At 34.9% G+C, this 60,652-nt stretch overlaps 5 protein-coding genes and 1 long non-coding RNA gene across 10 annotated transcripts; 2 read left to right on the top strand and 4 right to left on the bottom strand.

The window, feature by feature from the left end:
* Window positions 1-7,325: 7,325 nt before the first annotated feature.
* LOC108211668 (transcription factor TCP19) lies at window positions 7,326-8,623 on the bottom strand. Its single transcript, XM_017383326.2, has one exon. It carries the CDS (start codon window positions 8,443-8,445, stop codon window positions 7,507-7,509), a length of 939 nt encoding a protein of 312 aa, XP_017238815.1. The 5' UTR covers window positions 8,446-8,623; the 3' UTR covers window positions 7,326-7,506.
* Window positions 8,624-9,866: 1,243 nt separating this feature from the next.
* On the top strand, window positions 9,867-11,184 carry LOC108212152 (pentatricopeptide repeat-containing protein At4g38010). The gene is made up of 2 exons (XM_017383883.1): window positions 9,867-11,051; window positions 11,128-11,184. Exons 1-2 carry the CDS (start codon window positions 9,867-9,869, stop codon window positions 11,182-11,184), a joined length of 1,242 nt encoding a protein of 413 aa, XP_017239372.1.
* On the bottom strand, window positions 10,920-15,698 carry LOC108215054 (uncharacterized). 5 transcript variants are annotated; one of them, XM_017387385.2, is made up of 3 exons: window positions 13,630-15,697; window positions 12,190-12,261; window positions 10,920-11,305 (listed from the first exon to the last, which is right to left on the bottom strand). In XM_017387385.2, exons 1-3 carry the CDS (start codon window positions 15,543-15,545, stop codon window positions 11,299-11,301), a joined length of 1,995 nt encoding a protein of 664 aa, XP_017242874.1. In that variant the 5' UTR covers window positions 15,546-15,697; the 3' UTR covers window positions 10,920-11,298. The 5 variants fall into 5 exon arrangements, with proteins under 5 accessions (XP_017242874.1, XP_063946517.1, XP_063946516.1 ...); XM_064090447.1 differs by having other exon boundaries at window positions 10,921-11,305; window positions 12,190-12,275; window positions 13,630-15,698; XM_064090446.1 differs by having other exon boundaries at window positions 10,921-11,305; window positions 12,203-12,275; window positions 13,630-15,698.
* A 9,749-nt stretch (window positions 15,699-25,447) lies between these two features.
* LOC108214932 (zinc finger CCCH domain-containing protein 48) lies at window positions 25,448-34,831 on the bottom strand. Its single transcript, XM_017387191.2, has 9 exons — window positions 33,976-34,831; window positions 32,797-32,892; window positions 32,181-32,270; window positions 31,939-32,040; window positions 31,494-31,640; window positions 31,232-31,351; window positions 30,856-30,915; window positions 26,305-26,402; window positions 25,448-26,214 (listed from the first exon to the last, which is right to left on the bottom strand). The coding sequence occupies exons 1-9, from the start codon at window positions 34,438-34,440 to the stop codon at window positions 26,073-26,075; spliced, it is 1,320 nt and encodes a 439-aa protein (XP_017242680.1). The 5' UTR covers window positions 34,441-34,831; the 3' UTR covers window positions 25,448-26,072.
* Window positions 34,832-50,228: 15,397 nt separating this feature from the next.
* LOC135151621 (uncharacterized) lies at window positions 50,229-51,650 on the top strand. The gene is made up of 3 exons (XR_010290340.1): window positions 50,229-50,414; window positions 50,569-50,622; window positions 50,781-51,650. It is a non-coding gene; the product is annotated as an uncharacterized LOC135151621 (long non-coding RNA).
* An 885-nt stretch (window positions 51,651-52,535) lies between these two features.
* On the bottom strand, window positions 52,536-53,526 carry LOC108210376 (dehydration-responsive element-binding protein 1D). The gene has a single exon (XM_017381626.2). The coding sequence runs from the start codon at window positions 53,421-53,423 to the stop codon at window positions 52,737-52,739; it is 687 nt and encodes a 228-aa protein (XP_017237115.1). The 5' UTR covers window positions 53,424-53,526; the 3' UTR covers window positions 52,536-52,736.
* Between the last annotated feature and the right edge of the window lie 7,126 nt (window positions 53,527-60,652).

Below are 60,652 nucleotides of genomic sequence, written 5' to 3'. Positions count from 1 at the left end.
GAGCAGTGTGTCTTGAATAGGTTTTTGCGCTGACTATCTTCTTTAGAGGACAATAGCACCCTCTGAAGCACTATATTCACCTTCTCAGATGATTCTTCCTCAGCAAATTCAACTCCTTCATAATCGTCATCTTCATATCCTGCCTCATATTCCGCCTCTTCCATAAGTGCAATGGTTTTCCTACTTGGACACACATTAGATCTATGCCCTTGTCCGCCACAACGGAAGCACTTATCACCTGACGGCCTGACATATGGATTAGTCGAATGTTGCGATGGAGTCTTAGTTTGATGAGCACTATTACCAGAATTGTTAGGTACTTGACTCTTCGTGTTAGCATCTTTGTTCACCGCACCCTTTTCCTTTTCGTTCAAGCTGTCAATACTAGGTGAAAATCTTCTATTACCTGAGAAGACACGAGGGGTTTTCTCCATAAGTTCAGCTTTCAAAGCTAGATTGGAAGCTTCCGCTACAGTCCACACAGTCTGCAAACCTATCTTCTCCTGTATCGAGTTCTTTAGCCCGCTAATGTACCTTGCAACTTTTTGATTTTCAGTCTCTCCCACATCATTACGTTCAGAATAACGCAAAAACTCGGCTGTATATTCTGTCACTGTCCTTTTCCCTTGATCACATTCTATATACATCTTATACAGAATCTGTTCATAATCCTCCGGCAGAAATCTCTCTAACATTAATCGCTTCATCCGCCTCCAAGTTTTAATTGGTTCTTTCCTTTGTCTTTTTCTTTGCATGACTAGCTTATCCCACCAAACTGCAGCAGTACTCTTTAGCCTAATAGCTACCATCCTCACTTGCTTATTCTCGGGCACACTCATAACATCGAAGAAACGATCCACGTCAATCTGCCAATCCAGAAACTCCTCTACCCCCATAGTTCCATAGAATAATGGAATATCAGCCTTAACCCTGTAATCATTATTATTACGTGAATTTTCGTTTTCTGCATTACCTTCGTCCTCAACTTCTTCATCCGAACTAGAACTATCATCAAGGCCTCGGGTACTTTTAACACGTCCATCTCTTCCACCTCCACGTTGAATATTGTTATTATTCACTTGATTTGTTAACAAATCCACTCGGTCCGTCAAAGTCTTCAGGGCTGCGGTAAAAGCCGTCGTAATCCCTGCAAGATCTTCCTTGGTAACAGGTTCCCCCATAACGAATCAAGTAACAAAAGACAGGATATAACCTGGCTCTGATACCAACTGACGCAGTTCGGAAGCGTAGGAAAAACAAACGTTAATCCTAAAGAACAAGATTGATTCCGCAAGCACAAATTCAATCGATAATTCCGGAATCCACCAGAAAGATGAGAAAACTCTCTAGGTTTTGATATCAATAATAATTCATCATATCCATCATAATATGGTTTTTATAGGGATATAAAAACCCTACAAGGAAATAAAGACATGTCCTAATTAAAGCCAAATAATAATAAAGTAGGAAAATCCTAATTAAAATCAAATATTAATAAAGTAAGCATGATCATGTTGCTTTGAGCATGACCATGCAACCAAGCCCTCCATCCCTCGCCTGTGCTACTGGATGGTTTTGCCAATCTGGCATGATCATGCAAGTTTTGGCAGGTTCATGCTAAGCCTTTAGCATGATCACGCCGTCCGTAGACGCTCTTCTTTCTATCCATTGCGTCTTCTATACGTGCAGCTAATCGTCCTACATCAATGACCCCAGGTATCTCTCGGAGACATTATGTCATACTCAGGGTCAGAGCTGTTATCAGCATCATAGAATCGCGCTCCAATCACCTTGCTGTTAAACAATTTAAATTATTATTAAGCTATGCGACAAGTATCTAGTTAAATAGTCATGTTCCAGTACAAATTCTACAACCAGCTACACATCAACCTTCACATTTCTAAAAAATTGCTATCATAGTACCACAAATCACTGATCACAGTAATCCAAATCACGGGTTTATAGTTTGTATATCAATAATTGTGAAAATTTGTACATTTACAAGTATGTGCAAATGTATGATACAAGAAGGGAAGAATACTTATTGCAGGTGAAGTTGTTTCCTGTCTGACAAATTCCCTTCCATTTTGCTGGTGGAGGGCCATATCCAGTATCGATAAAACTCTTACTTTCAGGCCAAATTCCTGTCATAGATGTTGAAAATTAATATAATTGATCAAATTAATGTCCCTACTTACTTATATCAATTATTAATATAATTGATCAAACTCTTGCTAGTCAGGTTACCCGTGTCTAGCATTCCAATAATGATATCTCCTTCCTTATCTGCGACAGGATGGGATTCGGGAAAACGCAAGAAATTCCATGATCTTGTGGTGTGAAGTGGCACTACCGTGTTTGGAAACACAGAAACCACGCTCTCCATGGCTATAAACACCAAAGTAAGAAAAATGATAAATAAGAGTATTACTATTGTGAATGGCAACATTTTTGGGCGGTACTTAGGTTAACTTATCATAGCACTGAATCACCTCGAATCTTAGCCGCTTCCTTATCAGAGAGTCTAGCTACAAATCCATTAAAACTCCTCCCGTAACTGTGGACCAGTGATTCTTTTGCCAAAGCAGGACTGAAATCCGATCAATCTCAAAAGTTTAATAACGAAGCTAATCATTTTACCTCATAACTCATAACTATAGGCATTGTCTTGAGATTTCCAATAAAAATATTCAATTTTCTGGCAGCACTAAAATTTATCATCTAGACACTTTATTATATTGTGTAGTGTACACTCAGATCATTATTATGTTGTTTCAAACTTTCAATACCATAATGTAGACATCAAAAAATTATGAAATCAAGTATTGTGAGATCTCTAGTAGTTATGTAATGCAGTACTTAACCTTCCAAGGACTTGTGTGAGAATATTGTGATGCATTGATTGGACTGTCACACTCTCTCCTCCCTTTCCTTTTGGAAGATCCCCCATGTACACAATGTGAACCTGCATATTCATCACCCCGCTTAGAGATTTTCATAAATGACTAGATTATGTTATAGAATGCATAGAAGTATAGAAAAAGATTCAAAACATATATTCATAATTAACAGCATTGTCTCCCTAACACCGTATACACTAATGTCAGTAATACATGACATACCAGATATGTTTGGTTTGACGGTTCAAAGAGAAAGAAAAATGGTGTGACAAGTGACTTATAAGTTCTTTTTCTTGCATGCTACGGGGCTAGATTATTGTGTATGCTAGTGTGTGATAATTAACCAACCTTATTGTCTTCATAGCAATGGCAATCAAGCACAAGTACTGCAGCAAGACATAAAAATAGGAAAGAATTGAGCACTGGATGGGCCATCAGATAATTATATGATTTGCACTGCACTGAGTGTAGACAGTTTAATATATAAGCATAGCTTTGGTCGACTAGAACTGCTAAAAACAATGATCCTACAATGTGCTCTTGGTTTTGATGTATACATAATTTTTTTTTAAACGTGCATGTTGGTGGCTTCGCCTAGTTAAACATTGTTGACAAACCAACTATGAGTAGCAGCTAACGGAATCTAGCTATAAACCGGTGATCTTGCCAAATGAAAGCCTGCCAGTATTTTTCTGATCCGAATGAGCGGCAGGTTCATTATAAATCATTCCTATATATGATCTTTGATATTTATTGTTGTATAACCAATTTCTCATATATCACTCATATTTTTTAAATTTTTTGTTTACAACAATACTCTTAACAATCAAATTATTTAAATAGGACAATAAAATTAAGTTTATAAATTTATTTATTCAGACATTAACAAATGCTGACGAGCTCGGCCAGTCGGCCTTCGGTGCCATGCAAGTATGCAACCAAGACCTTAAAGCATGGTGAATGATCTGATGAGATAATCAGATCATGGAATCAAAACCAAAACATATTGGGGTGTATCAACCAAATTTTGCGCTAAAATATCACTCCCTGGGTACGCACGGACTTTAATGCTCTGTAGTTGTGTAATTTATTTTTAATTTTTTTTTCTGTATTAAAGTTTGGATGTTATATTTTTATTCAGAAAAAAAATCTCAAAAATAAGTTACGGAACTATGTTTTATAAGAGCATTAAAATGCGTGTCGAGCAGTTGAAAAGAAACGTATACAATTAAATGGGACAGAGGGAATATTATATAACTATGTTTTTGTTTTTTGAAATAATATATTCTATATTATATATATATCATCGAAAACCTAAAAACAACAGATAAGGTCAAAAATTAACAATTTTATACTCATAAATATTATTAAATTTATATAATTAAATTAAATTAAATTAAATTAAATATAATATCAATTATTGAAAGGAGAGCATGACGGTATTTTCATATCAAAAATATTATTGATATCAAAATATAAGAAGAATTATATATATTTTAACGTTATCAATTTATCATATCATGCTTTTCAATATTATCCGATATAAAACCCATGTAATATGAAATAGGTTCAGAGAATGGGCCAAAATACAAAGTGGATTGGGCCAGCTTCTTATAAGTTTGCTCCAAGATTTTACCACTTATATCTTTGACAGAAAAGTATAAGGTATTTACAAAAAAAAAAAAAAAAAAAAATCATTTTCAGAGTTTTTTTTTAAAATTTTACTATCTTTTGAAAATTATTACACAAATACTATTTGTAATTGTAAATACATTCATTTTAATGAAAAGTAATGAGAATAATGAAATATATATAAATTGTGTGTGATTATAGAAAATTTTTATAATCTTCATTATCCAATCATTTCATTTCGAATTATTTGAACTAAAAGTTTAACATGAAAGGAACGTGAAATGAGATGTCTTGTTTATTTACGATTTTCATCATAAAAATTTAGATGCTGAAAATGAAGGGAGAACTTGACTTGACACTTATATTTAATTATTATTTTTATAATCTTATCTTTTCTATAAATATGTTTAAATGAATTTTCATCTTATTTTTTCACAACTTTCTTCTTTATTTATAAAATATATCTATAAATTTTCATTTAATTTCTTGCTCATTCCGATCCATATCGGAAGTCGCACCACACATGGAGGTTGAGAAGAAAGGAGTTGAAAAGCACCATCCGATAAAGATGCGAAAAGGGATAAGGATTTGTAAATATGTAGGTGTGATACACGCGTTATTTATAGTATGTACATGTCCGGATGTAAAGAAAGGCAGGTCAGTTAGTTGAGTACAGGAGGTCAGCCGATGAAGCGGTCGGTCCCCCCTATCCCCCTTATGACAGCTATCACTATGCAAACGTGTCATCTTTTCTTGCCATCTCCCCTTGTGGTCCCCACCTGACCTACCCCACTATTACCACTACTCCCTCCGTCCCTATTTATCTGTCCACTTTGGAAGTAAAAATTTGTCCCTATTTATCTGTCCATTTATACTTTCAAAACTAATTTAATGATAGTTTTTCAAATATATCTTCATAATTTCAATTTTCAAGGCTTGACTTATTTAAAACTTGGTTGAATTCATGTTTTCAAGACATAAAGTAGGGGTATTCCATCATTTTCAAGATATTAATTAGAGGTATTTAATGAAAAAGTTCATACAATCAAGGACACCTTGGTATGTGTTTTTTTTTCCAAAATGGACAGATAAAAAGGGACGGAGGGAGTATTAAAGATATATGGGGTCCACAGAAAGGAGGACCCACATAATGAAGCAATATCACATGGTGGGATGTAGTGGCCCACAATTTTTTATGTGGCCCCTTGTTTATCGAATGGCCGTTGATTTATTGAATTTTATACTAGGAGGAGACTCTGGAGTCTCTTTACAATTTGGTTGAGTTTTACTTTTAGTTTGTTGTGGACCCGAGTCCCAAAATCCACTGCTATAAGAGTGGGACCACTGGGCACCGCCTTCCTTGAACCTACCTTGCTCACGTGCATAATCAAATACGCACGTGCCACATAATCCGAGGAGTCTCGCTGCCATATTTTAGTGCTCCTACGAGCTAGGAAAACCACAGCAAAAATGAGTAGGAGTAATTCGAACTACTCCCTCCGTCCCAATGAATTTTATACAGTTTCCTTTTTGGGACGTCCCATCAATTGTATACATTCCAAAAGTAGTAAACTTTTATAATATAAAAAATTATTACACCAACTACTTTCTTACACTATCTCCATTTTATAATAATATAAACATTATTACACCCACTAATTTCTTCCACTATCTCAAAACAATAATTAAATATAAATGGGTCCCACCACTATACTCATTTTTCATCAACCTTTAATCATTTCTTACACAATTTCTTGATCTCCGTGTCCCAGCTGGGACGGATGGAGTAGAATTCATATAAAGAATTTTGACTATTTAATATGGGTTTTGTATACAGACAGTGTTCTAAAAGTCGGCGATTAATCGGGATTAATCGCCGATTAATCGCTGTTCGGTCGGCCACCGTCTCGATTAAGCGTTAATCGGTGAAAAAATCGTTTTTTCTGAAAATCGGGATTAATCGGTCAAAAGTCGGGATTAATCGGAAAAAATCGGTCAAAAATCGGTGAATTTAAAAAAATTTAAAAAAAATGAAATTTTTTAAAATTTTAAATTTAATTTTAAATAAAATAAAAGGCACAGAAAGACAAAACACATAAATTTTAAATTTGTTTTTATTACGTTTCACTCTTTTAATATTAACTTCCAAACTCTAATTACTTAAATTTGCAATATATATTTCTTAGCAGATTGAATCAAATATATGAGATGACTAGGCTTGTATATGTATATAAAGGCATGTTTTGGGTTATAAAAAATCATTACTCTTTTGATTTTATATGATTATAAATTTATATATATAATTTAAAAATAATATTAAATTGATTACGATTAATGATCCGATTAATCACTCCGATTATCCGATTAATCGCTGGACGGTGCCCTCACCGACTAAGTCCGATTCCCGCTTTTTACAACACTGTATACAGATAGTATTTATTATATTAGCAATTAGCAATGTTGATATAATCTAAAATTTTATTTTTTTATTAAAGCTTTTAATTTTTTCAAGTAAATTTTTTAATTACTTTTCAATGAAAAGCTGTAACTTTACTAAAGGATTTTTATCACTTACCCGTGAAAAGTAACTGTTGTTTTGAGAACCCAACTTAAAAGACTTATTAAAAAAGTGAATAATTTCACTGTCAATGCAAAAACATTTGGTACCCTTCCCCCGAATGAGAAACACCTCTCATTGGATATTTTAACCATTTTTATTACCTGCAAAAGAAATAAAGCTTTGTAAACCAGCAAAAAGGAAAAAAAATAAAAATAAAGCTTTGTACCAAAACATGTTGCAAATTCCGTTCAATACATGATTCTCATCAAATATCATCACATCATCATAACTAGTAAACCTTCCCTTACATTGACAGAGACAGACCAGAACACTAAACAAACCTCCTCATGACCTCATCATACATCTAAAACCCTAACACGAACGCTAAAAACACAAGTAACACTGGTAATAAAACTAAGAATCAGAAGAGGGTTGTTTTTCATCAGCACTAGAAGTTGAACAGCCAGCCATAAACTGAAGCTCCCTCTTGTCATAAATCTCCATCGAACCCGCCGCCATTGTCGAACACGAAGCAGACTCCGACATCATCGCCACTGGCTGCATCGAAACATAGTCCGATACGGGCCGTCCTGTTACATTAAAAACAGGCGTTGCCCCAGCTGGGAAAGCCCACAATTGAGCCTGATTGAGCCCACCACCCATCCCTGGTGGAACCATAAAGAAGGCCCCGCCAGGAAACCCACTGGACCCCACCACCCCAGTGGGCCCCCACATCGCAGGCATAATCGGAGCCACCGGGGCAAAACTCGAGGCAATCGAAACCGAACCGTTTTCTTCACTAACATCAATAAACTCGGAATTGCACGGGCGTTTCCTCTTCTTCGCATCACCCTCAGTCGCCGGGGAAGTGGTCGGAATTTTCAACGTCCCGTTCACGTTCACCGCAATCGCCGGAATAGTACCAGTTCCGGTGGCTTTGATTATCTCCGGTTCAGCCCGTTCAAGTAACCACCTTATCGTTTCACCATCGGACTTATGACCCAGCTCTCTCGTCAACTGAAATATTCTGGCCGCACACGTCGCCGGCATGCGGATTCTCCGGCCACGACCCTCGACTTTCGTGTGCCTGTCCTTCGAAACCCTCCTCGAAGTCTGTGCCGCCACGGTTCTTTCCTGAACCGGAACAACCAGAGACCGGCCCACTTCATTCTCCGGCGGCTCTTGTTTAGGAACCGGAACCACAGCCAACGGGGACACCACCCCATCAACGGCTGAGATTGAGTACAAAGCGGGGTCCCCAATCAACGGATCAGATTGGATTTGATCGACCTCATCTTCTTCTTCTTCAACACCTTGCAAGTTCTTGTTGTGCTCAATAGATGACGAGGCCATTTGGGTTTTAAAATATATATTTTGTGTGTGTGTGTGTTTGAATTGAGATTAAAATGGTTTGAGAGATGAAATGAAGATTTAGGAACAGTGAGAGTGGGTAAGTAAGGGGCGTTAATGGAGGTAGGGGAGACCCACTTGTTTAAGAATCCTACACGGCATGGGGACCCTTCAACCCTAGAATGGATATCTATATATTTAGGAAGAGGAAGGAGATCGACGGCTGAAAACTCATCTCATCATACATGTCTCACGTGGAAGGTCCAACTCATTAACAAATCATCCTACCTTTTGAGAGACCCCAAATTTTGAATGGAAAATTAATATTTACATCCATAAATCTTGTTTTCACATATTTTAAATATATAAAAAGTAGTATTATTAATCTTGTCAAAATAAAATCAAAATTCTTAATCATTTTTATTTTCACATATTATAAAAAACGAAAACATATTGTAATATGTTGTACAAAAACATATTGTCTTTCTTCTTTCAATATAAATTTTATACAAATTTCAATATAAATATTTATTAGCTCACACAATTTTCATGATTTACGGTGTAAATTATGTTAATATTTAACATAATGAATGGAAACTTTGTAGTAGTAGTATAAAAACACATATTTCTGTGAAATGTGCATCCCTCCACAATTTCAAGAGATGGAAGAATAAAAACTGCACAAAACAAATTTGAAGTGTAATTAGAAATTACATTAAAAATCACTTAAGGCCGTTTGGTTGGGGGTAATTAACAAATGAAAAATGAAACAATAGGTTTCATTCTCTGTTTGTTTTATAAAAATCGTCATTCTCTTTCCCCTCTTTTGGTTTTAGGTTTACTCCAAATCCCTCGTAATCCATTCTCTTTCCTCTCTTTTGGTTTTAGTTTTACTCCGAATCCCTCGTAATCCATCCCCACTCTCTCTACGTATTTCTTTTCTCTTTCCCGATTCTTATTTTATTTTCATTTATAATTTATTTCAGATGTCATTAACATTAAAAATAATTGTAAAATATTTTTGAAAATCAAAAATAAATTTAAATTTAATTTTATATATTAAAAACAGTTTTAATATAAAAATTAATAATATTTTTAAATAATAAAATGTATCAAATTATGAAATATAAATGAACTATATTATTATAAACGTAAATATATCTAAATCTTTTGATATTAAAATATTTAAAAATCAAATACGGGGATAATCATATAATTTTTCATTTCATTTCTAGATCAAAATAAAACAAGTAATACAATTAAGCATCATTTTTTTTTCATTTTTTTTTTTCTGAATTTCATTCCATTTTCTGGATTCGAACCAAAAGGCCCCTCACTTCTTACTTCAGTGGGCGGGGAACTCCTAAATTGCATAATTACAAAAATTTCAGAATGAGCGGATAAAAAATCAACTTGTGTATAATATGCATTCTTTAAAATCCATCATTGTAGAGTTAATTCATAGCTGCAAGACCCTCAACTCGTTTAAGCAAATTCATGCTCAACTCATCACTTCTACTCTGATCTATGACGAAACTATAAGCAGCAAAGTTGCTGAATTTTTGGGGAAATCTGTCGGCTTTGTAGATTACGCTCGTAAACTTCTAATTCACCTGGATTCATTAAATTCATACCCTTTTAACAATTTAATTGCTTCTTATGCTAATTGTAATAAGCCAGAAACTGCAATTTTGTGTTATAAAAGGTTTTTGCAATGTGGGTTTTGTCCTGATATGTTTTCGTTTCCAGTTGTTTTGAAATCTTGTGCTAAGTGTTGTGGGATTGGTGAGGGGAAACAGATTCATGGGGTGGTGTTAAAGATGGGTTTTGGGTGTGATCTTTTTGTTCGAAATTCGATGATTCATTTTTATGGTTCTTGTGGTAAATGTGTTGATGCTGGTAAATTGTTTGATGAAATGGCTGTTAGGGATGCTGTGTCGTGGTCGGGGTTGATTTCGGGGTGTGTTAGAGCGGAATTGTATAATGAGGCTATACTGAGGTTCAAGGAAATGGATTTGAAGCCTAATGTTGCTGCTGTTATTAGTGTGGTTGTGGCCTGCGGGTTTGTTGGGAATGTGGATATGGGGAAGGGTGTACATGGTTTGATTTTGAAGCGTGCGCTTGAAAAGGATTCGGCAGTTTCTAATGCGTTGTTGAATATGTATGTTAAGTGTGAGTGTTTAGGTGATGCAAGATGGGTTTTTAGGGAGCTTGATGAAAGAGACGCTGTTTCTTGGACGTCAATGATCAGTGGATTGGTGATGTATAAATGTTCTAATGAGGCTTTGGATTTGTTCGATGACATGCTGTTGTTAGGCGTGGAACCAGACAAGTTTATTCTTACTAGCATACTGTCAGCTTGTGCAAATATTGGAGCTTTGAGTTATGGAAGATGGATCCATGATTATATTGATCGTAAAAACATCATGTGGGATGTTCATATTGGAACTTCTATGATTGATATGTATTTCAAATGTGGTTGTATAGAAATGGCTTTAAGAACCTTTGATAAGCTGTCTAGCAGGAATGTTTTGACATGGAATGCCTTGCTTGGCGGTCTAGCAATGCATGGATATGGGAGTGATGTCCTTAAACATTTTGAGCTCATGGTCAGAGCTGGGTTGAGGCCTAACAAAGTGACATTTCTTTCCATTCTAACAGCTTGTTGTCATTCTGGTATGGCAGATGAAGGTCTTTGGCACTTCTATCAAATGGAAAATTATAATATCTCTCCTGGATTAGAGCATTATGGATGTATAGTCGATTTACTTTGTAAGGCTGATCTTCTGGATGAAGCGCAAAACATTGTCAGGAGTATGCCCATGCCACCAGATGCTGCTATCTGGGGTTCTCTTCTTAGTGCCTGCAATGCCAAGGAAAATGTGGAACTCTCTCAAGATTTAGTTGACAAATTGCACCTTTTTAAGGAAAAAGATAGTGGGGTTTATGTGCTCTTGTGTAACAAATATGCCATTAATAAAAATTGGGATGACGTGACAAGGGCAAGGAGATTGATGAGGGAAAATAGTATAGAAAAATCACCCGGGTTAAGCATCATAGAGGTCAACGGTACTACTTGAAATTTACTCAAGATGCAAGCCACAATCAGCATGAGAGATATTGATATGCTGTTAAGCATCCTTCTAATTGAGTCAATTCAAGGTACAGTTTCTTTAGCCATTATTTCTACTAGTAATTGAAGTTCTTAATCCTTTGTCAAGGTGAAAGAGCATCCTTATGGCAGAATATATTCAAAAATCTGCCAGCAACAATTTAATCATACTCTCCTGAACCAATCCTAAAATGATCAGGTCGCAAGTTTAAGTAGTTGTAACAATATCATTGCACTGAAAAGAAAGTTATATTAATACTATAATTATTACTATGTTTTCACATCAGCATGAATATCTTTAATTGGAGGACACTTCTGTGAAGTTTTAGTTTAAACTCTCATTATTTTAATGTGCACAAATAGAATTTACCAATTCTGCATGCTTGGTTTTTAATTCATAATTATACTCTGGTACTAGAGGTTTCCCTTTTCTGCATATGACGTCTTTCAGAACACTTGACATAGATGATATACTAATAATCTGATACTGTCAGATCAGAGAAACCTGAAGGAGCAGTTTTACTTTTTTTGTTGTACTTGTTGGATTACAGGATGAGCATGCTAATTAATAACAGTTGAAAAAGCTCAATATTAGTTTTCCTCTCGATTTTATTAGTACAACACACTGAATTTACCTGGTGGCTTTACCTTGTGATTTTGATTGATAAACCCCTTCCTGGTGAAGTACCTTCCACAACCAGATTTTCCTTCATTAAAGCCGCTAGTCAGTCCATACAGATCAGAAATACAATACAAATTAACTTCGCAACCTCCAACTAGCTTCTACCACTGCTAATATTAGTAAAAAGGAAGTGTCATAGATAAACACTACAAAGATATGGATATCTTCCGTATCATTCTTTTGTCCAAATAAATTTGAAAGATGCAGTCCGTAGATCCTGATGCATATATCCCGTTTATGATATATACGTTTTCCTTGTGTGCTTCGTATACAATTTATCATGTCTTGTTATAAATATTGTTGTTGAAATTAGTTGATGATCTTTATCCGATCTTTTTGATTCTTGAGCACAGTTTCATGCTCACATGTAAATTTTAAAAAAATAAATTGATCTGGTATCTATTTGGTGAATGTATTTACAGGACCAATAAAAGTATAAAACCACTCCAAATACAGTAGCAACAGTTTCTCAAATTTTCATTAGAGACTTAACAAACACCAATAACTGATTCTTGTTTGCTTAAATGTTATTCTTCATAGATATCAGCTGATGTTGGATAAGGTTTGTAGTTGTGTTTGCCTCGAGACTTCTAGTGCAGACACCGAGTATGAGACAAGTATCCAACTTAATTAAGTTGACTACAATACTTACTCTCGGGATAAAGTTCCTTATAGGTAAACTCCTTTTTATAAAGTGCATGACAGAACCAAATTCCCCTAAATTACAGGAGGGACTTGCTCCATACCTATCAGAAGAAACTGAATACAAGGCTATGCATCTAGCTCGTACTAGTTTGATGAATAATTGCTTTCAGAATTTCTAACACATGATATACACAGTTCTTGAGATCCACCCTTAGACCAATATAGCCTCCACCTCTCTACAGACTCAAATTTTTTGCCATTCTATTTTTCAGGTTGTGCTCAATCGTCTGCTGGAAAGAAGAACATTAGAAACAATTGGACATCTTTTTTATCATTTGTTTTGTCCACTGCTTTATGTGAACTGTTAAACTTAAGTCTACATCCGCATATGAAACATGTGCCGTCTTCTGTGGTTTGCTTGGTCGGATACTCAGATATTCAGTTTATACTTTTAACTGGCTTAATGATCTCATCCGTTGTTTATGACATTTTTCCAATTAGCATAACATTCTTCATGATCATTGTTGAAGTAACAAAAAATATTTATAAATCTGTTTTCTTGTTGATGCATATGCATAGTTTCTGGAAAGGCTGCTTAAAAATTAACATGGAGAATATTACTGTACCTTTTTTCCCCCCTCTTTTGTAGTTCTATATCAGTTACCACTTATCTTACAATCTGTAATGAATATATATCTAAGAATTTCATTTTAAAAATTGTTGATGTTTTGATAATATATATGCTTACACTTCAACTGTTTTCTGATTCAGAGCTGTATATCTCCATCTTTCCTTCTCCACAAAGTCAGCGTCCAGGAACCGAGCAATAAAAGACCAAAGCCTGTAAGCGTCTTCGAAATTGGCAAGGAACCCAAATGCAGCTGTGACAACAGTTATTCCATTACAAGTTTTCTTGTGTTTACCTCTCTCTTTTTCTTCACATCTGCTCTCTAGGAATCTGTCCTTCTCTTCTTCGTAGTTGTCCGAAAACCAAATTTGATGTAAGAATCCATTGCTGAGAGATATATTGCTCCGGTCGGCAAGCTTTTGAACAAGAACTGGTTCAACCTTCTCACCTTTCCAGTCATATACATTAAACGCCAGAGCTGGTCCCCTGTCAAATTTGACCTTCGGCCCATAGATTCTAACCAAGGATATCTTGTTCTCGGTATGAGGATACTGGAGTTTTATTAGTGCGCTTATTAGCCAATTTATCAAGCACCTCATTCTGTTACTGATCTGGACCAGTCCCAATGAATCCACATGATCCAAGCCTCTACATTTGATTTCCAAGCACTCATTTTCACCAAGATTGGGTTTCTCCTGTACAGTGAGTAGTACTGATTTACTAACTTCTTTACTTTTTCCATTTGCATTACCACTAATCTTTGAACTTCCAATCTCAAAGAGTTTTTTAGCTTTAATTCTTGCAGGTACTTTGGTTTGAAGCGAGGTATTATCTAAGAGAGAACTGTGGTTCATCACACCAGCTTCATCTCTTCCCATTCTGGAGGCTTGTTCAAGCTCTGTATCTGTAACTGGAGAACTTGCAAAAGACCTAAATAGCATATCTGATGGTACAATATTAACCATACCTGTTGATGTGGAGTCTTCCAAGATTGGTATAATTGATTTTTTTACAAAGAGGCACCCAAATCCAGTTGGGTTTTCTCCGTAGACTTTATAGAACGAGCAAACCAGGAAATCAGGGTGAAGGAGTGAGAGGCCAAAGCTGTTCATGTCCTTTGGCCCCAATGCACAAGCATCAAGCAGGACGTGCCACCCATTTTCCTGTGCTGTCCTCATCCATTGGAATGAGTAGGTCGTTCCAGTAATTCTTGATTGAAGAGGAAAGACAAACAATCCCCTGTGTTTCTTTTTCTTCTTCTTCCCTACCAACATCTTCCTCAGTTTCTCAGAGTGAATTCTAAACCTGGGCCATTTGAATTCAGCTGAGATGACCTCTGCTCCTCTTTTCTCTGATGTATTTATCATACCTTCCACAGCCTCACTCTCATAGTCATAGACAGTGAGAAGCTTCCGACTGGCACGAAACGGATAAGACTCAGCCACAAGTTTAAAAGCTGATGATCTATTCGTTGTAAAAACCATGCAATAATCATTTTCCGAGATATTAAGGAAATTCATAATCCTTCTCTTGATAGCAGATTCCAGTTCTGAACCATCGTCACCATGAAGTAGCTGTGTCTTCAGATTCACTGACTTGTACAATGTCCTAAAGAATGGAAAATCCGAAGACTGAGGCGGCGGAGAAGAAGAAGAGCAGTCTGGAATGGTCTGTGAGTGGGAGAATAGGCCAATGCCAAGATAATCCAAGCAAACATGATTAGACTGGGAGAGATGGTTGTATTCTGTTGCTCTGATGAGGTCAACCTTGTTAGTCTCTGAAAACTGTGGAAATGCTTTCTTAAACTGAGTGAATGAATCCTTCAACGAAGGAAGAGATTCATGGTTGGTGAATTGGGCATTTGGGAAGAAGAAAGAATCAGTAGATTCTATGAAGTTGCGGCGACAGGCTGCCAAAGTACCTATGGGCTTGGGAGTGGTGGTGTCTGAAAGCTCAGGCATGTTAGAAGATGGGTTTGAGCAGCAACCTTGAACAAATGCTTGTGTTGCTTCCCTCAAGCCAGGTGAATGCAACATATTATTATCTAGGTGATTTCAGTCCTCTTGTTTGCTTAACCTTTCTTCCCTCAACAACTTTCTTGGAGGCATCCTTATTAGTTAAGAAAAAGTCAAGTGTGCACATAATGATTGCACTTGACAATTCATGTAGCTTTTTTTCCGATGTTTAACATGATTAACCTTGCTTTTAATTATATTCACTTTCAGTAAAGCAGAAAAAGAAAATCATGATCCGACCCTTACAGAGGCTATCAATTTTTCATTTTAATAGTCATATATCTTTTTTTGTTAATTCGTATTTCGGGTCAGTTTTTGTGCATCTCGACTGATCGAGAAAATATTAGGATGATCCGTGCCTTTCAGTAGAACTGAGTATTAGCTTATATTGTACAAGCCGACTTAACATATCTTCTTTCTCAATTTAATGTTGATTATAAGAATATAAATATTATTGTACACAATTTTCTCCATCGAGGTCTTTTGGTTTTGGTAAGAGTACCGAGGGCTTCGTTTTTCAAGCGAGAATTTTCTTAATGAATAATAGTTACACATCCTTGAATTTGTTTGGTTTAGAGTTTAGCGTGGAAGATAATTTTTATAGGAATTGACCAAGTATTTTTTGAGCGTGGGCCGGCATCATCATATAGCATGCTGGCTGCTTGAATTTTTTATGTTTAGAATGTACTCAATATTTCATTTCTTACCACTAGAAGATAAACTCCGGATTTTCCTCCTAATATTCTGGTCCATATATTTTAGGGGCTGGGTTGTGTGCAATACATATATATTCTAAAAATCAAAATTTTGTGGAAAATGTTTCCTGTATACATTTTAGCACATATAATCTAAGATGTCATTATGTTTTGTATTCATGTGTATTTTCATGATTATAAAGAGGGGAAGAAGATATATTATTAAAAGTTATAATTTCTCCAAATCCGACTATAATCGCTCTTGATTATGAATTATACCGACTATGTCAATGAATTTTCAAATATTTGTAGCGAAAATTTAATAGAAAAACTCTAGCCAATCCTCACTTTTATTAAAACTGAATACAGAGAGGATTCCTACTATACCGACTTGAAATGTTTTGTTATGCTCACTCTCCTTTTCACACTGATGTATTAGAGGCGATAGTAGTTAAGGATCTAAAGTAACTTAAATGTCATTTTGAGGGGTTGTTGCACCGTCTGTTTCGATGCTTATTACAAAACGAAGCCAATTCCATATGAAAGCTTTTAATTTGCAATAGGGCTATCCAGCCTACAACTTTATTTTACTACTCATATTTCTAGCCTGGGTGTTCTCCTCATCATAAAGACTTGCGAGACAACCAACACTAAGTACTTTCTTTACTTCTTTTTGACCATATTCGGTGTATTAAAAATTCTTGATTTAATTTCTAGTACTAGAATTTTCTGATTTAATATTTATTAATTTTTAAAAAAAGATTTTACTAATTTATTAATCATATTCTAATTGATTAAAAATTTTGAATTATTATATAATTTCTGATAAATATTGAATCGGTAGTTTAATCCGATTTGTTCCGATTTTCAATTTCTATAATAACTAATAAATCTAACTTTATTCAAAAAAATAAAACTAATAAGTCTAACTATCAATTTAGTTCTCCCATCTAATTTTTAATTAACAGATATTGACAACTCATGCGATGCCTTCTATTCTATATACTCCCCGTGTCCCCTTACAGTTTCCTCTTTTTGGATGTCCCTCTCATTTTTTTATATTACAAAACTTTCCTAAAATAGTTAATAGATACCACCACTTTCTCACTTTTTCTTCCTTTTCACACTACTTTTACTCTACTATCCTTTTTATATGTTAAAAATTAATAAGTCCCACTACTTCACCCATTTTTCTTTCTCTTTTCCACTACTTTATACATATTTCTTATTTCTCAATGTAAACTATTGAGGGGGACGGAGGGAGTACTTAGTAAGTAGATGTCTTTTAAATACTTTCGCAAGGATTCAAATTCATAACCTTGTGACGGAGACGAGAGTGACTTTGCCGGTAAGCGATAGCAAAATTTGTCCAATTAAAATATTTAATATATGTATTATGTATAGATGACTCAACTCAGATACTAGTGGAAAGCAGCCACGAGTCCACGACCCTGGGTTGTGAGCTCATCAAGCTCCATAATGCAGTATGTACTATGTAGTCACTAGATTTTAATTATCTCAATACAAAATGCAGCAGGTGTCACACATTGTTGATTAAATAAAGCAATACGACGGAGATTTGATCGCGTATTCGCGTGGGACATCTCTTTTATGACAGCAGAGAAAATTGTTTTGGTGCATTGTCCTGCTTTCTTTCTTTCTTGAAGGAGGATGAATTGGTGTTTAAGCTAGCAAAAGGGGAGCGATATTTATTGAAGACATGGGACCCTGCATAATTATGGTTCTAACTAGGGGTGAGCGTGGTTCGGTTCGGCTCGGTTCCGGGATAAAACCGGAACCATATATCTTCGGTTTTTAAAATCGAAAACCGCAACCGCCGGTTCGGATTCGGATTCGGTTTCGGTTTAAAAACCCCCGGTTCGGTTATAATCGGTTCGGTTTCGGTTATAAAACCGATAAATTTATAAATTAAAAATAATATACGAAGAAGACCAATTGACGCGCGCCATATAGACGTAATAATCACTGTGCACTGGTTTACTTACTAACAGACATGAAGAAGAAAATTGCAGATGATCACATAACTTTGTGGGAACTCTCATTTAGATTAGAAACACCAGGAGCAAAAATAAATATGACTTCGGATGCTAAATCAACTATTATTCGTCGCATGAGGCAAAAACTTGAATTGTTTCATTGTTAAGGCCTTGTAATTCAAACAAATTGCAACCCGAGAGCCATCATCTTGGAATCATATATGCCCCGACCCTCATTTACTTGTGATTCTTGAATATTCATTTCAATTTATTTTAAAATTCATATAAATTATATACATATATTATCTATTTATTTAATTATATAAATAATTATTCGGTTCAGTTTTTTTCAGTTCGGTTTTAACCAATAATCGAAACCGAAACCATAACATCGGTTCGGTTTTTAATTTTTCGGTTTCGGTTTCGGCTCGGTTTTTTTCGGATCGGTTTTGATCGGTTTTTACCGGTTTCGGTTCGGTTTCGGTTTTGTTTCGGTTTTTTGCTCACCCCTAGTTCTAACATACTCCCTCCATCCCTCTGAATAGTATACATTGGGACGTGAACGCGACACGAACTTTAATGATCCCGCAAAGTGTAGTTGTGCAATCTATTTTTAAAATTTTTCTTTTATAAATTAAAGTTTGGATGTTATTTTTTTATGCAGAAAAAAAAATCTCAAAAATAAGTTACGGAACTATATTTTATAAGAGTATTGAAATGCGTGTCGAACAGTTAAAAAGAAATGTATAAAATTAAATGGGACAAAGGGAGTAGTAAATAGTCCTTAAAACATTTTCAAGTATACTAAAAAAGAAAGGGTCTTTCTAGTATGTATTAACAATTACTTTTTGGTGAGGTGGAGGATTTTTAGTGGTCATGCTTTTTGTGCATGTGCAGGGGCCAATAGAAATCCTCCACCTACCCAAAAATTAGTTATTAGTGTGTGCTCATGGGCACATACTAAAAAATCCAAAAAAGAAAATGCTAGATATTTCAAAAGATGTTCTTAATAAAAATGTTTTGAAAATGACTAAAAGATGTTTTCGACGTTATTGACTAGAAATGGACTATATTAAATGTGTATAAAATTTGCTACTTCAATCATAATGATTATATTGATTGGTTATATTTTAAAAATAATAATATATTATTAATTCAAATTATTATATAAAATATATTAAAAATTTAAAAAATTCTATAACTCAGTTAATTTTATGAATTATGTTTACTTTTGTATTTGTATTTCTCTACTGACGTTTGTGCAAATTCAAAACAATGACTTTAATTATACACTTTAGGGTGCCTTGGTGTGTGATAAGTGTGCAATTTAAGTTATTTATTTGGATAATTTATACTACGGTATAAGTAAATTACGAATAACTTAAATTTATTAAAAATATAATAATATAAATAAATTTGATATGTTATTCATTTGAATGATGACATTGATTTTTACAGTAAAAAATAAATTATAAAAGATAAATTATTAAAATATTATATCATATCAAATTATGCTCTTAAGCTAATTCGAATTTATTTTTAATTTTTGATAATTCATTAAATACATTATTTTAAATTTCCGTTTAAAACGAAGGATATTGCTTTAAATCTAACTTAATATCATGGATAAATCCTCGGTTTCCCTTTTGACCACATCGATCAGGAAATAGACTTTAGGACTGATTTGTACCTCAGAACTGAAGCATTAATCAGTGAAGCAGAATACTAGCAAATACACGTTTTTGAGATAATGTGGCCCCGCCCACACCGTCCGCCCATTCAGTTAGCAACAGAGCGCCACAAATAAACAGTCCCGGAAAAAACCTTTCCTTTTGTACTAGAACTTTGCACAGAAGCTTGATTTTAAGAAGAAACATGTTGATTAATATCACAATTTAAATTTAAAGATTTACGTACCAACGTGGTGAATTTTTCAATTTTGATTAAAGTGTTGGATTATGTGAAAGCCCATAGGTATGTGACGAAAAAGGCCTTAATTTCATGTGGCAAGTAGGGCTGGTTACTTCTGATTTTTAAGTCCAGCTAAAGATTTTATCTTTGGATACACTATTGGGCAACTACAAAATAAGCAGGCTTTGATAGGACTCCAACACTTTGGTATTGGGCTGTATCCAGTTGGGGCCAATACAAATCTTTGGGCTAAATCCAAAAAGTTTGGTTATGATGTTGGGGACTGAGAGCTATTACAGAAAATAACTGGGCTAAGTCGTAGGAGTTCTGGCACTTGTAGTAAGCCCAATTGGTTCTAATCACAGCCTCACAGCCTCACAGAGTCGCAGGGGTGAAACAAGCACCATTGAGAGATGGTCATGCAATCAGAGTCTTTCCTGCTGACTTGATACCACTAGCCCACTACAATCATTCGATGATTGTTTTAGAGATTCCATCAACTAAAAATTCGTTAAACGTAATATTTGATTTAAATAATAATTAAGCTCTAGCAGGTAATCTAACAGGCTACATTAGTGACTAATAATGTCAGTGAACAAGTATGTGTAAATGTATTTCTTTGTATATTTAACATAGGCTGTACATCTATCTTTTTAACGCTATACTGTTAAATCGAAACCGAACCAAACTAAACCGCGATGGTTGTCTATCCGAAGAGCCGATAAGGGAGTTGGAATCGGGGATGATCTTGATGAGAAGTCCAGGAAAAACATCATCAGGGTCGTGAATATGTGGATTCCTCTCAACAATAAAAGAGTCTCTGCATTTGTTGCTTATAGTCTGCAGTGTTTCCCCTTGCTCCACCACATAAATCTCGTCGCAAAGACGTCGCTGATGATCGTGCTGTCGACAATCTTCTTCATCTCCCAAGAATGCATTTATAGCTTCTTGTTCTTGATCATTACTACCAGCAGAATCAATTTGTCTAACAAAAGCCAACAAGAACAAAACCACGAGAGCAATAGCACAGTACAATGACACTTCATCAGCCACAGCAATAATCAATCTTTTTTTGGACTTATAACTGAATGATGGAACTACTGTCGTCGCCATCCTATATGTTAACTGAACTAACAGAACTGAGCTAACAGCAGATAATGCTTACCGGTTACCGATATAAACACACATGATCAATAGATGATTTGTATATATAGAGAAAGTGTATATGGGGGCAGGTATTGTAGCTTTAGGGTAAGCAGCTTGGAAACTACTTGGAACAAAAGAAATTGGATTTCAACTTGTCACTCAAAATGCATGTCGATTACCACATTTTTAGTGTGACTTAAGCAGCTAAATATACCACCGGTTTCAACGTTTTAAGTGTGAACATGATTTGAACCATGCATAATGTTGCCATTCAAAGACGGCAACTTTAATATGCAGCTGAATACCTAATTAATGCTTATATTTCAAATATCCCTGCTTTAATTGTAACCTAATTAGGAATTGTCGACTAACCTATGCACTTATCTTTTATCTTCTGCTTGTCTGTCCCTTCCTTTGTCCCTTCCTTCGATCTGCATTATAAGAGGGACTATAATTTTATTAATTATTTTTTTGAAAAAAGAATTCTTAAGTTACACCTGATTCGTCCGTCGAAGCTTTTTTTATTTACGTCTTTTTGGATTTAACAACATTAATTGGCAAACTCATTCTGCATATTAGGAAGGCCCTGGTTTTCTCAAATCTTTTTATAATTTTAAAATTTTTAAACTACAATTCAAATCAAAATTTATAATTACTACTTATATATATAACTTGAATTCCAAGCTCACTTCCAAGTCAGATTTATTATTTATTCATAAAATAATATTATATATATAGTCTTAATCACTAAATAATATATTATTAATAATTTTCAAAAGATATGCAAAATTCAATATTATTAATATTTTTTAAATATTCAATAAGCATAAAAAATAATTTTCTAAGGCATAATAAGAGTTGAAATTAAAATCTAAAACAAAATTATCCAAAATATAATTTTGAGAAAACAACTAGAAACAAAAAAAATTAATTAATTAAAAAATAACTTGATTTCTGAAAAATATTTATCGGATAATATTTTCCTTCATATTGCTATTATTGTAAAAGAATACTAAAATGTGAGAAATTGCTCATTTTAGAAAATTAAGCACCCGTCAATATGAAAAGTATTTTCCGAAATCTCATTAGTTTTTTAGAAAATAGATTTATTTAAATAACTGTTTCATTTTCCAAAATGAAAATTAACAAGCACGAAAACTTGATGACTTTTTGCAAATCCAAATAAAACAGAAAATATTATATTTTCGACAACAAATATATATTGCTAGAGAAAATTTTAAAATACTTTTAAAAAACTCACAGAGTCTTCGCTATTGGTCAACAATTTGCGATCGAACCTTCAAATTTTGCTGGCGCGATGAAGAATATATAAAAATATGAAACCTAAATATTACAAAACAAGTTTAGCGAAGTAAATGTGGTAAATGAGTTTATTGCTGACTTCTATTCTTCTTCACAAGCCCACTGACTGCGAAAAGAATATATAAAAAACTAAGAGGGGTGTATTGAATTGGGATTTTAAAGATTTTTTTGTATTCATGAAATCCGAGAATATTCGATTGGGATTGTTTGAAATCCATTAAAATCTTGAGATATTCAATTGGGATTTTAAATTATGCTACAAAATCTGGTGGTATTCAATTGGGATTTTAAATTATGCTTTAAAATCCGATGGTATTCAATTGGGATTGTTTAAAATCCATTAAAATCTGATGGTATTTAAATGCTGATGGATTTTTTTTCATTTCATAAAATGATGGATTTTGTGGCATTCTTCAGTGTATTTTAAGTTTTTTGAAATCCCACCAAATTCAATGAGATTTTGAAGTATTGTACCTAAATCTTATCAACTCTGCGACATTTCATCAAATAATCCGCACAAAATCAAAATCCTATACAATCCATTAAAATTCATAGACCAAAAACAATACATTAAAATCCCAATCGAATACACCCCCGTAAATGTGCGTCGTAGATAAAGACGACCCCCGTAAGCCTAAGCAGACAGTCAATGTTTTTTTCCCTTTTTCTGGGGAAAAAAGAATTAATTCAATAATGTCATTAAAATTGGATAGAACAAATATAAAACAGTTCATATACTGATTAATCTAGTCTTTATAAAAACACAATCAAGCAATTTGTTCAATTAATATACGTACATGGATCGCTTTCACCTAAACTGGCCAGTTTGAACTATCGATCGTAATTACAATCCCATATAAATATTCATCATTGAGTCAAATCTTTAAAAATCGACAAATAACACGTTCGGGATATTAGATCACACCAAAACACATAAAAAAAAACATACCATGCTCTAACAAGCAGAGGATAAATAAAATCCAAATAAATTGGGAACAAAACTCATCCAAAAATGATTTTGTCAAATAAAAAATACAATTTTAAGAGATAGAAATCTTTATCTGGATAGAGTATTATTAAAAATCAAGAATAAAACAAAGAAAACAACTGATTTACAATAAACTAGGGTTAGCTTCGTATCAAGTTTTAATTATTTATATTATTTATTTATATTATTACATTTAATTTATCAAGTTTTTTATTATTTATATTTTATTATATAGTTATTTTCTTTGTCTTAATTAAAAATAAATAATAAATAAACTTGATAAAATCTAAATATATTATCATAAATATTAGAAGTCATAACTTTTTACTTGGTTTTGGTAACATTCAAAAATAATGTGTAAAACCTTATAAATAATATTTTTACTGCTTCAACTTATATTTCAAGGTACCTGTTTGATATTTATGGCCACTTCAGTGACCATTTTGATACTGTTTTGAGTTCAGTGACCAATTTGATACATTAAGCCACTTCAGTGATCAACTTGGTAATTAACCCTTTAATTAATAATGATAAATTAAGTATTAGTTATATTATTATATTTGAAAAATAGTGTTATTTTATTTTATAATTATCATCTTATTTGTTGAATAAATATAAAATAAACTTTTAAATGAGTGAGTCATTCCCCTCATTTAACTAAAATTTTTAATCAAACTTGACTCGTATAATAAATGAGTTGGATCGAGCATTTCTGAATTTAAACGAGTTGAACCAAATGTATTTATGAGCCCAACAATTAAAATAATAAAAAAGTAAAATTTACTCGACCCAATCATTTCTTTATACTTTTCTTTTATTAATGTTTCATCCAATTATTTGCGTTTCAAAACTTATCAAATATAATAAAAAATTATAATATAAATATGAACTATCACACTATTTTTCTCTATTATACTTACTTTATTCATTAAATATTAATGAATTGCACCACTATTCTCTTTTTTCTTACTTTCCCGTTCTTATTTTATATATTTTCTTAAAATTCATGCTCAATTAAACATAATATTTGATTGGGACCGAATTTTGAGCTCGAGTTGAAGAAAAGTTTTCAAATTCAAGTCAAATTCTTGTCGAATCAGAAGAGTTATTGGATCTTGTCAAATTCGAGAGGTTATTGGATTAAAGTCAAGCTCTTTCGATTATATCAATATTCAGCCTATTTCAATTAAATAATTGACTTTATTTTGCACTCGAGATTATATAATTTGAGTAAAATCAAACCTACTTAAACGAGTGCAAGTCAAGTGTCTCCCATCATCCTTAATTAAATAATTGAGTTTATCTTGCACTCGAGATCATATAGTTTGAGTAAAATCAAACCTACTTAAACGAGTGCAAGTTAAGTGTCTTCTCATCATCCTCAACTTGTATACAAGTTCGAGACGAGTGAACTCACTGCTACAAGTTCGATACGAGAGAGCTCATCGAAATTAATCCATTTCCACGGTCTATATCTAAGGACTAAGATGTTTGAAAATAATTTTTTTAATTGCTCTCCCTTTTTTTTTTTTTACAATTTTTCTTATTATTTACCACACGTTTTAAAATTTCACAACTCATATTTAATTTTAATAAAATATTATTTTTTATTGAAAAAATATTACATTAATTTATAAAACTAGATTTCATAAAAATATTAAATTACATATCAAACCCCCTCACCCAAAGTAAAGAACCTGGGTACTGAGGGAATAGTTTTTAAAATTTTCGTGCAAATTATCTTTTTATTCAAAAAATTTATCATAATTTTGAATTCGAAACGACCTCTTTGTAACAATAAATTTCAGCACCCTACGAAAACTTTTTCTCTCTGTTCCGGAACTAGCCTTCTCCTGCCCATCCTCAAAACAAAAATGAAATTTTATTATTAAACGGCCCTAAAAGTTACACATCATCACCCTCGTGGGTCAGCAAGATTTCTCTAAACCTTGATCCCGTATATGATCAGCTACGAACTGATCTGTTCAGAAAGCAAGCTCCCTTTCTATTTTAACACATGAAAAAAAATGACAGCTGAGAAAATGGATTCAGCACAAGCTCTGGTTTATATGAAACTAGAAACAAGCTTCACATATAACTCATAAGGCTCCATGTATAATTAAAAACTTACAACCGAGAACCACTCTGGTGAGAAAAGGCATAAACAAGCCTCTACCTCTCGAAAGCTTTTAGCCGACACCAACATATTCGAAACAAGCCCTATGCGAAAGTAACACCTTCATATTATACATTATACAATGATGGCAATGGGCATCATAACTTGGGAAGTCAAAACCTTCTTGAGTTCTTTCACTAATCTTACACTCTCAATACAATTATAACAATGGGTGCCACAACTTGAAAGTCAAAACCTGCCTCCACTCATCTTACGGTTCATTCGTAGAACTCGCATATTAAGATGAAAGGATATTTATTTAAACTATGACGAAAAGAGATGCACTATGATGACTACATACAGTACCACGGATCAAGGAGTTGCTGTTGGTTCAGCTAACCACTTCCATACTCTCACTTCACCAGTTCCATCACCAGTAAAAAACAAACCACCCGGACCTAATTGCATGCATCGAACTTCCTCTTTGGAATATAATTTTCCCCTCTCCGAAAAACTGAACCAATATATAAGAGTTATTTATTTTATATATATACTGAATAGGAAGCAGATAAAGATATACTTCACTGTGTAAATTCAAACTTACGATGGCAAGTCGTATACACGGATCGTGTTGTCATTGCATGAGCATAACAAGACTGGCTTAGCTTCTGCATCGTGCATTCCACAGAGCGTAAGTACACCCTGTAGTAAATAGGTAAAGTTAAACCATATCCCTCTATCATGTCAAGTTGTCAGATATATTTATGCAGAAACAAGGTCATTGCTGGGAAACAAACAGAAGTACAGAACCAGCAAAAAGGAAACAATGCAAGGAAACATTATGTCCATCACACCAGTGTTATTAAAAGCGCGCATATGCACACGCATATGCAAGATGCAATACGCACCTGAAGCACATCGCTTCGTAGATGCGATGCACACCTGAAGCACATCGCTAGGAGATGCGATGCACCTTCAATGATGCGCTCGCTTTTATGCGCAGTTCAAAAGCACAAGACAAGCGCGCTTTTGTTAAAATGAGTCATTTTTGAAGGAAATGGGTAAAAAAAAAACCTACAGACCTAGCAATTGACACTAACAGATACAAAAAATTGCACTGATAGATACAAACAGGGGCGGATCTAGAAAGAGGCGCGGGGGCGGGGGGGGGGGGGGGGGCGGTACCCCCCCTAATTTTTTTTTTTTAAATATTTTTTCACCATTCCAAATTTTACAAAATTACAGAAGTGCCCCCCCCCTAAATTTAAAAATATATAGGTGTTTTCCGAAAATTTGCTTGGTGCCCCCCCTAAATTCTGTCTGTAGATCCGCCCCTGGATACAAAGCAGATAAACATACAAAAAAGAGAGATATCGAACAAGAGACAAAGATTAAACTCATCTTCTTTTATGATTCTTGTATATAGATATACACACATATATAAGATACACATATCTTATATACACTTATATATTTATACATACAAATGCTTTATATACACATGACTTGAGGGTGATGAAGAAGACTTTGCTGAGGATACGAATTATATTTGTGAAGATGATGATTTTGTGAATATTAATGATGAAGAAGAACAATGGACTAACTTTGGAATTCTTTGCTACTCCGACTTTAAATTTTTCTACTTAGTATCTAAATGATGATGAATTTGGTTGTTTTAGCAATTAAATGTCTTCTTATATATAAATCAACAATATCCTACGCATATATCATTTATATATGTATATTTATTCGTCTTCGATGAATCCGCGCATCTTGCATCGCGCGTTGCGCTTATGCTCAGGGGGCCTTGCGCGGAAGTGCACATATCACATTTATTAACACTGCATCACACAATTATGGCAAACACTCAATGTTCCTACAATCTACTCCCTCCGTCCCCCTGAGTTGTATACATTGGGGGACGGGGACGCGGCACGGACTTTAATGCTCCTGTAAAATATAGTTGTGTAATTTATTTTTAAAATTTTCTTTTTCTGAATTAAAGTTTGGATGTTATATTTTTATTCAGAAAAAGAAAATCTCAAAAATAAGTTACGGAACTATATTTTATAAGAGCATTGAAATGCGTGTCGAGCAGTTGAAAAGAAGCGTATACAATTAAATGGGACAGAGGGAGTACTAAAGAATGACTAATAGGATACAAAAACGTTCCTTTTTTACTTACTAATATGTTAAATATACATATCGTTAATCTGAGCCGAAAATTTTGACGGATGTGATAAGAAGGGGCAACTTGGTAGTGAGAGAGTAATATTAATGCAGATCGATCTCACTGTTTAATATGCCAGCACATATACCTCCATAACGGGAATATGCACATACAATCAATTTCAAACAATCATGTGACCGGGTCATGTGAGACCCCATCAGTATCCACAATTTCAAAAGGATGACTGAATAAATGATAAAGGACGACCGAATAACTGATACCATGTTTTCAGATCTTTAGATGATCAAATTTTCTAATACTTTAATCCTATTACTTGGAAGGAACTGAGAGAGAGCATCAAGATTGTAAAAAAGAAACAGACAGAATTCAGAGAGGAGAGAGATTCTATAGATGATATCCCTTTTCATTATCTTCAAAACAACAGAAAACTGAAGGCACTATATAATTACACTACACTACTACAAAGTACATAACTCAGTTCAAAGTCTCATTGCTGTAACTCATACCAACCATCATGAACACTAACTACACATCTACACCACCACCCAAGACATGCTTATTTTGACTACTGTCTCCATTGCTTCTAAACAGGTCATGTGACTCAAATCTGACATTGGCTTAGAAGGCCTAGAAAACCATCTGCATATGAATTTATGAATTAATAGTTTAAAATAAAGAAGAATATGAATATATGTCTTATTAGTTTAAATACATTTAGTGTAGAAATACAAAGTGTATTTATCCATATAATTATTATCTGGGCATAGGAGTTTATTAAATATGTATATTATTCATAATAAGCCTAGTTTTTCCGCATCATAGTCCATGAGGATATGTAAGTATGCTTTCTCTGCCCCACACAAGTATTGCAATCCCCACTTTATCTTAGATTCGGTTAAAATATAGTGATCTATATATCAACATTGAATTGAATCTCTTTGATAGTAAGTTGTGATTAGGGGTGTAAATGAGTCAAACGGTACGAGAGCAATTTGAGTTCGGCTCGATTAACAATCCACTGCTTTAGTCCACTCATCAGCCATAAGGAACAGCCCAAGGAAAAACCAAAGAAATTAGTCTCTGGTTTGTTCTGCCATCCTGATCAATGTTGCTTTGCTTTTTGTCTAACCTTGATGATTCCCGCTTGTTAATACTCAAAGTGCAATATATATATTTTTATTCGGCTCGACAATAATCGAGCTTGAGCTATTCGAATACTTTACCAAGCCGAAATTGAGCTATACATATACTTTCTCGAGCCGAACTCGAGCTCCAAAGTTCGGGGCTCATGAGGCTTGCGAATTGAGCCTTTAATTTTATATATCACAAATATATCGTTATATAAATAATAAATATTCAAAATAAATTATACATGTTATATATAGTCGAACTCGATTATCACAGTCGAGCTTTTATTAATATAATAACATCTTTTGAGCATATTAAGAACATATCAAACTTTTATCAAGTCGAGCTTCAAGCTTTGAATTTATGGCTCAGTCGAGCTCGAACTTCAACTCAGTCTCATATTATTTCATCATATTTAGACTAGAATTCACTTTTTGTATTATATTATAAATGGATACTATTCCCAAATCCCAGTCACATCCATCACAAATACTATCAATTTATTTTGTGCCCAGTGCTATTTTTCACTCAACCTCTTCTGATGTGATTCTTCCATTTTTGTCCTACTCATAAGTCAGACCTTCACATTAAAAACATATAAATCCCCACTTGATACTTCTCCAATAATCCTAAATTACCAGAACAGGAGGCTTTTTTCTAAAATTTCATTTGGTCTCAAAAGGCAAAATCGACTAAAATGTAAGTGTATGACTGATCTCCAGAGATACTGTGTCTACTTCTCCAACAGTTCCTGCCAAATACAGTTCAAACCTAACTTTGATACTTGCAAGGCTTCAACCAATATAATCCAGCATCGTTCAACTATTAAAGTATGAAATGTAACCACAATTAGTAACAGCAGCAGAAATATAGGTTTAAACGTCAGATTTAAGAAAACCTAAACGATCTATTAAGTGTCTTACGACGACAGTTAATTACATCCAAATATTTTAATATAACTACAGTTCAGAGGTTCTAGTCCGGCAAATTCAGTAATGGAGATTAAAGCTTAACAAATTAGAACTAAGTGCATAGAAAAAACTTTGAGCCACAAAAATCTTACACTCGTTGTAACCATCATAGTGACAGACTAAAACAATACTCATCTCTGCCACCATCAAAAACTATCCCTCCCACATATTTTAAGAGATCACCATCTCAATAAAACTTAGAAACTAAAATAAGCTCTATGTTTTTTATATGTTTTAAGCGACCTGCAGATATCTTCTAAATTTAAAATAATTGAAGCACAGGATTCTCAGCGAAGCAATTATTTCTAGAGATTCTTATCAGAGAAAAAGCACTCGATAGTCAAAACCCAAAAGAATTTATAATGTCATAGATCAGGCTTCTGAATGAAAAAGAGGTAGAGGAAATGGGAGGGCCGGAAGTCATCCTTTGTATATCACAGGTGGGAGATTATATTCCTTTACTCAGCAGAGGAAACGATTATAATATAGGAAGATGAAATATACACCTCTACTTTGTCAATGACTAACAAGAATCCTGGTCCTGTTAGGCTATTAAATCAGATAAACATAGACCAGAATAAATGCTAATAGATATTGATAATGATTTTCTAAAGCAGTAGCTCAGTGTGATGTAAGCAGTTATTTTCCCCTTAAACATAAGTTCGAATATAATGGCAAAGATACTATGTACTGCCTGATTAAGAGAGCAAGGATTGCAAGGGCGCACAGTTCCGACTGAGATGATTAACATCCGGCTAATAGTTGCACGCACAGATGAATTATATGGTGCAATCAGAACATAAACTTCAGATATCTGTGATATACAAAGCCATGAGCATAATGTAAAATAAGTGAAAAGACGTACATGTTCCTCGGTGTGTGTGTAGGTTACTTCCAAGTTCCCACTGTCAGTAGCAGCCCATACCTGCATTGAGTATACACCTAAATTAAACAATTCTAGTTGGCACATATATCTTATATCCACTGTCCCAAAATAAGTGTAGCTTTGACTTTTTGCACGTAATTTGAGGTGCAAAATAAACATGCTTCTACTGAGTTCTACACATTATTTTTCAAATTTTCTTTTTCTGAACAAAAATATAGATGTTAAATTTTTATTCAGAACAAGAAAATTTGAAATATAATGTGTAGAAGTATGTTTGTTTTGCACCTCAAATTACGTGCAAAAATTCAAAGCCGCCCTTATTTTGGGACAGATGGAGTAATTAACAAAAGGAAACCTTTATTGTTTTGTCGAGAGAACATGACAAAAGGAACTGATCCCAGCAAAGAACAGACATCACGACCGATGTGTGGTCTGTAAGAGTCTGTAAACACTGCAAAGTTTCAAGGCTCCACACCTGAAAGCATATTACCAAGTGTAAGAAAATAGATAAAAAGAAAAAAGAAGATGGAGCGGATGTATACCATAGTTCTTTTAAACTTAATCAAGTACCATTCACAAGTAATAAATATTACAAAGCAACGAGTTAACCAACATACTCTTATGGATTTATCCATAGAACCAGAGTAGAGTTTGTTTGCACCAACAACAAGTGTGATGACAGCGAGATTGTGACCCTTAAGTTGTGCAGCTGGTTCAAAACTGTTTGCGACAGCATTATATCTCCATGCCAAGATAGTTCCATCCTGCAGCAGATTGCCGATTACTAATTAAACCAAAAATTAGAGATCTTAAAAAAAAATGAAACACTGGTGTGTGTGTGTATTAAATTGTGTCCAAATCTTACTGCCAAAGGTCCAGTTGTAAGAAACTAATACGATTTTTTAATATGTTTAAGGATGAAAGCAAGCGGTATTCAAATCTTAATAAAGATGAGTGACATGTTAGTTACACAATTAGAGAAGCTATCAATATAATTAAACAAGAGGCGTTTACAATTTAAGATACCTAAATCTAGGTGTATACATACTTGCAACAGTATACCTGTGTACCAGCCAAAAGTAGATCGTTACCCACAACTAGGGAATATACTTGGCCAACTGGTCCGTCAAGATTAAGATCAGTGGCGGTTTGAGCATTCCATGCCTGCCAAATCAGCACAGCCCAGTAATGTATAAGAAATTGTCAAACTTGAGGACATTAGTTGAATACAGATATTAAGAATTGATATTAGTAAATACAGTAGCAAACAGATAGCATCTAGATATATTGCACTTCCACTTTACCTTCACAATATTTGGTAGTCCTACAAAAATCCATGGTCCTTCATTAAGCATACAGCCAACTTCACCTGCTAAATTAATCACCGCTCCGCACTACAGAAAAAATAGAAAAGCACAGTTCCACCGCTTAGCTTACCATGATCGAAACTACCATTGTACCTGATTATTTTATATCTCAAACATAAACCCAAAAACCCTTCTTTTTTGTAGTCATATAGAACCTTAAGCCTTCTTTCTGTTTTTTCTTTATTTCAGTGGAGCTATTTGGTAATTCATTACTTAATGTTCCTAGAGTATAGCACAATTTTGGGAAACTAGCACAAACAAAAATCAAGAATAAAGAGCATCACTGCATTACAGGATTACACAGACTGTTTTCTTAATACACTTTGTTCAAAATCAATATACAGAATTATAAAAGTTCTCTCTTTTCCTGATATATAAAAGTGTATTGGATATTTTAGACTTGAACCAAGAAGAAAAAGAATAGAAAAGAGATTCAATTTTTCAATACATGTCATCCAATAGGTTATAAAATAAATAAAGTCGATTACGAGGTGACTGACAAAGAAGATTATTTCAATTAATCATTATAATACTAGGAAAATCATATATCAACCTGACCAGACTGGCAGTCCCAGACTCTTACAGTCTCGTCTTTACTCCCTGTATAAAGCTTGTCAGACCCAGAAGGCAAAGCTATTCCGCTAACAACCTGTTAACATAACCTTCACTTAGTACAAGTATCAAGCATCTAATAAAAACCTAAGGGTGAGATACAATGGAAGATACAAAGTAGCTTTGTGGCAAATAAGAGATTATGAAAGTAAGGACTTATTTTCTGAAAAAATAGCACATTTACGTACTTCTCTCAAAATAAAAATATTAACGAGTTGTTTCATATTCGTTACTAGCAAAAATTAAGTATTTAATTTCAGGAAAAAGTATATTTTTACATACTTTTTCCCCAAAAATAAGCCCTTATTTCTAAAAAATAAGATAAGTCCACACCACCAAAGACACCAATAAGACACACACATTAGACAACTACAAAAAAAGTGAGAAATAAAGCAAACAACACTAGAATACTGGCGAGAATATGTGACCAAAGAATATAGCCAATTAAAACTCAAAACTGTCAGATGCAGAAATTTAAAATCTCACATAGAAGGAGGATAAAGACAAGGTCTTGAACAGTTGGTCATTAATGCAATTCTTTAGGTAAATAATTTAACTTAAATAAAACGTAACAGTGACATAAATGCCTCAAAGAAAAGGAACTAAATTGTACATCCATGTGCTTATTATAAAAATAAACAAAGCACGCTATTAGAAGATTAAATTCTAAGCATTCTATGTCCTACAGTGCAACAAATAAGGTGCATAGCATACGATAGGAGTAAAGAGCTTCCCCATCAAGTGCATAGATCATGATAGAAACCACATAACAATCTTGTAGTTGGTCATATACACTATAAATTATAAATACAGGCATAACTATCTGTAGTCTATAATAGCAGTGCAGTGGAGTTACATAGTCTTTCACATGTTAATTAGTGTTTATCTGCTTCTAACGATTAGGGTGGGGCATACGGGAAGCACTTTAAGTCATATCCACCAAATCCTAACCCAACAGTCTCAAAGAATAACAATTCAAAAATTCAAGTTTATGACAGGCAATCTATAGATTTCTCCGGGAACTCTTAATACCTGATAGCCTAATTAATCAATGCATTGCAAAATATGTAACAATGCCCAAATTACTTAAATAACTTATTCAATAACAAAAATAAACTACCTTCTGATGACCTTGAAGCTGCGTTAACAAAGTAAACGCATTGGTACACCAACAATGCAAAAATTTACATCTGTCTCCGTAACTACAATTCCCTTGCATCCAGTAATTACAAATCTTCTCCATCTTCCTCGCAACTCCTCCGCCTTGCGATCTCCCCCAAGTATTATTGAAATTGGAATTCCTGCGCGGCATATTAGCCTGATCATCCGCAAATCCATAAGGTCTCTTCGACGACAACGATCCAGCTCCTCCATTCCCCATCCGAGACTGCTGTTGTTGCGGCGGCATTGGCAACTCCCGGTGCAAGAAAGGACACGGATATCTATTACACTTGCCAGCTCTCCAGTGATAACAAACTTGCTGGCTCTTGTTCTTGTTGAAACTTGAATTATTCGAATTCGTATTCGAGTTCGAACTCGAAGGACCTAATCTCTGAAACACGCGCTTACTTCCATCCACATCCATTATACAAATTCGATGTGTGTGTTTTCTGTGTGTGTGTGTGTGTGTTAATAAGTGAATGAAGAGGGGGGACTGGATTTGGGAGTGTTGGAAAGAGATGAATTGCGTAAGCTGGATGTGATCATATAATCGAATAACTAATTGATTGATAGAAATGGATGTAAAGATATGAATTGAATAGAGATTGATGGGAGTGATTGGGGGATTGAGGAGTTGTTTTTTTGGGATTGGGAATAAGGAACCCTAATTTTGAATATTCGGGTCGGGGAGTTCACGGCAGGTAGGCAAGGTAGTCCGTCTCGGTTTAGCTTAATTCTAACGACAGGGGTACGCAGAACAATTTTGGATTTCGACGGTTTTGAAAGATTTCAATTCTTAAATTGAAATCGTTCTTGATTTTCAGTTTTGAAAATTTAGAAATTGAATTAATATTTTTTTAAATAATTATATTTTTCATTATTAAAAAGTACCTTTAGGTATTATCTTTATTTGTCTTAATAACATATTAGATAAAGAATAAAAATAATATTTGAATAACTCTTCAATATAAATATTTCAAATGGTTACTCTTATTTATTGTTATAAAGAATTAACTAATTTAACTAAAAAAAATATTTATGTAAAAGATTATTGATTAACTAGTAATAATAACAAATAAGGACAGGGACTTTTAAGTCGAGAATAATTTTCAAATAGAAAAATAATTATTATAATGGATGATATTTAAATTAAATTATAAATTATTATTTATAAAATATATATATAAATGATTCAGTTTGGTTATTGGGTCGATTTCAAAGTAAAATTTAAATCCAAACCTAATTTTTTAAATTTTTAAATCACTAAAATTGAAACCAACCAAAACATTGAAAAACAAAAATTGTGATTTTTACAATTTGATCAATTGACAAGATTGGATCGGTTCGATTTGATAATTATGCTCAAATCTAAATTTAAGTTTTCAAGTCATGTTTCGCTTAATTTATGTAAGTAACTTACTTACAAGTGAAAAGTGATTATGGATAAAAGGTAATTTAAAATTATGTATTGGGATATTTTTTTCCGTATTTTTAGATATAGAAATTATTAATATAACAACAATGTAATAACCATAAATTTTAGGTACGTGCTCCACCCTGTTAGACTAATAATCAAGTTAGTTGTGCTTAATTTTTTTTTTAAATAATGATAATTAAATAGATTAGCAAAAATAGAAATTAAGTCAAATATTGTAAGATCGGGGGAGCCGTATCAAGAATACTCGTAGTAACTTATCTTGTTTTATTTGGAGAGGGTAAGTAAAATTTATTACTCCCTCCGTCCCACCCATTTCTTTACACTTTCTTTTTTGGGGTGTCCCACCCAATTCTTTACATTTCAAAACTTACCAAAAATAGTCAATGGGTCCCACCACTTCTCCACTTTTCTTTCCTTTTCACACTACTTTTACTCCACTATCTTCTTTTTATACATTAAAAATCAATGGGTCCCACCACTTTACCCACTTTTCTTCCTCTTTTCCATTACTTTATAGATATTTCTTAACCTCCGTGCCCAACCCATTCGATAAGAAATGGGTGGGACGGAGGGAGTATATGTCTAATTGTTATCAAGGCCATGGTTAAAATTAATTGTTATTCAGAAACTGCACGTCGTTCGGAATATTGTCTATAAAAGCCCAATAGAATAGGAAGCAGTCTATTTTTTTACCGAAGAAGGTAGGAGAGAGAGAAAATAACCAGAGACGGAAGTTACAGCTCAGATCAAGGTAATGTACAACTGATTTACCCTCAGATTCTTTATGGCATTAAATATAGCAATATTTATGGGTATAGTTTCTTTTATCTTTATTGTGAAAGGACCCACCAATGTTAAATGGTAGTTATATACATGGCTTTGTTATTGTTTCAATTTGTTACTGTTAAACTGAAACCAGCTGTATATATGTGTGTTTACTTCTTGTTTATTTATTCTATTGCACCACTGTAGCCCTTGAACCATGTTTCCCCAAATTTAATTCAAAAATTAGGGTTAGGGTTTTGAGTCAAATTGGGGCTTTTGAGTTTGATGTTTGATTGTTGAAATTGATTTGGGGTTTGAGTTTAAGGGAGGAAGAGTAGTGTTGGAAGGGTTCAATGGTGGCCGTCGGGGGGCGGAACTGCGGCGGTCGACGGTGGCTACGCCACCGCGATTCGAAGCCGCGACGCTTCGAATCGCGGGGAGTTGGGCTGTAGAGAGGTGGAGGTGGATTGATAACGGAGTTGGGGGGATGGGTAGGTGTTAACACTAATTACAGAACTACAGTATTAACTACTATCTACTGAAAGCTTGCAGGAAGAAAGAGCTGTAGAGAAAATAAAAGGGTATTCATTTCATTCGATAACCTTCCTCTCCTAAGACAACCCTACATATATTGGGTAGCAGCAACGGTACTAATCAGATATTGGGCCTAACAAAATAGCCCATAACTAACCAGCCAGTCCAGTACTAACTTTAACTCAAAATGTCCAGTAGCTAAATAATAGACAGATACTAAACATAATTAATATAAACAGCCAGCTGATTCCATGACTAGTATTTCATGACAAATGCCCCCTGCTCAAGATGATCCTTGACCCCAAGGATCAAAGTTGGGAAACTTCTTATGTATCTCTCCCCAAAACTCCTAGGTTGCTTCATCTTTGCTGCCATTTGACCACTGGACAAGCACCATCGCAGCTGGAGCATTACCCTTCTTCACCAACTTCCTGTCCAAGATGGCCACCGGTTCAGCTTGCATTTCTCCCAAATCATCAACGCCTGGTAGCTCAGTTTGAGGAACCTTTCCTTTGCCAATACGCTTCTTCAACTGGGACACATGAAATACATTGTGTATTTTTGCACTAGCAGGTAACTCAATCTGGTACGCCACATTACCAACACGCCTGATCACCTTATAAGGACCAAAAAATTTGGCCGTTAACTTCTGGCTTCTCCTCATTACTACCGAAGTTTGCCTGTACGGCTGTAACTTCAAGAAAACCTCATCACCAACTGCGAACTCCCGGTCCGTCCTGTGTTTGTTTGCATACCACGTCATTCTTTCTTGCGCTTTGAGCAAATTCTCTTTCAACAGCTGCTGAGTACGGGACCTTTCTTGCACAAACTTCTTAACTCCAGGATTAGTGATGCCCGGTGACTGATAATGCACTGAAGGGGGGTTCTGGTTGTAAAGTGCCTTAAAGGGTGACATGCCAATGGCTGAGTGGTGACAAGTATTGTACCAGAACTCAGCCATGGGCAACCAATGACTCCACGAAGCTGGTTTCTGATTAGCAAAGCACCGCAGGTACATCTCCAAACACTGATTAACTCGCTCAGTTTGCCCATCTGTCTGGGGGTGGTAGGCTGAGCTCAGTTTAATTCTAGTTCCCATGGCTTTAAACAGCTCCTGCCAGAATGAACTAACAAAGACAGTGTCTCGATCTGAAATGATGGATTTCGGGGGTCCGTGTAACTTTACCACCATATCTAAAACTGACTGTGCTACTGATGATGCAGAATAAGGATGGTGGAGGGCGACAAAGTGACCGTATTTCGTAAGTTTGTCAACCACGACCAATATCACCTCCTTTCCACTAGATTTTGGTAACCCTTCGATGAAGTCAAGAGAGATTGTTTCCCACGCCTCATTGGGAATGGGTAGAGGTTGCAGCAAGCCAGGTGGAGAAATATGCTCTACTTTGCACCTTTGACAAACATCACAGGACTTTACAAACTCCTGTACATCAGCAACTAAATTAGGCCAATAGAAATACTCTTGTATTCTCTTAACAGTGGCAGTGATGCCAGAATGGCCCCCTTCCGGACTACTATGGGTGTTTTCAACAATTTTATGCCGCAACTGGTTACTTGTTCCCACATACCACCTATTGTCTTTTTTCAATTCCCCGTCAATCAATTTATAGCCTTGAGTATTAGTCCCATCCACCATTAACTCAGTTATCAACTCTTGGGCCTTGGCATCATTCTCCACACTATCTCGAAGCTCCTTCTTCCATACTGGTACAATCACATGCATAGCTGTGCACTGTACACTCCCCTCATGACACCTCGAAAGAGCGTCAGCAACGAGGTTATCCTTTCCTTTCTTGTAAACCACAGAATAGTCATACCCCAGCAATTTAGACAGCCACTTATGTTGTAACAATGTAGTTATTTTCTGCTCCATAAGGTGTTTAAGTGCCTCGTGATCAGTCTTTATGACAAACCTGTGTCCCAAGAGGTAGTAGCGCCACTTTTGCACTGCCATGATAACAGCCATAAGCTCCTTCTCATATGTTGATAGACTTAGATGTCTATTTGCCAGTACTTTACTCAAGAAGGCGATGGGCCTGCCTTCTTGCATAAGGACAGCTCCAACTCCATTATGGCATGCATCAGTTTCCAGGATTAACTGCTTGGAGAAGTCTGGCATTGCGAGCACTGGGGTCGAGGCCATTGCTGTTTTTAGCTTGTTGAATGCACATTCAGCTTCGCTACTCCATTGGAAGGCTCCCTTCTTTAATAACTGAGTAAGAGGCCGACTAATCATCCCATAGTGAGCTACAAACCTTCTATAGTACCCGGTTAACCCCAAGAAACCTCTTAAGGCCTTGAGTGTGTGGGGAACAGGCCAATCCAACATTGCTTGTATTTTCTCCCTATCGGCTTCCACACCATGCTGAGAAATATGATGTCCCAAGTACTCCAGCCCCGATTTAGCAAATTCACACTTTGATTGCTTTACATATAAGGTATGTTTTCTCAGCAACTCCAGTATTATCCGCAAGTGCTTAAGGTGTGCTTCCAACGAAGGGCTGTATACAAGTATATCGTCGAAAAAGACCAATACAAAGTCACGAATCTGCTTTGCAAACACCTCATTCATGAGACTCTGGAATGTCGCCGGAGCGTTGGTCAAACCAAAGGGCATTACTAGAAACTCGTAATGTCCTTGGTGTGTGCGAAACGCCGTTTTCGGGATGTCTTCCGGATGAACCCGAATCTGATGGTACCCGCTACGGAGGTCAAGCTTGGTGAAGATAGCGCTGCCCTTCAATTCTGACAGCAACTCTTCGATAACAGGTATAGGAAACTGATTTTTTATGGTGGCTGCGTTTAAGGCCCTGTAGTCAACACATAGTCGCCATGAGTTGTCCTTTTTCTTAACGAGAAGAACTGGTGAAGCATACGGGGAGCTGCTATGCCTCACAATCCCACTCTCCAACATTTCCTTAACAATCTTCTCTATTTCTGATTTATGAATGTAAGGGCACTTATATGGGTTTGAGTTGATGGGGCTGGTATTGTTTTGCAGAGGAATTTTATGGTCGTGGCCCCGCTTCGGAGGCAGCCCTGTAGGTGTAGCAAAAACATCAGAATACTCTTCCAATAACAAAGATAACTCTGTAGGCACCTGTTCACTCGTAACCTCCTGCTTAGCAAACTTATCATGTTCAACGGCCATTACTTGCACAAGGAAACAGCTGTCCTCCTTCCCAATCCAGTGCTTAGCCCTTGTACTGTGGACCACATTCACTCTATTGTCATCGAGTGATTTCCTCAGTTCTACTTTATTCCCCTTCCAAGATACCAAAACACTATCATTCATAAAATCAAAAACAACGGGGCTAACCACTCGCATCCAGGAGACCCCCAAAATTAAATCATAACCTCCTATCGGAAGCGCTATCATGGGTGCCACAAACGTTTCCCCAGCCATCATCCACTCGAAATTACCAAGGCATTTGCTGCTTGTAAGCTTATCACCGTTAGCAACCACAACAGTAACAGGGTTACAAGGTTGAGTCTGGAGGCTTAAGGACTTGATCAAACTGGCTGAGATAAAGTTATGGGATGAACCACTATCCACAAGTATGCGAAGAGGTTTATTTTGAGCTGTCCCTTTAATACTAAGGGTGTGCAGTCCATCAGTGCCAGTCATGGCGTGAATAGAAATTTCAGATTCAACCTCTGGATTTGCCAATTCTTCATCACCTCCTTCCCAAATAATAGACAATTCTCCTTTTTCAGCGACACCCGACTCTTCGTCCTCTTCTTCAGTAGCCAGCATAAACACTTGCCCATTTTTACACTTATGTCCAGGAGTGTACTTATCATCGCAATGGATGCATAGACCCTTGCTCATTCGATCCTTAAAATCACCATACGACAGTCTCCTCACAGGCCTATACTCCTGTTTACCACCATTTCCAGACGGATGCTTAAATTTGTCACCAACAGCTGCCACATCTCTTTTAACCGTGAAGCTACTACTTCCGGTTGTCTTAACAGCACCTCTTGCTCGTTTCTCCATAGCTTCTATCACACATTCTTGGGCTCTAGCCTTTTCACGAGCATCCCTCAACGAGGTTGGCTTGTGTAAATAAAGTGTGCTGGAAATTTCCTCCTTGAGGCCACTTAAAAAGCTGTTGACAAAATACAACTCACTTAAACTCGGGTTTTGCACCACTATATGCTTCTTCAACTCCTCAAATTGGGTGATATAATCATCAACCTTCCCCTTCTGCATAAGTTTATTAAATTGGCCCTCCAAATTTTCATAACCCCCTTTTGTAAAACGGTGGCAAACCATTCTAGCAAAGTCAACCCATAAAACCTCCTGATGTTCCAATTGGACCGATTGGTACCAAGTGTCAGCTTCACCATCTAAGTGCAGAGCAGCATACACAACGCGCTGTCTATTATCTAAGGAGGGGTTTAACTGAAAAAACTTCTCACACTTTGAGATCCAGCCCCTGGGGTCTTTGCCTTCGAACCTCGGAAAGTCAATTTTAGGGAATTTGTAAGGAACAAATGGATGCTCACGATGATAGGGCTGTGTGGTATAGGGTTGATGAGGTGGGGCGTAATGCGGTTGAGGGGGGTAGTGCGGTTGAGGGGGGTTGTGTGGCATATAGTTGGTTTGCGGTAAGTACTGTGCCGCGTAGGGGTTGGGAAAGGGGTTTGGTTGGTGGTGGTAAGGGGTGCCATAAGCAGTGCCCCCAGGATGGGGTTGTTGGATGAACTGCTGTGGTGGGGTCTGTTCAGGTGGGTAATTGAGAGAACTCATGTACTGGTGTAATAGCGGAGGAAGAGGTATATTGTGAGTAGTGTAAGGCCCATTAGACACCGGTGGAGAGGTTAACATAGACTGAGATAGGTTTTGAGGTCTCACCTTGGGTGGTTGTTGCTGGGATGCAAGCTCAAACACTGGAACTGAATTAGAAGCTTGGGATTGCCTGCCAAAACCCTGCATCTCCCACTGTTCCGGACAAGTGCCATGATGAGTAGGCGTGGACGGTGGAAACCCTGGCGGAGGCCCATTGGGTTTCATCCTTGGTCCTTGAGTGGAAGAACCCACATCAGCTGTTTCAGGAGGTTTTCCCTTAAGACCCCTCTTGAACAGATCTATTAATTCTTCAAATTTCTTCGAACTTTCCACCGTCGCATTAGTAAGATGGAGCATCTGAGAGCGAAGATCCTCCACCGACTCAGAAGTCCTTTGTTGCTCTTCTTCGTAGACTAATTGCATCTGCTCAAATCTTGACTCCAAGGACGAAATTAATTTTTCGTGATGTTGTAGATTCGACTTAAAAGGTTGATCAGCCATGCCCAGGAGTGGCTCTGATACCACTTTGTTAACACTAATTACAGAACTACAGTATTAACTACTATCTACTGAAAGCTTGCAGGAAGAAAGAGCTGTAGAGAAAATAAAAGGGTATTCATTTCATTCGATAACCTTCCTCTCCTAAGACAACCCTACATATATTGGGTAGCAGCAACGGTACTAATCAGATATTGGGCCTAACATAATAGCCCATAACTAACCAGCCAGTCCAGTACTAACTTTAACTCAAAATGTCCAGTAGCTAAATAATAGACAGATACTAAACATAATTAATATAAACAGCCAGCTGATTCCATGACTAGTATTTCATGACAGTAGGAGCACCATCGTCGACGACGATGGTGGCTGTGGGTTGGAGATGGCAGAGCGAGGGAGGTGTCGGTTGGGGTTCGGACGGATAGAAAGGTGGCAGGACCACCGTTGGTGGTTGCAACGACGCGGTCGCCGGGCTGGCGAGAGCCGCCGTGGATGCGCGACCTGGGAGAGAGAGGGGGGGAAAGAGAGAGAGAGAGGGGCTGGTGGGTAAAGAGGTTCAGGGGAGGGAGTACGGCGGCGACGCCGCCGGAGCCGCCGTCGGCGGCGAAGCAGGGATGTGGGTGAGCAGGGGTAGATTAGTAAATTGGCAGCTGAGATTAATTAGTGGAAATATGCTTATTAGAGTTGATTAGAGGGGAAATTAGGATATAAATCACAATACTATAAATTAAAATAAAAGTATTAGTTGGGGTTGAGAGACTTGGATTAAAATAAAGAAATTTAGAATTATTTGGCTAAGTTGTGAATTTTGGGAGTTTAGGATTATTTGGGTCAATAATTAAATTGGTTTGGATATTTAAGTTGAGATTTAGAGGTTGATTAATAATTTGGATTATTATTTATTAACTATTGATAATAAAAGAAACACCTTGTCTATTTTATGAGGAAAGGAGAGATTAGTTAATATTAATTATTATTAAATAAAAGACTTAACAATCTATTTGAGTACCAAGTTGTGGATTTTGGGAATTTAGGATAATAATTAAGTTGGAGCGGGTATTTAAGAATAATAAGACGTTGAGATTTAAAGGTTAATTGACAAGTTAGTTCAGTAAATATTAATTGGTTAAATAAGATAAATGATAGCAAGGGTGTTAAGTCGTTATATTAATTAATCGAGACTCTTTGTTTAATATTAAATACTAAATCAATTGTTTCTGTTTTATTAGAGAATTAACTGCTAGTAAGCAGTCACATTTATTTACATTTATGGATCAAGCTAGTAGCAGGAGTAATCAGGCAAGTTCACTTCTTCCTGTTCTCTTGATGTGCCGGATTTATGTTATCTTAGATATGTTCTGCTCAATAATTTATTGTGTATCTGAGATCTCGATAACTCCTCGCTGTTCGTTTACTTCGTGGAGATTGACTAGAGACGGAATGCTAGGATCTGGCTCAACTTAAATACTCACATTCTTCGTTAATTAAAGTCCACCTTTATTTCGGGTTGACTACTACCCTTCGTAATATTTTAATATTGTTGTTTCATCTTTCCAAGCTTTTCATTCAGAGGATTTTAATTGTCTTCTCGATTTTAAACTCTACAACCTAGCTTGAAGCAAAGCTTTTAACCTAGATCTTGAATCATCACTTTCATTAGTAAACGGTCCACTGAAGATTACTTTTATTCGTGGGTCACATCTCTGAATGGTTTATTCCGTATCAAGTTCATGTTGATATTTTCTTCTACTCCTTCCATTTATAACAGATCCTTAATTATTTGTTATTCTATACCCTTTCCTTGTGATAAATATATTATTTGTTCCTTTTAAACCTGTGATATAACCTTGCTACAAATCATGTTAAATTGTGAATCATATTGCTAATATTTTGTAACCACTTTTGTAGAAACAAGATGGAACATGAGCCAAATGAAAGCCCATTGAAAGAAAACCCTACGATACAAACCCAAGAATCACCACAAGGTCCACCTCCTGGATTTGAAAATTTTAATCCCCAAATGAGGCAGATGTTCTTTAACTTCCTACAACAACAAACCCAAAACAATCCAAATAACCCCAACCAAGGCTCAACTAGCCAACCACCTAAATCAACAATAACTTTCAAAGCTTTTCAAGCAGTACGCCCTCCTGAGTTCAAAGGAACCACTAATCCTATTGTAGCAAGAACCTGGTTAAAAGAAATTGAGAAACTTTCGAAATAGTGGGTGTGGAAGATAAAGAGAAAACCCTGTTTGCGACTTATATGCTCAAAGGGGAAGCTAATTTTTGGTGGGAAGCAAGAAGGGGATTAGAGGGTACTGGTATTATAACCTGGGATAGGTTTACTAAACTATTCCTCGAAAAGTACTACCCTAAATATCTCGAAAACCAAATGGAGCTACAGTTTCTGGAGCTTAAACAAGGGAATCTATCTGTGGCCGAATACGAGACCAAATTTTCGGAACTATCAAGGTTTGTGCCACATCATGTTGATACAGATGAGAAGAGAGCTCTTTGCTTCCAACAGGGACTGAAGCCTTGGATTTAGAACAGGGTAGCTGTCTTTGAACGTACTAATTATGCGACTCTAGTACAAAAAGCTGCTTTTGTGGAGAAAGGGAGCGAACTCTATAACAGGGAAAGAAATGATAATAAGCGTAAGGCTCCTCAGTTTGAACGAAGCCAAGGGAAAAAGTTGTGGACTCAAAAGGTTAAGAAGTCTTTTCTTAATAAGGAATTTCGGAAGGAAGGGAATCTTCGGGTGGGTAACCGAGATGGCAGTGAAGGGAGTCAGAAGACTAAGCCACCACAGTCTGCACACTTTCTGCAAGATTGTTCGCACAAAATCACGCAAGTGTACGTGGTCACAAGTAATATAGATTATTATTCAAGTTCGTACCCACAGAGACTGGTGTATTCAGAAATATGCACTTATGCACCAATGTATGATTATTATTCAATGCTTGGACAAGTATCAAATTGGGTTTTGGTTTTCTACTTAACTAATCCTATTTGAATTATGAAACTAAGACTTATCAACTAAGAGAATACGATTTACTAATGAGAATAAAACATGGGATTCTAGCTTCATTAACAACTTCATTCAGAGTTCTACCTTATTCGATTGTAATAGTTGATAACTAATCAGATAACACGAGACTGATACACGCTAACTGTCGTTATACGTGCACCATACTGCTACACATCCACAATGAAGATAGAAGGTAAACAGACACCGATTATGCTTAGACCCTATATGTCTATAGAATTTGAAAACATAACGGTTGAAGAGCAAGTTATCTATCAAGATTACATAGGGCGATGCAAGATGGGTAAAATCACATCACAAGTCATGTTATCGAACACGAAACCTATGCTCGCATGGCAAGTTCTAAATCAATATATTCACTGTCGCTTCAATAAAGATTAACAAGCAATCTTAGATGTTAGCTACGCATCCAAGACGAATAAGCACAACCAATACGAGGAAATCAAACCATCACATATGAACACGGCAAATTAACTACTGAAATTCATCGATAAATCCGCTAAAATCCCATGACAATGATTAGTTCATAATCGAACTTCTCATCATCATGGGTTCGAATGTAAACATGGTACTGAATAGGGAAAAAAATATCAAAGTACTAGAACAAGAGTTAAGAAACAAATCCGAAACGAGCATCCAAAAGTATCGCCTACTTCGAAGAATTACAAAGATGAAATTATGAACTAGATCTTCTCCGTAGCCGTCACGTGCTCCTTAGAATGTTTTTTTAGGTTGTGTTTTAAGTCCCCCAAGCCTTCCTTTAAGTTTCCCAGCGAACGGGCCTTCTAACGGATCAAAAATGGGCAAAACGGGCCAAAATTCCCGCTCAGGTCGTGGGGCGGCCGCGCCAGAGTTGGGGCGGGCGCGCCAACGGGGCGGCCGCGCCAAAATTGGGGCGGGCGCGCCAAATCAGCAGCCCTGACATCCAACCTTGTCACGTCCATAACTTTCTCCTCGTGCATCCGATTGCTTCGCCGTTTTTTTCCAATTAAAGCTATGATTCCCCTCTTCGTTCTCCTTCCAAGAAACCTACACAACACCACACTAAAACATATCAAAAATGTCAAAAGCTTGAGGCCATTCCATCAATTTAAGCCAAAACGAAGGCTTCCAAGTGGATATAAAATCCACTTATCAAAGATAAACCACCACTACCCGAGTGCAAAACATGCGGGAAAAGACATCAGACGCCGTGTTATCAGGAATCTATTACTTGTTATCTTTGTGGACAGAAAGGTCACATCGCCTCTCGATGCAAGGAGAAGGTCATTACTTGCTATAAGTGTTGAAAGAAGGGTCATATGGTTAAAGATTTTCGCTCTGTGCAAAAGGAGAGTAATGTTCCAAGGCTACCAGCACCACCAGGAGGCAGCAAACCAACTGCTCGCACATTCAACATGACCCTGAAGGATGCTATAGCTGACAATGATGTTATCTCGGGTACGCTTACCGTAAATTCTCAAGATGCATGTGTGTTGATTGATTCGGGTGCTACCAAGTCACTTCTTCCTGTTCTCTTGATATGCCGGATTTATGTTATCGTAGATATGTTCTGCTCAATAATTTATTGTGTATCTGAGATCCCGATAACTCCTCGCTGTTCGTTTACTTCGTGGAGATTGACTAGAGACGGAATGCTAGGATCTGGCTCAACTTAAATACTCACATTCTTCGTTAATTAAAGTCCACCTTTATTTCGGGTTGACTACTACCCTTCGTAATATTTTAATATTGTTGTTTCATCTTTCCAAGCTTTTCATTCAGAGGATTTTAATTGTCTTCTCGATATTAAACTCTACAACCTAGCTTGAAGCAAAGCTTTTAACCTAGATCTTGAATCATCACTTTCATTAGTAAACGGTCCACTGAAGATTACTTTTATTCGTGGGTCACATCTCTGAATGGTTTATTCCGTATCAAGTTCTTGTTGATATTTTCTTCTACTCCTTCCATTTATACCAGATCCTTAATTATTTGCTATTCTATACCCTCTTATAATTAACAACCTATTTATCGACTTATTATTTCATTTTTGGACTTATGTTTCCTTCTATTTGGATTATTTACTTTCTTTGGGAATAATTTCCATGTGGTATAAATGGGTGTATTCGTTCACATCCAAGAAAAAGGGTTGGAAATCTCTTTTGTGCCGAGACGTTTTCTAAAGCTCCGGGGAAGGATGCTTGTAACTGGTCAACACGAATGAATTACATTCGTGGTAGTGGTGGAAATATAAAATCTCTATGTGGGGTAAAATTTGAAGGTTGAAAATGATAACCCTTATGCTAGCAAAGTGTGGAAATTGTGGGTGGCGCCATTCGACGATCGCGATCAGACTGCGAGGACGACATAGGATGGTTTTTACTAAATGGCGGTGATCGAGCCATGAAGTAGAACGTCAAGGATGGAGACCAGTATCGAATATTCCTTATTTTCGAAACATTCATTTTCAATGTGTGGTACTACGCTACTTCCTTTTTATGTGCAGCCATAGTAATGTGAACTTTTATGATTACTTGGCAAGATTTCTTTTCATAACAATGGACTTGCTGAGCATATCAATTGCTCATACTTGCGAAATTCTCTATTTTCTTTCAAACAGTGAAGACAGAATATGGCGAGAATGAGAAGGACAATTAGAAAGAGGGTAACATCAAGGGCAAGGGCAAGGCGTGAAGTTCGGAGGAGACAAAGGGTGCGAAGGCTCATTTCTGTGACGCCAATGTTTACTTTTATTATATTAATAATAGTTTGTAACCTTAAACTTATTATTGTAATCGTATTCTAGACTGTTTGTAAGTGGATGTTAGACCCTGGAACTTGTGGGGCAAGTTATGTAATGAATGCAGGTTTTTGAAGTTCTTGGGACGACTTGAATCTGTGAAATACGGGTTTGGAGGCGTTAAAAACAAAATATCATAAAAAATTTTAAATGATATTAAACATTTCTACAAAGTCAAATTTGAAAAAAAAATAAGAAATTTTCAACTTCTCCAATTTAGCTAAAAATTGGTTTATAACTTATTCACACAAACTATTAAATAAACTAATTTTGATTTATAAATTAAATATTGATAAAAGAATAGCTATGAACATTGTATTTTCTTTTGTTTATTCAACAAATAAATTTATTACATATCCAAATTTTTCCGAGAACACAAATATTGTTATATACTTTTTGTTAAAAAACTAAATGTTATTTTTTTTGTCAAATCCAAGTATATTATTGTGGTAGAGATAATATGTTATGATGATGTCATATATAATTGATAATTTTAAAAATAAATAATATTTATTAAATATAATAAGAATATAAATGTAATTGAAATAATAATTTTTTTTAAAGATTTACTCTTCAACTAAGATTTTAATGGATTGTTTTAATTTATGCATTTTAAATGATTGTATCTCATTTTGATTTTGTACAGATTCTTTATAAAATGTCGCAAATTCATATATTTCCTCTATCCCTCTCATTTCTTTATATTTTTTCTGCATTGCTTAACACACATTTTAAGGCGCATATACAACATAGTTTAGTAACTTTTTTTTTTAAAAAAAATTCTTTTTTGTATAAAAGTTTAGATAGTAAATATTTATTCAAAATAAAAAAATTAAAATAATTTATCCAACTATATTTTATGAAAACATTAGAAAGCTTGCCGAGCCCCTGTCCCCATGTAAACAATTGAGGGGGACGGAGCCAGCTGTATTCATGATAAAGGTAGGTCCCATGTGTCAGGAATCATGGGCCAAGGTACTATTTACATATATCTCACACAATACTTTGTCTTGCACTAAGCCAGGGTGTTCACGGAAACAGCCTCCCTACTCTTCGGCGTAGGGGCATGGTCTGCGTACACCTTGCCCTCACTAGACCCTGCTCTAAGCGGGATATACTGGGTAGGTTTGGTTTGGAGGGAGCAGATTCTTAGGAATTAAGCACAATATTTCAAAATCTCCTAGATTTTGGTGGGATTTCAAAATTTTAAAATATATTTAACAATCCCACAAAATCACTTTGAGAAATTCAAAGAAATCCATCAATATTTGAATATCATCATACTTTAATGAAATTTAAACAATTCCAAATGAATACCATTTGATTTTAAAGTGTAATTTAAAATTGATTGAATATCAACGGATTTTGTAGAATAATTTAAAATCCTAATTAAGTACGTCAAGATTTTTAATATATTTTAAACAATCACAATTAAATATCTTCGAATTTTATGAATTAAAAAATCATTCAAAATTCGAATTGAATACACCCCATACTTGTATTTGACGGCATAATCTACTCTCTTTAATTTTTCCCGAGAAAAATGTCCCTTTTATAAAATTACCACGTGAATGGCCACGTTTTCTTTACTAATGCTTTTTGTCTAAGAGTATCTCCAAGAGTTCAAGGTGAGACTTAAAACTGTTAGCTAAAATATTATTAAATAAGGACTAATGCTGTAGCATTATTAGTTTTTTTTGTCATAAAACTTTCACGTTAGGGATTGTAACGAAATACAATATCGGAAGAATCAGAAGTTCCTTTCATACATGAAAAATTTTCAACCAGAGGACTTGTCGAAATGTCCCACAAGAAATTAGATAAAAATTTGATGTGATCCTAAAGTTAAGCAGTCACGGAGAGTACAAATTTGCGGTTTAGATTTTGCGATTTTTAAAATTTTAAAACCGCATCTAGATCACAAATAAGCGACTATTTAAAATATCGTTCGCAATCAACTCACATTTCGCGTCTATCAATCTATAGAATGCAGTTTGGACGCGAGAGGTGCGAGCAGGTAATGTGGTTGAGCGGATCGTGTGTACACCCCTACACTTTTCTTTTTCTTTCTCGGTGTTTTCTGCATATTTCTTAACCTTCTTCCCTAATTGATAAAAAATAGAAGGGAGTATATTTTAACGCACCTGGGCGTAAGAGGACTCTACTAAGAAAGTTTTCAAGAAAAATCTTACCAAAACAGTACCATACACATACACTGCCTTTTTAATCTAAAGGGGACAGAACCCTATCCATCGGCCCCATCATATGCAGCAATACAATTGCAGCCACACATTGATAGATAACCTAAGATTGCGTTATAATTTTTTAAAATCAAACAGATGGCGAATCCAATCTGCAGTTACAGATATACATATGTTATACAGATACAGGTACATATATAATAACCTAAGTTACATGTATCCTACAATTTTACCAGCACTTAGTTTAGACCCTAATATTAGCAGCTTAGCAGTAGAGAGGCGCATACTAAAATGAATAGCTCCATCAAGACAGGTCGGTAGCTTCTTTCATGTCATTATGACCAAAACACCCATCACTTGGCACACACACTGTGGGGGAGGATGATCACCCTATCCCCCACTGCCAAACTGTTAATGAGTTCTGCTATTATCATTTCATTTTCTCACAATACAAATGACTTTTTCAGATCTGGTAGACTTATCTAACAATATTGTTGTGGCATATAATATGCTCCAAGAAGGTGATAATTCTTTGCACATCCTGTTCCTTGTATGAATAAATAGAGCTTAACCTTTTTATTTCTTTTTATATTTGAGCTTAAGGGTCTCAGAAATGGCCTCCATTAAAGAAGAACAATTCCATCAATACCGTTCTATTTCCTTCTTTTTTGTGATGCAGTTCTTTTCATCCATGATTCATGTACTGTATATATATATACACACCAGATGCTGTGTGGGAAAGACGATCCTCCAGAGGAATATACGTTGTAATGTTCCGTGTCTATAGTAAAATAAATGAGAACCTTCCTGGGCAGACGAAGCTTAAGGAAAATAATAAATGTTCAAGCCAAATCGGAGAAGCTCAAGAAAAAGACGGATCTGAGGAATGTGAGTGCTTTCCATTAATAGATGTTATATTCTTACTCAAATAACTGTGTGATACCCCATAATAGAATACCGGTTTACCTATACTAATTAAACCACTTTCTAACTTACAGAATTGATCATCACGAAGTAGAGGTCTTGGTAAAGGTTTGGTGAAGTGAGGATTTAGGAGAATCTTATAAAGTTAAAAATCATCAAGAAGTCTCGGGAGAACATTAGCCGGTGACAGTATTAGAAATGAAGCATAACATACTAGAAAATCTAAGAAGGGAAGTATTTTATCAGAACCTGAGGGGGAAAAAGTTTCAGTCTATTAGTGAATCACGTTACACACTTTAGAATTTCTGTATGCCCTACCTCCATCTATAATCTCTTGTTTAGATATTAGTTAGTAGTGCATGAGTATTCTTGTCTTGCTGGACACAATTGAGTTATGACAAGGATTAGAGCCGGTAAGGAGATCCTGTGAGTCGGAAGGAGGTTAAGGGGAACCTTCAGCATCAGTAAATTAATAGTTAAATAGTCACTAATAGGCAATTTCTGAGCATTACATACATGTGTTTTTTGAATATGCAAGCCCAGTGGATACTCATCGTCTTTAATAACCCAAGGTCAAATTTCTTGTAATTAACCCTTCCTAATAAAGAAAAAGAAAATTTGCTTACTCCCTTTTGTTATTTTTTTTTCTGAATTTGTTACCACATTAATATATAGTTAGGGATCACTGATTACTGATTAGTATACATAAGTTGTGGCGATGACTCAGAGTTATCTGTGTGCCTGGGCTGCCATGCCATCATCATCGTCGTCATCAATTTTATAAAACACAATTATTAATGTAGTACTGGCTCAGGGTAGCTGCACCAATGGTGTCTCATGTCTGGGTTTTCATTAGTGTAAGCAACTTGATGGTCTGAAGAAAATAACAAGTGCTTCTGGCCACCAGCCAGAGAAATTTATGTGTCCGGACCTATTCATGAGTGAATCAAGAAAATCTTGATTAATATGCTCATGTAACCGCAATGTAATTAACATACGGTACTATTGCAACCCAGCATTCACAGCTAATGTGTACGGTAATATCGCAACCCAGCATCCACAGCTAATGTGTACGTTGCACCATTATACACTCATGCCTAATACAGAATCCTGTTCTTGTTCCTACTCTCAGTTGCACATGCAGCTTTCAAACAGGAAGATATTTCATCATGTTTTCGCGAGTAGATACACAACTCATGATCTTCATCTCCCATTTTTTTATATGTAATTATACAGGCAGTTATAGTTTCCTCTCTCCATATACTTAATACAAATCTACAATGCTAAATATATTGAAGATATATTGTAGCTGTGTCAAGCTATATATTAATGTTGCACTCTTCCTGTGTAATGCCTTCTATCAAAAGCTTATTTAGTTGTTGGATGTGAATTAATTCCAGTCTCTTTATTACAAGAATCAACTTTTACCAGATAAATTTTCAGTTCCTGTCTTCTAATTATTAGTTTCAATTTTTGTTTTTGTTTTGAGTTAATGTTGTTGAAAACAAACTTGCAAACATATTATATTTTATAACAAAACTTGTTTTCCCCGACCTCTCCGGTGCTAATGGGAAATACATTGAATAGCAAACCCAAACTTCTGCTACTAATATTACATTCAGATGACCTGGTAGATTTAAAATCTTCTGCATTATTTACAGACAGAGCACATCCAATCCAGTGCTTATAATAAAAGCTTGCACTGGTGGAATCAAAATGAATAACTCCACAAAGACATGTCCGTAGCATTTTCCACTTCATCATCCCAATCAGATTGTGCACGTTGCGGCGGAGGAAGCAACATCCCCTGTGCCAAACAGTTGATGAGTCCAGGCATTCCAAAAAGCGCCTCTTCATCCATATAAAGCACCAAATTTTGTTGCAACATCAATGCCTTTGCCGGATCGGGTGGCCTAAAGGACTCTGCAGCCGCCTTGTCTGCAGCTATCAATACCAAAGCCTTCACCGCAGTCGATGGCCTGAACGCCTCGGCTGCCTTGGTTGCAGCCTTCTGAATGTCCTTGACAGTCGAAGAATCAGGAACTGGCAATCTCCACGTGGAGTCAGCGAAGTTAAGGCAGGCATTACGACCTCTGAGTGCAATGGCTGCAACGTCATTAGCCCGAGCAGCCATTTCAGCAGTAGGATAAGTCCCGAGCCAAATTCGAGAATTTTTAACAGGCTCTCTAACCTCACAAACCCACTTGCCTGAATTTCTGCGCCTCACTCCTCGGTAAACCGGGTGTCGCGTCTCCTGAAATTTCTTTCTTCCCGAGGGCTTCTTCGGAGTCACTGAGGCTAACAATACTTCACATGAGCTGTCAAGTGCGGTGTCGATCTTCAGGGATTGTGGAAATTGAGAAAGAGCTTGCTCCGGGCAAGAGAGAAAAGAATCCATGTTTGATATTTTTCTAAATAAGGGAGTGTGTATTTATGTTATTACATGTGAATGAATAGTTGAAAAGGGGGACCGAAGAGTGTGTGGTTTACATACGATCAGTCCTTCACAGAATAAATATCTAGCTGATTGATTCGCTCGTTGTTGTATCAACTGGCGTGGCCTTCCATATTTGTTTCACGTGGCAGCATTTTTTTTCTTCGGTTGTGATTTTTTTGCCCGCCACAACTAACTACCATTTCGCAAATACTCATATGGCTTGTCACTTGTTTTGACTATTGAAGCGTCAAAATGACTAGATTTTGACTGCAAATTACACATATTATCTGACTTCAAGATATTAAAAAATTTACTTTACTAGAAAATATATCTAATCCCCTTCAAAAATTTATTTTTCAGATTTTTAAAATAATTAATAATTTTTTTTAATTATGGATTAAAATTTGGTCAAATTTACCGTCTACTAATCAAAAGAGTAAACATAATATGAGATGGAGGGATATCATGATAGTAGTGAGAGAGCCCGGACTAAACTGACATGGCCCTGGTATTGTTTGGTTTTAGTAATTACTAATTAGTAATGTATACTGGTGTAACACTACAACGGAATCAAATTCATCAAAGGATTATGTACGTTCTTAGACGATAAATTTCGACACAATTCGCTTCCTATATATAAAATATTGTTATTACGTGAAATGTAAGTTTTTTCTAATGTCTCTGAATTTGATGTTTCTGCAAAAATATGTGAATAATTTTAATATCACAAAATTAACCGTACGTGTAAGATTTTTCAAATATCTTTGAATTCGATATTTCCATATAAGTATACGAATAATTTTAGTATCACAAATTTGACCGTGGATTTTGTGTACATAATACAGACATATCGAGTCATGGACCTCTATCATGAAGCATGCATTTCATTTTCCCCCCTTCAATTTTGGATATTTTCTCACGGAGTAGATATTGTGCTAGACACACTGATCATTCCGATCATTAATTTATACTAGCGGAGAAGCTCATCATTCCGGTCGGCGGTTGGGTCACTTTCAATTTTCTCGAAGCTTCAGATATTTCATAAAGTTAATGTTGGCTGGCCATAAACTTGTAGCTAGGCATGTAACATCAGACCTAGTCTTCTTCCCCGGCCCTATCGGGTACCAAACGGAAGAAAATATCTAAGCTGTTAGAATATAAGATCCTGGAAAGGGCCATTCTCTAACACCTTGAGGTTTTAGAGTAACTGGTTCCTTGACATGGTATCAGAGCCAGGTTGGCAGAGGACTCGGGTTCGATCCCTGCCACCCCCCAATATTCTCATAATTTATAGTGGCACGAATGGCAAATTAATGCTCCAAAGATATATAAGATCCTGGAAAGGGCCATTCTCTAACACCTTGAGGTTTTAGAGTAACTGGTTCCTTGACATAAGCATGAAAGATACATGACACACAGACAGGGTTAAGAAGAGCCACATATTACACGTTGATCCACATATACAAACAACCTAAGCTATAACATGGTTAACACTTGGCAGTCGGTCCATCCAGATCCAGTCTGCGGCTCCATATTACAGCTAGCGTGTGTACGTATAAGATCACAGGATATATAAGCTTCTCCATTATTAACACTATACTTGGCAGTTGGCACATTCGATCTATTACCAGCACTTTAGACTACTTGTTGAGGTATGTATCAAAATGCACAACTCCATAAAGCCAGCTCGATTTCCATGTCATCGCCTCATGCAGGCATTCCAAATAGCGCTTCTTGAAGCACCACATTTCTCACTTCGGAATTCGGATCATCATGGCAACTGTAGTTAGAAGAACAATGTACACGAGTAAATTTGTCTTGCAGAACTCGTCAAGAATAATTTACATCAAAATATACTAAATGATAGATTAATTATTTTATAACAATTAATCTTATAACTTAATGAGTTTGTGAGAAAATTAATTAAATGCGAATATGTGAATTACAACTACTTTGAAACCACAAGGGAGGACCGCACGTTTATTGGCACCGCAAATTAAAACCACGAATATGTGAATATATAAGATTAAGAAATCCAAGTGCCACGTCTTCATGATACAAATGTTATTTCTTTCATTCAAAAATTGGAACTGCATCGCCAATTTGAAGAGCCACACCTTTGAATAATAATCCAGTGATATATTTATAAAAGGGAATTACGTTTTCTAAATAACAAGTGAAAACCACATCTAGCACAAAGTAGTTGAAATCAACCACATCCAGTGATATATTGGCCTACGTCTCGCAAAACCACAATTCTACACATAAAAGTTTCTGAAACAATTAAAAAAAATTTGTCTTCATTTTCGTTATAACAAAATGTACCCATAGGGAGGAGAGAAAGCATTATCATTAAAGCTATGTCTCAAAAGCTTTACAACTGCTTTCCCTGATTAATTTTGAACATTATTATAGCTATAAATAGGTTAGACTTTAACCCTAAGTATTCGGACTTTTGTTTTGATTAAATTAGATTAAATTAATGTCTCATAAAGTGTGATTGGGGGTTTTCAACTTATGTCAATTATCACATTTGGGACTAGGAATTTATACATGATGTTTTTTTTTCGCCAAATATACATGATGTTTTAGGATGATCTGATGAGAATAAAGACAAAGAAAGTGAAAAAGAAGGTGAAAAAGAGCGGCTAATAAAGGGCTAACAAATAAATATGACAATTAATAAAAAAGAGAAGGATATAGTAGAAATTCCAATCCTGCTAAATATGATTAATATTGTATGATCGTATTTAGTATGTTCGACTTCCTTTAGCCAAAGTTATTAATTTGGTTAGTCAGGAACTAATTTCGATAATATCATGTCAATTCATAAATTAGACCATACTAGTTGATAGCCCGTGCCAAGCACGGGTTTAAATAAAATTTTAAAATTTGTTATTTATTAGAAAAATAATGTCTTTTTTAATTACATTATTATATTTTTATTATACCTATTTAAATTATTGTTTTTAAATGATATTTAAATTATTGTTATTTAATATAAGACTTTCTATATATTAAAATTTGATCCTACTTTAAATTTATTTCATAATAATATGGGTCCCTGTTCTATGGAGTCCACAAAATAAGAGTATTGTTGTCCAAAATTATTTAAAAATACTCTACTCGTTTCAATTTTAATTTTTTTAGTCTACAATATTTGTAAACATCTGACAATCTGCAGGTTATGTTATACAATATAATCATTGCAATCAAAAGATAAAACAATTATATTATAAATCACTAAACATTATATATGTTCTAAAATATAACTCATAAGTAAAATAATGATTTGATATCAAATATCTTGACGTATGTCTAGAGTTTCGATTCTTTTATTATATGTTGCAATATGGATAATGACTTCATTTTCTTTGAGTTTCTATTTGTCAAGTCAGTGTTGCCACCGCCTTATACGTCTTTATCGCAATCTTCTGAAAAACACTAAATGATAATAATTATTATTATTAAAAAATAAATACCAAGTTTTTTGGTACTTTGGTATCAATATCGAATCTTGTTTATTTTAATTCTAAAATATGATTGAAATTTTATAGATTTGTTTCATAAATTAAATTGTATGAGTTTTAAAAATTAAAACGAATATTTGAGGTATGTCTAGAGTTTCGGTTCTTTTATTATATGTGGCAATATGGACAATGACTTCATTTTTTTAAGTTTTCATTTGTTAAGTCAGTGTTACCACCGCCTTATTCGTTTTTATCGCAATCTTTTAAAAAACACTGAATGGTAATAATAATAATTATTAAAAAATAAATGGCCAAGTTTTTTGGTACTTTGGTATCAATATTGAATCTTGTTTATTTTAATTCCAATATATGATAGAACTTTTATAGATTTGTTTCGTAAATTAAAGTGTATGAGTTTTAAAAATTAAAACGAATATTTGACGTATGTCCAGAGTTTCGGTTCCCTTATTATGTTGCAATATGGACAATGACTTCATTTTTTTTAAGTCTCCATTTGTCAAGTCAGTGTTACCACCGCCTTATTCGTCTTTATCGCAATCTTCTGAAAAACGTTGAATGATAATAATTATTATTATTAAAAAATATATGACCAAATTTTTGGTACTTTGGTATCAATACTGAATCTTGTTTATTTTAATTCTGATATACGATAGAAGTTTTATAAATTTGTTTCGTAAATTAAAGTGTTTGAGTTTTAAAAATTAAAACGAATATTAGACGTATGTCTAGAGTTTTGGTTCTTTTATTATAAGTTGCAATATGGACAATAACTTATTTTTTTTAAGTTTCCATCAAGTCAGTGTTACCACCGCCTTATTCGTCTTTATCACAATCTTCTGAAAAACATTGAATGATAATAATTATTATTATTAAAAAAATATATGACCAATTTTTTTGGTACTTTGGTATCAATATTGAATCTTGTTTATTTTAATTCTGAAATACGATAGAAGTTTTATAAATTTATTTCATAAATTAAATTGTATGAGTTTTAAAAATTAAAACGAATAATTTCGTTGACATTATTATTCTATTGATAGGATATTATATTAATATCAATATGAACTCCTTATTTATTTGAACTCTAAAGCATGATAAAAGATTTATAGAGTTGTTATGTATATTAAATTATTTGAGTTTTAAAAAATTAAAACAAATAATTTTGTTGGTAACATATTTTTATTAGTAAGATAATTGTTATAATACAAAATCCTGTCAAATATAAAAGTTTTTTGATAATAGTAATAATTGTTAAATAAAAATTAATATGATGATAGCCAATTTTTTATATGAATTTTATAGAATTGTTTCATAAGTTAAATTGTTAGCGATTTAGCTGTGCGAATAGGATAAATGTTATATTACAAAACCCTAAACACCATAGAAGTCTTTTTATAGTAGTATAATAATCTTAACCAATATTGAAATTTTTATTAATAAAATCCGAATCAATATAGAAGTTTTTTCATAATTGTATAATAATAATTATAAAATCCTAAAAATGTATAATAATAAGTATAAAATCCTAATAATATGAAAATCTTTTCATAATTATATAATGATTATTGTTATTAAATAAAAAATTATATTACATTGTCCTAATTAATATTGAAGTTTTTAATAATAAAATTCTAATCAATACAGAAGTCTTTCACTGTCCTAATGAATATTGAGGTCTTTAATAATAAAATTCTATTCAATATAAAAGTCTTTTAATAATAATATAACAATGACTATAAAATCCTAATCAATATGAAAGTGACCAAATTTTGGTACTTTTGGTACCGATGTTCCACCGAAAAGTGGTTTCGCTTATTAATAAAGGGTATTGATTTGCTATTCTACTGAAATAATCAATATACTTATATAAAGGAGAAGTGTGGGGCGTGTATGTGGCGCCTCTCACATCGCTCCGTTCTGTTTTTCTAATTTTTTGGATTAAAAATATCAAAAATTAAAACTACTTTTTTTAATTTTGGGTATATTAGAAGCAAGTTTCAGAATTTGATTTTGTTTCAGATTATTTATGGAATATAGTATTTTGAAAATTTTAATCTGATTTTGTTTCAGATTAAAAATTAGAACTACTTTTTTTAGTTTCGGGTATATTAGAAACAAGTTTCAGAATCAGATTTTGTTTCAGATTATTTATGGAATATAGTATCCTGAAAATTTTAATCTGATTTTGTTTCAGATTATTTTATTATGAGAAAGAGTAGCACGCAAGTCTCTCAGCACATATAAAGGAGAAGCGAGGGGCGTGTATGTGGCGCCTCTCACATCGCTCCGTTCTATTTTTCTAATTTTCTGGAATTTTTGGATGAAAAATATCAAAAATTATCTGGAATTTTTGAATGAAAAATATCAAACATAAAAGCTACTTTTTTGTTTTAGATTAATTAATATGGTATATATCTTAACACAAATTAATATAATTTTGTATCAGATTATTTATGGAATATAGTAGCTTGCAAGTCTTTTAATCTGATTCTATTTCAGATTATTTAATTATGGAAAAGAGTGGCACACAAGTCTCTCTGCACTTATAAATACCCCTATAGCTTGTAGGGTTTTGGATCATCTAAACACAACCTACCCTACCTCTCTTGATGATAGTTCTTTTGCTCGATTTCTAACTCGGTGGTGCCGTTTTTCTACAACGATAAGTGAAGGCTGATACAGTATTAAAAAAATAAAGGTTGTTGCAAGCAAAGGTAGTTATACACCGCTATGTGAGAGTCGACAAATCCAAACACGCGAAAAAAATATAGTCTTGACATGATATTGATGGATGATATCAATAAATTAATTATTAGTGATGTATGTTTGTTGGTTATTCTTTTATAATATTTGTTTTGTTTATCGGACATGTTTATTGTTGTTAATAATCTTTATAATTTACTTTGTATACAGGAAAAAATTATTCTGTTTGCTCCGTTCAAGTAACTTTTAAGTGAAGGCTATTTATACAGTATTAAAAAATAAAGTGGTTACAAGCAAGCAAAGGTAGTTTTAGACCACTATATCACGGATTTAAGCGAGATGTTTTTGTGCACAGTCAATCCAAAAATATTAAAGGAAGGTGACAACGTAAGAACATAATTATTTTTCAAAAAAACACAAATAAAATTAAGATTCGTCGTATTTTAAATTGTTAATTACATGTACAAATTTATTTTCATTTTTCACCATGAATTATAGTCCAATTTAAAATTTTATATATTATTATTGGTATTACATCAAGATTTTTACAAATATAAAATTTATTTTATCCTACAAATATTAATTTTGAACCATTAATATACTTTTTATAGACAGCCACAAAATTATTTTATTTTACAAATATTAATATTAAATTATTAATATAATTTTTATAGGCCGTCGCAACGCACGGATTCCCGACTAGTTTATGATGAAAAGAGGACGACACAAATTTTCACTTCCGAACAAAATTTCAGTTCAGATCAAAATGAAATTTGTTCATTTATGATTAAGATTTATATATTTCATTTTCCACCGAGAGGCGAGAAATTTCAGCTTTTTTTAACAACATATATTTAATGGGGGAGGGAGCGTCATTATTGAATGGCTTAGGATATAGGAGCAAGTCTAATAGGCTAACTAAATGAGTTTCTAAACTCGTATTTAGGTAATGTATAAAAGAATGGCATTCAACACTATTTACTTCCCTCCTCTCTT

This window comes from Daucus carota, chromosome 3, assembly GCF_001625215.2.
Source record: "Daucus carota subsp. sativus chromosome 3, DH1 v3.0, whole genome shotgun sequence".
NCBI lineage: Eukaryota > Viridiplantae > Streptophyta > Magnoliopsida > Apiales > Apiaceae > Daucus > Daucus carota.
The sequence above is the reverse complement of the archived record's forward strand: the minus strand, read 5'-3'. Positions and strand labels throughout refer to the sequence as shown.

Excerpts from the sequence above, each read along its gene's own strand:
- LOC108215054 (XM_064090446.1), bottom strand. The coding sequence starts at position 15,545 with ATGTTGCATTCACCTGGCTTGAGGGAAGCAACACAAGCATTTGTTCAA. Across the intron at positions 12,276-13,629 it reads AATCAGAAAACAGTTGAAGT|CGGCTTTAATGAAGGAAAAT; the intron begins GTAAGCATATAT and ends TGGACTGACTAG. Across the intron at positions 11,306-12,202 it reads TTATCAATCAAAATCACAAG|GCACTAAGAAGAGAACCCCA; the intron begins GTAAAGCCACCA and ends TTGGCATTGCAG.
- LOC108214932 (XM_017387191.2), bottom strand. The coding sequence starts at position 34,440 with ATGGATGTGGATGGAAGTAAGCGCGTGTTTCAGAGATTAGGTCCTTCG. Across the intron at positions 32,041-32,180 it reads GACTACCAAATATTGTGAAG|GCATGGAATGCTCAAACCGC; the intron begins GTAAAGTGGAAG and ends CTGATTTGGCAG. Across the intron at positions 26,403-30,855 it reads ACACACACACCGAGGAACAT|GGTGTACTTACGCTCTGTGG; the intron begins GTACGTCTTTTC and ends TATTTACTACAG.
- LOC108211668 (XM_017383326.2), bottom strand. The coding sequence starts at position 8,445 with ATGGCCTCGTCATCTATTGAGCACAACAAGAACTTGCAAGGTGTTGAA.
- LOC108212152 (XM_017383883.1), top strand. The coding sequence starts at position 9,867 with ATGCATTCTTTAAAATCCATCATTGTAGAGTTAATTCATAGCTGCAAG. Across the intron at positions 11,052-11,127 it reads TTAAACATTTTGAGCTCATG|ATGAAGGTCTTTGGCACTTC; the intron begins GTCAGAGCTGGG and ends CTGGTATGGCAG.
- LOC108210376 (XM_017381626.2), bottom strand. The coding sequence starts at position 53,423 with ATGGATTCTTTTCTCTCTTGCCCGGAGCAAGCTCTTTCTCAATTTCCA.